Source organism: Neospora caninum, chromosome VIII (genome assembly GCF_000208865.1).
Source record: "Neospora caninum Liverpool complete genome, chromosome VIII".
NCBI lineage: Eukaryota > Apicomplexa > Conoidasida > Eucoccidiorida > Sarcocystidae > Neospora > Neospora caninum.
This window is the reverse complement of record NC_018395.1, coordinates 6,525,036-6,594,303: the sequence shown is the minus strand read 5'-3', so window position 1 is coordinate 6,594,303 and position 69,268 is coordinate 6,525,036. Positions and strand designations below refer to the sequence as shown.

The 69,268-nt window shown below is 51.9% G+C and overlaps 8 protein-coding genes across 8 annotated transcripts; 5 read left to right on the top strand and 3 right to left on the bottom strand.

Annotated features, from left to right (window-relative positions):
* Nucleotides 1-3,336: 3,336 nt before the first annotated feature.
* Nucleotides 3,337-12,274, top strand: NCLIV_038240 (hypothetical protein; the record flags this gene model as incomplete). The annotated part of the gene is made up of 15 exons (XM_003884025.1): nt 3,337-3,458; nt 4,003-4,507; nt 5,046-6,088; nt 6,420-6,577; nt 6,947-7,010; nt 7,549-7,814; nt 8,283-8,354; nt 8,695-8,762; nt 9,093-9,175; nt 9,432-9,518; nt 10,112-10,221; nt 10,586-10,676; nt 10,979-11,074; nt 11,238-11,426; nt 12,157-12,274. The coding sequence occupies 15 exons, from the start codon at nt 3,337-3,339 to the stop codon at nt 12,272-12,274; spliced, it is 3,072 nt and encodes a 1,023-aa protein (XP_003884074.1).
* A 5,667-nt stretch (nt 12,275-17,941) lies between these two features.
* NCLIV_038230 (Os10g0478300 protein, related) lies at nt 17,942-26,353 on the top strand (the record flags this gene model as incomplete). The annotated part of the gene is made up of 5 exons (XM_003884024.1): nt 17,942-19,039; nt 19,710-21,210; nt 21,341-21,447; nt 21,769-26,018; nt 26,323-26,353. The coding sequence occupies 5 exons, from the start codon at nt 17,942-17,944 to the stop codon at nt 26,351-26,353; spliced, it is 6,987 nt and encodes a 2,328-aa protein (XP_003884073.1).
* Nucleotides 26,354-32,176: 5,823 nt separating this feature from the next.
* NCLIV_038220 (putative protein farnesyltranstransferase beta subunit) lies at nt 32,177-34,798 on the top strand (the record flags this gene model as incomplete). Its single annotated transcript, XM_003884023.1, has 5 exons — nt 32,177-32,274; nt 32,857-33,255; nt 33,556-33,713; nt 34,030-34,181; nt 34,646-34,798. The coding sequence occupies 5 exons, from the start codon at nt 32,177-32,179 to the stop codon at nt 34,796-34,798; spliced, it is 960 nt and encodes a 319-aa protein (XP_003884072.1).
* Nucleotides 34,799-36,898: 2,100 nt separating this feature from the next.
* On the bottom strand, nt 36,899-37,402 carry NCLIV_038210 (conserved hypothetical protein; the record flags this gene model as incomplete). The annotated part of the gene is made up of 1 exon (XM_003884022.1): nt 36,899-37,402. The coding sequence occupies one exon, from the start codon at nt 37,400-37,402 to the stop codon at nt 36,899-36,901; it is 504 nt and encodes a 167-aa protein (XP_003884071.1).
* A 6,590-nt stretch (nt 37,403-43,992) lies between these two features.
* Nucleotides 43,993-48,994, bottom strand: NCLIV_038200 (putative subtilase family serine protease; the record flags this gene model as incomplete). The annotated part of the gene is made up of 7 exons (XM_003884021.1): nt 43,993-44,049; nt 44,544-44,650; nt 44,859-45,086; nt 46,006-46,136; nt 46,575-46,676; nt 47,032-47,276; nt 47,789-48,994. The coding sequence occupies 7 exons, from the start codon at nt 48,992-48,994 to the stop codon at nt 43,993-43,995; spliced, it is 2,076 nt and encodes a 691-aa protein (XP_003884070.1).
* A 3,087-nt stretch (nt 48,995-52,081) lies between these two features.
* Nucleotides 52,082-52,861, top strand: NCLIV_038190 (conserved hypothetical protein; the record flags this gene model as incomplete). The annotated part of the gene is made up of 1 exon (XM_003884020.1): nt 52,082-52,861. The coding sequence occupies one exon, from the start codon at nt 52,082-52,084 to the stop codon at nt 52,859-52,861; it is 780 nt and encodes a 259-aa protein (XP_003884069.1).
* Nucleotides 52,862-55,378: 2,517 nt separating this feature from the next.
* On the top strand, nt 55,379-60,843 carry NCLIV_038180 (conserved hypothetical protein; the record flags this gene model as incomplete). The annotated part of the gene is made up of 12 exons (XM_003884019.1): nt 55,379-55,693; nt 56,208-56,519; nt 57,001-57,142; nt 57,481-57,706; nt 58,071-58,131; nt 58,281-58,361; nt 58,518-58,579; nt 58,799-58,946; nt 59,172-59,319; nt 60,033-60,187; nt 60,416-60,468; nt 60,774-60,843. The coding sequence occupies 12 exons, from the start codon at nt 55,379-55,381 to the stop codon at nt 60,841-60,843; spliced, it is 1,773 nt and encodes a 590-aa protein (XP_003884068.1).
* A 5,601-nt stretch (nt 60,844-66,444) lies between these two features.
* On the bottom strand, nt 66,445-68,984 carry NCLIV_038170 (Hypoxanthine phosphoribosyltransferase, related; the record flags this gene model as incomplete). Its single annotated transcript, XM_003884018.1, has 6 exons — nt 66,445-66,499; nt 66,818-66,885; nt 67,180-67,516; nt 67,691-67,803; nt 68,045-68,198; nt 68,962-68,984. 6 exons carry the CDS (start codon nt 68,982-68,984, stop codon nt 66,445-66,447), a joined length of 750 nt encoding a protein of 249 aa, XP_003884067.1.
* Nucleotides 68,985-69,268: the final 284 nt, after the last annotated feature.

The window sequence follows — 69,268 nt, the reverse complement described above, 5'->3', positions numbered from 1 at the left end:
CGCCAGAACACGTCGACCAAAGTGGAGAAACACGAAAATGCAGTGGATGTGGCCTCAGGGACTCTATACAGTGAACGGAAGCGCGTGGCTTCCGAGAGCAGAATGCAGTTTTTTAAAGTACAACGCCCCAGCTACGTATTGCCATGGCTGTGTTTGCCTTTACCCAGGAACGCCCTTTGGCACGAAAGTGATAGAGGTTGCCTGTCGCATCTTTATCTTTTTTCCTCCGTCGAGTTTTAGGCGGAGCGCCCAGTCCGCTGCGATCAGTTTTGCAGGACAGTTGGGGTTGATGAGCACTCTTTTTGCACGCCGAAGCGAATATGTTTCGGCAGCCCTCGGTGCTCTGCTTCACTTCAGAACCGTCTTCTCGCTGTCACGTTCTCGCGTGGCGGCGCATGACTCGGTTTTTTCACCTTTGCCGTGCGAGGTTAACCGCTGGCTGCTCGACTGGACAGACAGCGCTGGTGTAAAACCCACCGATCTACCGTTTTGTGTCATCGACCTTTCGAGGTTGCCGCCTTTTCTGCTGTCATGCTAGCTTCTCGCGCATTCGCTGTGACACGCAATCCCCCCAGCCTGCAGAGAAAAAGGCCCGTGACAGCGAAGGTGAAATAATAGCGAACGGCTTGCAGTGCTGAGTCACGGTAGACGCGCCGCCTACGTCATAGGCTTGCTTGCGTGTGCCGCAGAACTGCTCCTGGTGCATGCTGGTGCAAAAAGCATGCAGAGAGAGCGAATTAATTCCAATTTTTGCTGCAAATCCGGATGCGCCTGTCTGGCGCTCCGAATTCCGTGACAGCGCAGTGAATTCTATGCGCAGACGTGTCGGGGTCCAGGCACTACGACTCGGGTCTGCTTGCAGTTGCACCACAGGAAGTTACCGGAGATGGAATGAACCATGCGTTGTTTCTCTTCCTCTCACAGCGCTGTTGTACATGGGTTGTCCGCAGCAAGCCTTGTCACAAAGTAACACAATACACTAGCGGGGGGTATCAAGGTGTGTTCCGTCATCGAAAGTCCTTTTTTGTGGCAGCGTAATAGTGACGACATCGTTTCATCTCTGCTCGACTTTTCTTCGCCAGTGACCAGGACAGAGAGCAGGTACACCGTAGACTTACGTTGCTGAGCTGGCGACATATGATAGCTTCTTTCTCCCATCATCAGGCGCGTTAGTGTGATGTCGCGACCAGAGGAGATTCGCCACGTTGGTGAACAAGTGCGTGAACTTTCCCGTCAAGTGCGGCCATATTGTAAGGATTCTGCAGGGATCCCTGTTGCAATGGTCACAATGGCGTGTGCTCGACGTTCCCTTCCAAAGCAATTCTCGCGTGGCACTAACAATCTCCCAATCTAATGTTTGGTCATATTGTGACTTCAACTGTTTCCAGCGCAAGAAGGGAAACCTCTATTTGTATTTCCAGGTTTCTGCGCCTGCGCAGCGCTTCCTCCTTTAGAGCTTGTTGGAGGATTTTCTATGGCGAATGTAAAGGTGTTGAGTACGCTGGCCGTGAATAGTGTGGTGGGCATGCAGACGAGAATGACCCCATCTAGAGGTTTTCATCCCTAGAATCCAACGCGTTCGCATGACCCGAGAATCCGTCGAGTTCAAAGCCTCTCCTAACAAAGAAAGCAACGCTGGGGCTGCTACGTTCCGTGCTACATCCTTCAGCTTCCTGGACAACCGACTGAGTGCGGTACCGCTGGAGCGTGAAGCAGATGAGGTGAGAACTGCAGAAACGAACATGTCATTAATTATCGGGGGCATGAGGACTGTGCCGGGAACATCTTGTTTGGGAAGGTGGATGCCTTAGGTCTCGGGGAAGGCGGCAACGAGATTGAATGCCAGGCCTCGTGGACTCAGACACTTCTTCGGACCCTGGAGACAATCACACAGGGAAAGCGTATACGCGAGGTAGTTCCCACTCCGCGGTACAGTTGACTGTGTATTCCGAAGAACTCTTGTTGTAACAGCGAGACCACAGCGCAATCGCCCCGCTTTTAGATGCTCGACATGGGTCACCCCTCACATACGGCCCGTGTGAGGGTCTGATAAACGGTAGAGTTTGAAGCGCTTTCCTGCCGCGCAAACAGAGAGTTCTTCCGACCGCCCCGCAACAGAAGTGGGAAATTTCCGAGAGCAGCAAGTCATGCGTTTAGGTTTCTCATCCTTCTTGCCGCACCCGAGATAGCAGGCTCCACAAGACAAGGACACCAACTCGCTGTCCACAGAAGCTCTGGCCGCACGGATCACCACCGTCTCATGCATTCCCGACCGTCACCCTCCTCCCTCGCGAGAAGAAGTGTTTTTTCTCAGCGCGCTGGCGTTGTCTTGCAAAATGCCTAGTTTGCGAAACTCGTCTCTGCAGCTCCTTTTAGACGAGAATCTCTCCCATGTTCGCTGCGCCCATAGTCCTTTACTCGTGCTATTTCCCGTCTCATTTGCTGTCGCCGCGAAGTCTTCGCTTTCTGCGCATTTTGCAAAGAGAGCGAGCCTTTTTGGTGGCGATTTGGCGGCCTCGATTCCATTTCCCTGAGGCGATGCAGGCCTTGAGTGTTTTGCCCATTCTTTCTTATCTTCTTTCTCATCCGCTAGTCTTCATCGACTGGAATGTCCAGCCGTCCTTTCTCCTGTACACCCCCCAAACGTCGTCTTGCTTCCCGTAGTGCAGTGAGCCACATGCACATTCCGCCTGCCGTTCTTTCCTGGTTCTTGTAAAAAAGACACCCGACAATGCTGGCAGAAATGGACTCCCTGGCTCCAGCTGATGAACAGGACCCGAAGACGCGGGAATGCTTCCGAGCTTCACACCGTGCTTTGGACCAGGTGGTGTGGTAACCTTTTCCTCCCCGATTTTTTCGGGACGTCTTGCAGATCCTTTCCAATGAATCGACTCCGACGCCCACTTTGTTCCCGTTGCCTTTCCACTCCTTTTGTCTCGCCGTCGCCACTGCCGCTCGCTCAGCTTGTCCACTTGGGCAATGTCGAGGGACAATGGCCAGTCCGTTCGCCACCAGCCAGGCTCCTGCGACACGTGTGCGGCACGTTTCGAATTCGCACAATAGTCCCCTGGGTGAACCGCGTGGCGAACCTACTCTCGCATTTCCTCTGCAAAATCCCACGGTCACCAAAGTGTGTCTCTCGATCCCTCACGCAAACCTAAAGCCGGTCGCTCTGTTATTTCTGTCGCGCCGACTCCCGTCCCTCCCTACACCTGCTCTGGGCCACCGTTCTCTCCCCCGGGCCGTCGAGACTCTCACGCGCGTCGCTCCCAGGGAACTGCCCTCGTTTCAACCCTTCCCAGCTCTGGAACAGATCCTTCCGCTTCACTCGGCGCCATGGGCGAGGGAAAACTTGGCCCGACGAAAAGGTGCGCCTCCCCGCCGTTTGGCTCGGCCGCCGGAGCGAATTGGTCCTCAGACTTGCCAAACAGACCCTCCGCGGGCGGCAAACCTGTCAGGTGAGAGAACCCAGAAACACCCGTTCCGGCCCGTGCTCCGCCGGAGACTGTCTGTGTCGTCCGCGCTTTGTCGAGCGCCCTCGAACGCCTCCGAGGCCCACAAAGGTGCGCCTCTCCCGAGTCTCCGCGGTTGCATAGACAGCATGTCCCAGTTTTGCCAGGAAGAACGCGGGATCGTGTTTACGCGGAGCGACTCGTCTCCCGCCTTCACTCAGGATCAACTCTGAAAATGCCGTGGCAGGCCGCACCTCACTCATGTACGATGCAGAGCTAGAAACAACGTTACCGCTTCTCTAGCGGATACGCGTCCGCGCACGGAGAGCGACGGGCCTTCTTGGTGACGGCTCATCTAGAAAAGAGAGAGGCCCGAGTGCAGTCGGACGAGCGTTCGGGAGGACCATGTGTGCGTTCGTGCCTCCGTCCCATCGGTTTTCGTTCTTTCTTGAGGACGTTTCCGCGGCAGCCCGACTGGGCGTCTGTGAGCGAGTTCGAATCTGTGCGTTTTTCGATGCTGCCTTTCCCCGTCGCGCTTCTCTTTCCGCAGCCCGTGCGAAGATTCCCTCCCAGTCGGCGCGTGTGCTGCCGGGGGGTCCGCAGCGCCGACCGCCTCCTCGCCTCTGGTTCCCGACAACCTTCTCCACGCTCTGAAAATGATCAGTCAAAAGCATCATTTGGCCGCAAACGTTGGAGGGCACAGTCCGTCTCTGTCGCCGCGGACGGCTCCACGAGAAGGAGTGCCCGGGAAACCGCGCGGAAGGGAGTGGGAAGACCGGGGACACTCCGGAGAAGATGGATCTGCCTCGACAGGCCCTCACGGGCTCGCCGCGCTGCAAAGAGGCTCGAGTGGAATCCAGGCTCTGTTCGCGTCGAACGCTGCCTCTGGAGTCCCTCGGCGAAGTCCGCGCGGCGCAGCCTGGCTCAGCTCGCCAGATCCCGGCCCGTGGCTCGACGACCTCATGGCGCCTTTCCTCTGCGACAGTCGCGTTCGGCGGTTCATCCTCCAAACGAAGACTCTGGCAGAGCAGAACGAACCTGAGAAACTCGGCGCGGTAAGTGCCTATCGCAGGAAAGGCGTCGGGAACAACGGGCTGGCAACGCAAGACGCAGCATCCCCCTCCGGGGCGCTCGCTCGTGGGGACGGGGCGCTCGCTCGTGGGGCCGTGGCGCTCTTCCCCCTGTGCTATGGCTGACCAGGCACTGTTGAGAGCCTGGTGCAAAGTCGCTTGCGCGGGGGCCTCGCCGATCACTCTTCTCTGCGAAGAGATCTCGCCCCGGAAAGAACCGCTCAAGTCTGGACGCTCGCGTCGGCGGGATGCCCGACCTCTTGTCCGATGAACGGTGCAGTGCCGGAGTTTCAGCTGTTCGTGCTTCGCCGAACGCCGTTCGGAAGTCGTGCATTCTGAGAGGAAAGGCTCATGTCTCCTCCGCGTTGTTTGAAGTGTTTGGAAGTTTCCCCAAGGACAAACGCGATCTATTTCCTAGTGCAGCCAGTGAACTGTTTGGCTCTGATCCCAAGCTGGAAGTAAGCGAACCGAACTCGAACTTCGCCAGTTTCGATGGCTTCGTCGTTTCTCGTGTCCTTCTCAGCTTTTTGAACGCGCCCTCCAAGCCTACCACGTGACATCTGCGCCCGCCGTTTCTTCGGACCTCTCGGCTGGTCTCGATCTCTCCTCTCCTCCGTGTGCGGCCGCCGCAACGCCCTCGACGTTCGCATCCAGTCTGCCTTGCCCGGCTGTCTCCCCTGTTACCGCCGCGCCGTCTCTCTCAGCTTTCCCGGGTATTTCAGGCGATACGGGGGAAAGAGTCTCTTCCCCAGCCTACCTTCGGCGTCCCCTCGACACCGTTCCAAATCCAAAGCGCTCTGGCGCTGCGTCCTCTCTGGCCGAACAGGGAAAGCGCGGCGGCAGCCCCGACTCTCTCCCCACACTCGCGTCCTCCAAGGAGACAGGTGTCTCCGGCCCCATGGGCCTCACGTCGGGTGGCGACCCCGCCGGGGTGTCTTCTCGGGGGTTGTCCCGAGGAGACGGAGACGCGGAGGCGCTCTCTCGCTCTTCTCAGTGTGCAGGAGCTGGCTCGGCAGTCCCAGCGGAAGAAGGGGTTTCGGTTCTGGATCCTGAGGGGAAGAGGCGGAGGGGGACGAGCACGCAGGACGAGGGGTGTCCGAGAGAGAGAGAACAGACGTTTCCGGGAGAGACGGAGCGCGAGGCGCTTCCGACTCGAGAAACGCGTGAACTTGGAAGTTCTGGTGAGAGTTCAGACGCCTTTCCCGACAACGAAGAACGCCCTCGTGCTTCCCAAGAAGTGGAGGAAAACGCTTTCCAAGCAAAGAGGACGAAAGACCAGACCGCTCGAACTGTCCTCGACGATCGAGACGGAAAGGGCGACGTCGAGGGCCCTCCCCTCAGAGACGAGGCCGCCAGCGATGGTCGGCGAGCCCAGCACGAGGAAAACGAAACAAAAGATGGAGACGGCGACATGGCAGGCACAGCGACATCGGCGACACGGAGCAAACGGAAGTGCAGTGCAAGCGGCGTGAAAGAAGCAGAGGCGCCACCCGCGAAAGAGCGCGCCTCGGAGACACCGGAAAGCGACGCGCCTCTGAGCCTCCTCGATCACATCATTCACCAACAGTGAGTGACCGTCCCGGCTCGAAGTGTTCACGTGGTCACTGGGCGGATGCTGTGTCAATTCTTTTGTGGGAGCGCAGAGTTCTTCTCCCTTCGGGGCGGTTGGTGTTCGGGGGATCTTGTCGAATCCGTTCAGGCGAGGAGACACTGCTGAACACAGACCTTCTTTTTAAATCAGAAGGGCTGTTACGCCGCACCTTCCTGTTGTCCCCGTTTGCCCAGATCCTTGATCTGCTTGCCCAGTGCGTTTGCATTTTCTGATCCGTGGCATCTCCCTCTCCTCTGCTTCTTTGAGCGGAGCACACCCGCGGATCTGCGTGCGCTTCACTCTCAGTAAAATACGGAGCGTGAAGCCCGCCCCCAAAGTGACGGGAGAGGCCCTCGAGGCGCTGCAACGCGTTTTCTCGCGACACCCCGACGGAATTTCGGATCCGAACGTCTTTGCGGACGAAATCGTCGTGCCCCTCCTTGGCCTCGGCGAGTATATGAGCGGTGAGACGGGGGCGGGACAGAGAAGACTAGGGGAAAATGTCTGGAACGCGACTTCCGTTGCCTTCTGAGAGACATTCGCGAGAGACAAGACGGAACCGGAGCACGACGCCCCCCCCTTACCGGAGGTTCTCTGCTCTGCAGACGAAACCACTGAAGGAATAAACGCTGTCTTTTGCCGCGAAGCTTTCGTTTTTCCCGCCGGTGCTACCTATCCTATTGCATCCCACAGTTGAGCCGCCGTAGGGACTCGTCTTTGCCGTTGCACCCTGTCCCCTGGCTGGAAGCGTTTCGCGTCCAATTCGAGGGCACGCTGGACTCCCCATCCCGACGACGCGCTTGTTCTTGCTCGTTTTCGCTTCTTTTTCCCAGGACGTCTCTTCCGAATGGTTGACTCGCACGAGACAGGAACCGTTTCCTTGCCGATGATGAAGGAGTAGGTCCTCGAGAACTGAGCAGTCCGATGCTTCGCGCTCTCGTCAGGCACCGGACCTGAGAGCCTCAACGCCTGCCTCTTTTCGGCTGCGAGCGGTCCACCCGCGGGGGGGAAACGGAAGCTCCCTGCGTGCAACAGTCAGCGTGCGCATCCTTCGAAAGCCATAAAGACAAGATCACCTGTTTCGTCATCTACTGCCGATTCTGCAGGCGCCGATCCGTGATAAGTTATACTCGGAAAATCTGTGTCTTTTAAAGTGCAGACTTTCTTCCGCTTTTGCCTGCACAGTGCTCCTGTGTAGATGTGTGCATCCAGATATAAAGGTGTAGATGAATAAGCGAGCGAGGGGTGGCGGTCCGTCTTCCTCCGGCCCACAGAGGGTACGCGTGTCCACGTCTAGAGAGGAATGAAGGGTGAAGCAGTCTGACCCTGGCACCGGCCTTGTCAAAAGGCTGCCTCGTGCCTGCGTTTGTTCTTGAGAGACATGGAATCTGAGGTCGTGGGTTGTGGCGCGTGCTTCGCTTCCGCGTGCTGACAGGTTCTGGGCAAATCGGCTCGTCCTCGCTTCGGAAGACGCCACCACCGTGGACGAAGGATTCCCGTCCTCCAAGCTGCCAGTCTACCTCATGCCCACATGCGCCTCTCCTCAGAGCGACGAAGAGGGGAGCGCGCCGTCAGCGTGTCTGAACGACGAGGTTGTACCGCACGTGGTCAAGCGAGGAAGTGCCCGCAACTTCTTCAACGTTGTGAAATCGGCCGGCGCAGATTCCATCTCCGCCGACGACTTGAGGCCTTGGGTCGAAGGTGCGCTCGAGAGGGGAGACAGGGGACCAGGGTGTACGGTGTGGAGTATGCGTCTCTTGTGCTGGCAGCAAACCCTCCTTCAGCCCCGACTCAGAATCTCCTCGTTCACCTCAAAAGAAATGCACGCAGAGAGACGTGTTTGCAGCCGAGCCAGGCACAGGCAAAGACGAGGCGAGCGGGGCCGGGCTGCGAGTTCCACTGCGCGATTTGGAAACGAATCTGGAGAGGACAGACTCCTCTCGAACGGGACTGAAGAGTAGGGAGAGTTTTCGCCGTGACCTTCGAGTGTTTGCCGCTTCGTCTCGCACCTTTCTGGGCTAGACTGGGACGCTGCTGTTCCCCTGTGCTCTTGCGGTGCGTGCACTGCCCTGGAGCGAGGTGAACCCCGACTGATTAATATAGATGCGCGCGACGAAGTCTTCGGTCTCTTTCTGGCCCTCTTGTTTCCGTTTTCCCGTCAATCTTCAGAAGTTCTTCGACAGGCTCCGGACATGGCGTTCTTGAACGAACCGTCGGCATCCGAATTTGCTGCGCGATACGGTACGGTTTACGCCAAGTGAACGGCTACCCACATATGTGTAGTTGCCTCCTCAGCGGTGCTCAGGCTCCTCGTCTTTTTGTGCCTCGAGGCCTGTTGAGTCTTCTCCAGGAGGCTCAAAGGCGAGCCTCAAGGCAGAACCTTTCTCCACGTACGTGCCGGGGCATCCGACGTTGGGGAGAAAATGTTTCGACGGCCGAGCGTCTGCCCCCGGACCAGAGACACCCCAAATCAACGGCGAACCCGCGACTCGTTATGGCGTCGACGTCTTTCCACGGCACGCAGTAGGCACGGGGCCGATGTGGAACGCGCGCATTTTTGCGGCTCTTTTCCTTCCTGCAGTGGACTCCGTCATCACCCGCATCATGTTCGAGGTCGACACGGAAGACGCAGGGAACATTTCGCTCAAGGTGAGCGCTGCGAGGCGTGTCAGCGCACCCTCTGTCAGGGGGCGACGTTGTGTCCGAGAAACTGGCAGGCTCCTGGGCCGAGTGATTCGGAAGCCGAAACGCGTTCTGCCCGAGTTTGTCTGTGGAAACAGGAGAGGTTTGTCTCCCTTGTGTGTCCCTCGCAAGGGAAGCAGAACGTGTCTGCCGACCATCGCGAGGAGTGTGTATCGAACGCCGTCGAGGCGGGTACACACGGACAGGGGACCGGGGATGAACGGCTGCCTGGCAAACAGGGGACGTTCAGGAAACGGCTGTACCGGGCCGCAAAGTGTCTGATTGGTGTTTGGACAGGCTCTGAAGCACAGCTGTTTGCCGCACGTCTGGTACACCATTCGTCCTGGAGTGGAGCTAAGTGTGGTCCGGCGATTTTTCAGGTGAGAGGCGTTTCAGCAAGGTTTCGCCCGGTCGCACGGAGCGTCTGTGTGCCGCCGTCTTGTGGAGAAAGAGGCGACAGACATTGAATCTTACCCGTTTCTTGCGGTTGACAGTCCCTTTCGGCGCGTCGCACGTGCACTCGCACGACAGGCGCGTTATGCTGTAAAGGTACAATTGCGCTGTTGAGGCGTGCTGTCAAATGGAGCATCCCGAACAGCGCGTTGTTTGTGTGCGGTTGCGTCTTCGTCTTTTCAGCTACGAGCATTTTTATGTCTTCTATTGCACCTTTCATGCTCTTGACGAGGACGAGGACTTCCTCCTGGATCGCTCTGACGTCCGCCGGTGAGCCGCGACATTGATCAAATGGCAGTAAAAGCGAACGCGTTACATATAAACCAGCAATGTATGGTTTACAAGTTTCACTTTTTGGGCACTCTTTTTAGATTTACGAAAAGCGCTCCTTCTGGTGCAAGGCCTCGCATTCTTGTGTCTGGGCCCAAGAAACGAAGCCCTCCTGCCACGCGCGCGCTTTTGGCGGCAGCGTCATTGACAACGACTTGGAAGTCCCACTGTGCCGTATAGCGGTGCTCCTTAGGGGACAGCTGAAGGTGTGATGTTATTGAATGTTTATCTGCGCAACGCTACTGTGGGAGTTTCTCTAAACGCTCAGTATGTTGAGTGTAGCGAGGGCTGACAGAAAACTCGGCCTTGGAACCCTGACGTCCTCCCGCATTGCTTTGCTTAATCTTTTCTTACATAGAACTATATAGTACGTGCCCGTCTGGTTTTCGGTGTTGATGCACATCCCCGTGCAGATGCACGAGGCGCTGTACGGTTTTGGACCTTTCCCTTGAGTTTTCATCTGTGAGTGCGTACTCGCCCGTTTTCTTGCAAAGGATTTGTCTTGTATTCGTCTTCTCCGCTGATTTCCCCAGACATGACACACACAACATGAACATCGAGGTCGAGGAGAGGCTTTTCCTTCAAGTCGCACGGACCTTTCGGTCGCCGAAAGCAGGCTACATGTGCTTTGAAGACTGGATCTGTAGGACCGGTTTTTTCTCCCACCGCTTCCCGCACGAGAACGCGGCAGAGGCCGCGTACCGATGCTCCCAGGAACTCTTTCAGGCATCTTCACCCCCAAAAAATATGTAAAATATGAATTTAGGGGTTTAGGGACGTTCTATATATGTATTGCCGACTTTGAATGTTCATGGGACGTGCTTGCATGCGCACAAGCGGATGCATATTTAAACACGTGCATTTCATTCCACATAGATACGAACACGTGTTTTCGTCATTTCTGTTAACACGCGTCGTTGGAGAAGAGCCAGTTGCACAGTCGTGCGTGCATGTGGGCGCATGTATATACACACGGTACTCTGAAAGCATTGCGGAATTTTGATCAGGGTTTCTGTTGGTCTATTACGATGTCACGTCGGAGCGGGCGATTCAGTTCTGGTTCAAAATCTTCGACATCGACGGCGACGGAGTCCTCCGGTAGGACTGGAACGAGGCGCGGCTAAAACGCTGGTCTTTGTGCGTATTTTGAAGGGTCTCGCTGCACAGTGGACATTGTCTACATGTGTCCGCAGCAGCCGCCGGGAACGGAGACCGTAGGGCTGGAAGGTGTGGCTGATGGAGGCGAACTTTGAGGGGCAACGAGAAGGCACGAGGTTGAACAGCGCCGCTTCTCGTGTTTAAGGCGATGACTCCGGCTTTTCCTTGTGCTGCGAGAGAGTAGTTGCTTGCTGGCACTCTCTGTTGCAAGTCGCCCTTCCTGATCCTCTTTTGTTTTCCAGGGACCACGAGATCGAGGTTTTCTTCAATGCCCAGGTCGACCGGTTCCGCATGCGAGACGACAAGCTTCCGACGTATCGAGACTTCATCTGCCCGATGTAAGGAATCTTTCTGGAGATTGCTCCTGCTTTTTCTGAGCCGGGGTGCACATCCTGCTTTAGAGACGGTCGTTCGTTTGTCTCTGCGTCCTTCACTCGCGACGTTTGTCTCTGTCTCGCTTTAGCCTCTTTTTGTGTGCAAGATGTGTTTTCCACTGCGCAGGTGCGACGCTCTGTGTGTGCCCTATTCTTCGGGGCTTCGCTGCCGAGACCTCCTCCGAGATCCAGTCTGTGGAGGCTGCTTCATCAACTGCCTCCTGAAGCGCGCAGCCTTCCAGGCGATGGACGACGGAGAGACGATCTCCAATATCGTGAGAGGAAGTCCCTGGGATCGTCAGCTCATTGAACTCACGTAAGACAAGACGCGAATCGGACGCCGGTGCCTTTCTCCCAGTCCGAGACGGACGTTTTTGTGTCGTCCCCGTGCTGAGAAAATGCGTTGTGAATGACGGATTAAGCAGAGAGCTGCCCGCAGTGCATTTCCGGACCTAGAGGAACTTTTTTGAACTGTCAGGAGACAAACACTTGTGCGTAAATAGGGCCATCTTTCGGACATGGAAAGATGCTACAAGTACGGAAGACACCCAAAACATCCTGTCGGTTCCGGCAGTTTCACCTAGGACACTGTTCTCCGGTTCTTTTTCCGCAATCAGCGCTCATGAGTTTCCGGTTTTTCGCGGAGCGAGAGGTTGGGCGACACCCAGGCGCTTGACGCACTTTACAGAGGGCAGGGAAATTGCCGGGTGATACGCCTAGGGCAGTACAAAACGCCGTTTCGTCTCCGTTTGTGCCAAGTTATTGGGCTCTCTCACTTTTTCCCGCTTTTGAGAGGAACGCCAGCATCGCGATCCGACTCGCCGCCCGTGCTCCGGGAGAATAAACAGAGGCACACGTTTTGTCGAACTCGTGACAAACGAACACGGCTGCGACGGAGGCAGACTTTATGGGAGCTCTAGGACACCAAGAAAGAAAGGACTCTGTAGCACCGCGTCAGCTCGCCTGTGCTCTGGCGTTACAAGAGAATGGTTTGGCGCTGTTCTGAGTGAACTGGCGAGTCTGGCCGTGTTTTTTTTCGATCGCAGACCGTTTGAGGTCTTCGCCAATCAGCAGTATCAAGAGCTCACAGCGCGAAAGGGCGAGGAGTGCTTCATAGAAGAAAGCTCGAGCTTCCTGGATGAAAGCGTGAGTTTGGAAAAATAGAAAGTCCATGTGGTGTCTGTTTCCTCACAGCACAAGAGAAGGGAGTCGCAGCTGCTAAGACCCGAACGCTGTTCTCTGGCGACGTTTTCACCTATACAGTGAAGAGTTACAGGTCTCTATCACATTGTTTGTTTAGCGCGACTTCTGGTTTGAAGTCATGTTTACTCCAGTATTTACTGGGTTTTCTTTCTACATCTTATCTTTCTTCCAGGAAGGTTCTCAAAGCGATGAATCACTCCTCAATGATATAGCATCGGGGGAATCGACGGAGTCGGTCGAAGCTTGACAGCTGTTTTGCTCCGTTTCTGTGGAGGGCTTTGCCTGCCACTGAAAATAGAAGAATCTTTCATTTCGCGCCGGAAGAAGCAAACGTGGGCGCGCAGCGCATGAGGTGACAACTGAGGAAACTCGGTCAACTGTTGAGCATGGTTGACCCCCCCGAATTTACTTGGCCAGCTGCGCCTTCCTCGCACCGTTTCTGTGGCGCTGCAGCGTTACGGGTTTGCGGAATGGATTTCAAAGTGTTCCTGCGTGTAATGGATGCCGTCATCCTGGGGGTGCGGAAGACTGCAGTTGCCGGCTTGCTTTCGGTCTCTTCTCATCCCTTCAACGCCTCTGCGTGAGAACGTCCACTTGAGGAAAGATAAGACTAAGACACGAGTCACGGATTTGGAGCTTGTCCGTTCTGTGTCTATGCTCGAATTCGTGAGGTGCCGCAGTAGTGTGAACCAAGGAACGGATGGTAACTTTGACAGAAGTTTGTTGGGAAAGTTCCGTCAGGAGAAGCTAGTGAGTCCAGAGGATACACGCTGGCCACCCAGACACAACACCAGCTGCTTTGTTTCGGTCGCGAAACCCTTCAGGGTGCGAAAATGCATCTTTCACCTTTTAGGCGGTTTTATATAACTTTGCACGAGCGACGGAGTCGTTGTATCTGCTCCGTACAGCGCTTTTTAGCGCTTGAATGCAGAGGAGCTTCCACAACGCAACTGTATGCGGGTGTTGCGTTCTCACTTATATCTCGATCGTGGTTGTGTGCCTAAGATTGTTAGATGGAACATGCTTGCACACTCACACACTGCAAGGGATCAGATTTTCTCCGGAGCGCACTGTACACTGGGAAAAGCATTGTCCACGAGTATCGGTTCACCAGTGTCTGCCCTTCTTCCCTCACAGCGTAATGCAAGACGCCACAACGTCGGCGCGGGAGAATTAGCGTATGGAGATATCAAACCTCCCTCCGAAGACTGCTTGAGAGAATACCTTGGCCTCTCCTGAGCCTCGAGCAATCAAACCTGTCCATCTGCACAATAATGTATTCCCCTACGCCCTTCGAATTGCTCTGCCACAATGGAGGGCTTAACAACGCGTTCCTAGCTCGTTCTGTGGCAGCTTCTCTGGTTCAGCCGCGGAGACAAAACCTTATGGTTTCGGGCTTGTCTTAAAAGCGTTTTGCTCCCAGGCACAGACAGCCAGCTGTCGAGCGACAAGTCTCGCATGTTATATAACCACCCCTAGATGCACTTCGTATTGTATCACGACGAAGCGCGTGCATATACCACTGAAGATATCGCTACCGGGGGAAATCGGAACACATAAATTCCAAACGATCGAGAATCAGGAGCGAGTACTTTTGATGCCGGCCACTTGTGTGACCGCAGGGAAAGGAACCGGCGGACAGGAAGCTTCCAAAGATCCTAGGGTCGAGGCCCCTGCATCCCTTTGAATCTTGGCATAAAAGAATAAAAAATGTCAGTCCATGTGGGCTATCACGTAAATCCATGTGCAAAAGGAATAATACCATTGGAACTTGTCAATGTTACAATAACCAAAATCCGAGTCGACCGAAATAATGAAGCGATCTGCTTGCTTTATATGACCGTTGTTCCGTTCTCGTTAGCAGCGCAGAAACAGCCCTCTGCATTGGAAGCACGGAAACCCCCTGCATGTTGGGCACGTTACGTCTAGGGGGCTGAAGAATGTCAGCACTCACCAGAAATACCAGCTCTCGACATACCACCTTCCATGTCCGGCTTACTGGGGCGACCTGAAAGTTGCTGATTCGTACGTATCAACTGTATAACATCGTCGCAAGCGGTCAGCCTCCAGTTGCATGTTAGCACGTGCAATGTTCCATCATCGCTATGGCAATTCACTATCCAGGCACCACAAACCTAAATATGCAGGCAATCTGTGGTTGCATTTCAATCTCCGTAGTGTTTTGATGCCATGCCGCCCAGCTAACCGTTCACGTGGCACGGTACGCGCTCCTAACGAACCTGAGGTGGTGGAAATCCGAACTAAATACTTTAAGAGATCGTCAACAAAAATATCTCCGGCATAACACGCGGCCCATCTCCAGCAAAAAAGAAAGGGCCACTTTCATCTCACAATACCACCCAGCTGACACGATGGTGCCTGTTCCAGCTAGACAATCAGGAGACGTGCAGTCTGGCATGCCACTTTATGTGGTAGAGTGCAGACGTCTCCCTTCAAGCCGGCCGTGTATTGTACAGGCTTTACCCGGAGGAATTGCCCGATCCGCAAAAAACGTCTTATGCCAGGTATCTCAATCATATGTTCGACATGTGGCTAAACATTGCAGCCAACCGTTGCTGTCTTGCAAGGTATTTGCCAATAGAAGTATTAGGCAAAGCAGTATCCTCTTTTCTTACCGCGGCACCAGGCTGGTGGAGAGGACGGAGTGAACTGCAGCTCCAGGAATGGGCCTTGTCTCGGTTGTTTCGGCCCAGGAGCGACGAGGCACAAGGTGTCGCAAGAGCAGCTGGAGGTTGCCGAGGGACTCATCAAGCAGGCGCTCCGATGCCAGTAGCTTTGGGTTCCTTGCAGCGACCACTGTGTTCTGGGAACCGAACCGAACCTCACATACAATTCATAGCCAGCAGGGGTCACCTCTGCAGTGCTTCATGTCACCCCGTACTTGAGTGTGTGTATTTTGTTTACACGTGTCGTTGCGTTCTCTTGATTCTCTCAGTCCTTTGACTGTTCCAAAGTCCGACGGTCACCCGTAGGCAAATGCCGATTCCTGGTAGTTCGCATCATCCCGCGCGTCTCCTCTTCAAAGCACACTTCCGGCCAGACGAGTTCTTTCCGAGGCGCACTGCATTCTCGGGCGTATGTTTTTTTTTTTCGAGCTAAGGCGACGCGTTCAGAACTTTTATCGCCATTTCACGTAGTGACGTTTTAAAATATTTCGACGGTGATTCGTGTTGCTGGTGCACACGTTCCGCGTAAAATGGGGATCGTCTCCGTGTATGCTTGACCGGGCCTTCCGGACGCGGTGACCGTTCTGTGCTTGCCGCGAAACAAGCTCAGAACGAAGGGGGCGGAAAAGTTATGGACAAGAATTGACAGTAGTCTCAGGTGACCATATTATGCCACTTCATTGAGTGCGGAAGCCTGACTGGAAGCAGCTGTCGACGTCCTTGGCGCGAGGGGGGCGTAACCGTAACACCGGACAGGCGTCGAATCGACCGGTACAACAGCGGTGTACAGCTGACACAGTTTTCTCCGTCGGGCATTCGTGGGAGATGTGTTCTACAAACGCCTGTGCCAGTATATATTGAAGGTGCCTCTGTCGCTTCGGAGACGGCGCTAAAGCAGGTTTTTCCACATGTAGCGCAAATTGTTCAAAGCTGGGAAGAGGGAGACACAACTGAGGTAGCCGACGCCGATAGTGTCGTCTACTGTGTGCTTTTTGCCTTAAGGTAGTGTCTCGGCTTTAGGACGGTTTACCTATTGCTACTGTAAAATAGGTGCAAAGGGATTGCGTGGGAGTGAGAGCTGGATAACACACGACAGCATGTGCGAATAACCAGGGCCTCGCTTCTTTTCTGCCATCCATTTGTTCCATCCCCAGTTGGCGGCAGCGCTGTATACCGTGCTTCCCAGTCGTGTATTCGATATGACGGTGCACATGAAAGGCTTACCGAGGGGGTGAGCTAATCTTGCCTCACGCCCTCGACCGTGCTTCTGTTTACGTGAACGGTCGTCATTGTACATGTTTCGTGTGCCACCCTTTCGTTACGAGCACAGCCGCGGAGGCGCTTTTTTCTCGTGCGTGTATTGAAATGGTAGAGGACTGCTTCGGAGCACAAAAGCCGCTTGGCTTAACGAAGCGGGTTTTCCGTGGTCACTTGAAGGTGGTCGGCAGAGTGCGCAGACGGGAAGCCATCGCGCGTGTCCCTTTATCCATCGATTCACGCTTCCCAACTGGCTTTTATGTCTCTGGACGCAACGCGGTTGCTGATCTTGTGGTCTTTTAGCAAAGGGTCACTCGCGCTTCCCAGTTCCGGCTCGTTGAGTTAGGAGCTTGCCAAGCAGGAGGAGGGAACCAGAAGTTCCGGGATTCATCTGGCGGAACCAGTGTTGCGTTTCACGACTTTGCAGGTGTACCTTGGAGATCTTTTGTTCGATACATTGATCATAAAGCTGCAGTGGTTTGCTGGAGGTTTCCAGCTAGGCAATTGTGAGTTAATGGTATGGGTCTGTTCGTTCAAGCTGTGGCTGCCCCTGCACTCGAGAGCATCAACTGCCAAGTGGTGGAGGCTGCCAACACTAGTTAGCCTTTTTGCTGCCACCACCGAAGTCACCGTGCTGCTTCTGTGACACATCCGGCAGGCGGAAGCTTCAGACTCGTCACTGTATCGGAATATGTCCCGAGAGTTGCTCCTTCGTGACACGAACTCTTGTCCTCCCAGGCCCACGTTGTTAGTGGTAGCCGTCATTTTTGTCAGGTGATACCACAGCGGTCGCGGCAGTATCCATATCTAGCAGATTACTCCTACAAGACAAATCTAGCATAATTCAGTTCGCCCGTGCTCCGTCTGTGGTACCCCAAGGAGTGGCACCCCGTGTGTACGGTGTATGTTCCGGGGCTTTGCCCACCTTAGTTTTCTTGATGCAGGAAATATCACGTGTGTGAAGTGTGGAAACCGATGGCTCGGCACTGGATCGGATTCTCGGTCTTGCTTCCCAAACACAGCAACTGTGAAACGCCGCAGTGAGTGATGTGACCGTTTGTAACTTAATGTCAGGCGCAGACGTTCCTATGTTCGGGCTTCCTCGAAGCGGGAGCGGAGTCATTTCGTGTCTTAAGAGGGACGCCACTGGCACAGGAGTGAACCTAACTCTCGGTAGTGTTCCCAGACGCAAAAATTATGGACAGTCACAGCGATTCAGTGGTTGTTGGTTCGCGCACCCAATGACCCCTTTCACAGTGATCGCTCACGTCACATGTGGTTATCACTTCATATCGCTGCTTTCGTGGAGTCGTGCTGGCTGGAGCTGGTTGTTGCCCTCGTCCTTCATCCAGCTATTCTCTAGATACGGTTGCAGTACTAATGTCTTTTTCGCGTCTCACATGTGGTAGCTGTTACGCTTTAGTTCGTGCGCCACAGGCGTTCTTGATTCTCCTTGGTTGATAACCTGTATTCTGGTGATGATATCAGCCATCTTCATCCTGCTCTTTTGGTTATCCGTTACTCGTTTCCACATTTTCGCGTCGTATCGTGTCTCCAGTCAGACGTCGCGCAAGGTGCTGAGCATGCGGCGAGACTGTCAGCGCCGCCTTCCTAGCGAATGGAGGGTACCCGGACTCAGCAGACGCAGCATTCGCAGTGGGAGCGGCTGGCTCCTCTGCATCCCATGAATGGCACGTGGCAAAACAGCGAAATCGTGGGTGAACACAAGGGAACTGCTTCCGTCGTGGAAACGAACCTGTTCTCCACAGGGGTACATGCAGGAGAAAGCTTGTGTTTCACCAGGTGGAGCAGTGTGAAGGAGGGAAATTGGGATGATGAGCTTTCCACGACAAGCAATATAGCAGGGGTTCTCCCTCTTTTTGCAAATCCCGAAGAAAGCGTCTCTCCACACAGGGATGACGAGACAGCGAGACAGGATGAAGAAGGGGAGGGACAGGAGCAGCCTCAGCTTGACAGCTCTGTCGGAGAGCAGCAGAGGAAAGGTAACATGGCAGGCCGAGGTGATACCTCCATGGTGATAAAATCGGAAGTAGAGGAGTGCGAAGGCTATTCTGTCGAAAGAAAACAGCAGAGCGAGGGGGACCGAACGACTCCTGATGGACTCTGCAAACTTGTGGATGGCAAGCGTGTCAACCGCACGGACGGAGTACAGGAGGGTGAAAACGGTAACACACTCATGGCTCAGCAACAGTCAGAGCAGATGCCAGTGGCGCAGTATCGAGGAGACAACTGCTTCCACAGTAGCTCTCACCTGGGAGACTTCCAGTCTAGTCCTTCTGGTGCGTCGCCCGGGCACCAAGTAACACGAAAGCCAGGACTCTTGCTGCGGGACAGCTACTCAGCGTGTACTGAGCATTGCCTTGAGTGGCGTTGCGCTGAGATGCCGGTACACGTCGATACTGCAGAGAATGCCCCTGTGATTCACAACGGGAGTTGTGGGGAAACAATCTCCGAAGGAGGGGTTACGCTGTCGCAGGGGCCTGAGCAGAGCAATCACCATTTCGACGTCGGGGCTCAGGTGGGCACCGAACATCCGGAGTTTTTTAGTGGGACTGGGGAGACCGGCATGGAGCAATGCAACGAGAGGCGAGCTGAGATGCTGCAGTGGAGACACCGTGAAGGCGCCCGTTCACCATCGGAAACCGAATGCGTCACTGACGAGCCGAAGGGGACGCCCGGGCAGGAGAACCGTACTACGGTTCGGCCGGGACAGAATCCGGCGACAGCGCGACGGGGAGCTCGCAATGCGACAGGTGAGATTGTCATTCTTCTGATTGGTCCAATAGGATAATCACAGCAGCGCACGGCTCGCCCCGTAGACTCTTGTGTTTTGTACCGCATCACGACTGCAAGACTAGGTGTGTCTAAATTTTGTGGTTTGTGGCGGCGATGTTGTGTTTCACAGCTTCTTCTCTCGGGCTAGACAGTACCACAGCGATCGCTCGTGAATTACACTCATGGAACCAAAGACCAGACACTGTCACGCCAGGCTGGGCGTGGCACCACTTTTCGCCCCCCGAGCTTCCCAGCCTTCGACCTCAACTGAGAGAGGAAACGCGGGGTTGTCGGGACGGGGAAATAGTGTCTTGGGGACAGCCTGCAGATTGCGGCGGAACGGAGACTCAGAATGCTCAGGTTAGCTGCCAACTCAAAAAAACATTCTGCAGACAAGTGGTAGAGAGCCCTCGAGCCGGCACAACGCACCTGGCACAGCGTAATCAATTTCGCAACCCAAGTTCGCGTGCTAGACAAAACACTATGTTGAACGCATTGCACGAAGCTGACAAAGTGAATCACGAGTTGCGCTTACCAGACACCTCTTGCATCGTATCAGCGTGATATGAACACCTGATGTTTCCGTGTTGCGGCTGCATCGTGGCGGCTTCTTCGCGTTGAGCGCAACAGGACCCGTATTTTATGTCGACGTGCGTCCTGTGCAGGCGTCACCTTCCCTTGCTATAGACCCCAAGACCAAATCAGACGCGATTGAAGCATCATTTACGGATACCAACGATATTCACACGACTCGACCATGTGACGAAGTGTCTCTCGAGATGCAACTGTATCTACCACATTTAAGGTGTAGCACTGAGTACGAGGGTGGAAAGTCACAGCGGACACCCACGGCACAAGAGTCGAAGGCAAAATTATTGTCAACGGGACCATCCCTTTCGTTTTACAACACAGCTATTCACAGAGCAGGCCTCCCGTTGTCGATCCCTACAACCGTTCCGGTTCATCATGGTGATGTCGAGGATCCGGCTTCAAAGCGTATCCCCCTTTTTGGCGGCTCGGTTTCCGGCGGTCATTGTGTACCTCGTTCCTCGAACACGGGGGCAGTGATGGAGCCGTGTGTGCCCGTAGTTGAGTTAAGCAGTCCTCGCAGCTGCGTAGAGGAAAGAGAGACCTCACGGCACGGAGATGCTGCTGGGAGGGATACCCTGGAAAGGCGCGCATTACCATTCTCCCCTGCTGCGCCAATGACGGGATGCTCCAGCACTGCAGCCTCATCCGTTGTGTCTGGTGACGTCTTTGCTTCTGTAGCAACCCCTGCTCGCGCGAATGTCTATGGAAACAGTACTGAGACCCAAGAAGAAGGTGGGTGTGGCGAAGCGCCGCGATATGTACTTCTGTTTCCTGACGAAGAAGAAGAGAGGCTAGGACCGGCACGAACAATTGCTACCACTCATTGCGGAGCAGGTCAAACAAAGTATATGGTGAAGAGCGAAGGATTCGGGGTGCCCACTATTAGGGAGGTGACAAAGATACCGGAGATCAGGACGCCCACGAGGATCCACCCAAGGCGCTTGCTTCCTGGAGCCACGCTTCAAGGCATGGCCTGTGACGGGTGCGGCACCTCTAATCCCCCGACAGTGATAACGGCATCGGAGACAGGTTTTTTGCCTGAGATGTGTTTTCTGTCACCTCAGCGTCAACCACAGCTCGCCTCGGTAGGCAACCAGGACTACAGTGCGGGCTTTGACTCGGGCACACCTCGAATAGCACAGATTCGTGAGATAGATTCATGGGCAGATTCATTAACTGAAGGAGAGAAAAAACTTACCACATCCTCTCCGTCATACGGACAAGAAGCGCATAAACGGTGTTCCTTCTTCCAGTCAATCAACAATCGAATAGTGGGGGTGAAAGCTGACCCCACGAGTACATGCGGATACCATTCACCAAAAGAAACCCTTAATAGCGGATGTGCTGCAAGGGAACAGATGGTTGGTGGCAAGCCGCCGTTGGCGCAGTCATCTTTAACACGCGAGGGCAAGCACCGCGGACAGCAAACTCAGCTACGGAAAAGCGGCGTGCCAGCGTGGAGCGCTGAAGAGGATGCGAGGCTCGCAGAGTTGGTTGCAAGGAAAGGCTTTAAGTGGGCACTCATCTCTTCACAACTTACTGGTGCCTTTGGAATCCCGCGAACGGGTAAGCATGATATTGCGAATACTAAGAGAAGTTAGTATCAGCACGACAAACCGTAAAGCGTAGAACGCGCGTGTTTTGCTGGACTTGGCGGTCGCCTCTACTTTAAACTGTCTGCTTGTTCTGCTTGTAGGTAAACAATGCCGGGAACGATGGTTTAATCATGTGAACCCCGAGGTTAAGAAAGGCGACTGGTCAGCCGAGGAGGATGCCATGATACTAACACTTCAGAATGAACTGGTGAGTACTTCTAGCTCGGCTGATCAATTTGCTTCGACAGATGGTGTGTGGTGCCAGTAATTGAGTGGTTTGTTTTGCCATGGTGCGTTCAAAGAGACGAAGCGGCGTCTGTGTCTCTGTCCTATGCGTTGGGTACCATTTGGCGGCAGGCCCCTGTTTTGTATCCTGCGTTTTGTGACCTCAAACGCCTCAATATTCCTCTGTATACATTCGTCCTATCGCTGCCACTGGAGGGTTGACGCTATGCAGATCAGCGATGGAGGAGGGGCCCTGAGTGAAACGTGAGTCTCTAATATGTGCCCCGTTTCGTTCGTGACGCAGGGAAATCGCTGGGCTACCATCGCGAAGAGGTTGCGGGGCCGCACAGAGAACGCAGTGAAGAACCGCTTCATTTCTCTCAGCAATGCCCGCTTGGGGTATGGTCGTCCAAAGCGAGATGGCTCGAGCGCGGACTGCTTCGGCAGCGGACGTAACTGCAACGCGAGGTCACCGAGCGGACCCATGATGCCTCATCTGTGTCAAGCTACATGTTCTGCTAGCACGACGACGAATGACTCGGTGTCATCGGGTAACCACCCTGTTATATCGGCTGGGAGAGAACTTTTTGAATCTCCGGAAGTGGCAGTGGATTCCCCAGTGAGTGGGCAGCGGCAATGCTCTGGCACGCTACCCAGCTATGTGCATCCCACTGGGGCCAGCAGTTCACGCATGCACCCTCGTACTGCAGGTGAGGGGCATTCAACTCATTCAAGAAACAGTGACGCTGGTAACCTGGAACAACCAGCTCATCAAGAATGCAACGAGTCAGGCAGAGGTGACGCTGAGCAAAATATGTTTGCAGGGATGAAGCCGGGGACAAGGTCTGTATCACAGGATGCTGTCCCTGTTGGTCGCCTAATTATAGCAGGTTTAGATCCACCAGTCCTCGTTAGAACCTTCCCCGTGGCCGAAACATCACCAAAAACCCTTTCTAAAGAGCATGGGAGCGAACGGTTGAACAACGAGCGAGATTGTCTCAAACTCAGCAACTCAGCATCCGAGGAAAGCTTCCTTGCATCAACGAGTGAAAACCCTGTAGGCATCAAGGTAAACGATGCTGATGGAAATACGCACGAGCCCCAACAAAAAAGAAGGCGCAAACGATCTGCTTTAGTATACCAAGGGGGGGAGCGTGACAGTAACGGCCCTGATTTAAACGTGGATCGACATGTGGAGAATGCAGGAAGCTTACGGACGCTGGGGACAGCTGACAGGGACACCCCACCAGCCAACTACGTGGAGCCTCATCGCTTTGAAGAATTTTCACCGTACGAGCTGGTCTTCCAGCCAGCCTTGCGACCAACATGTGACCAGCAAGGGTGGACGCCGCCAAACGCAGTCGAGGCTTCCGAGCAGGCCTCACACGACGCACAAGGGCAGTGGCGTTGCGACGGTCACCGGACTGGCTACCGCACCGCCCAAGGCTCTGTTTACAGCAGTGAAGTGGAGTCAGGTGATCTGCGCAGTGTGTGCCGGCTGACGGAGCAACAGTCTTCGTTCCAAGGTGCAGAACGTGCATGGTCAGAAGCAGGACTTCAGTTGTTTGTCGCACACAAGAGGGGGAAAATCTACCCCACCACCGAGCTCGACAGCCCGAGTACCTTTTTTCAGTGTTCGCCGTCTTCATTACCGACATTCCCGCAGCAGGCAGTGTTTCAGTACGATAGATTTCGTAACAAGGTTCCGTCCGGGAATACGTCCGCCGGAGCAAGTGGAGCCCAGCGGACATTTGAGGAAAGCGGTGGATTATTTAAGGAAGGACCCAGCGTGACTACTCCCGGGCGCAATATGGAACTCGTACAGCGCCTTTCAGTGCCCCTTCGCAGGTGTGAAGCGTCATCAAACGCCCATTTTTGGACTTCACCAGAGATTCAATTTGGAAGGAATTCATTGCACCAACGGCTGGATAGTTGCCATCAATACTGTAAGCAGCACGCCCCTTGTTGTGGGAGGACGGAGCAGTTTTATAAGCTGACGTCATCGCATCAAGAGAACGGTAGTGGTAAAGATGCGTGTCGTGTCTCCGTGTCTCCAACAGGAAAGATAGACGATCTACAGAAGCAATCCAGGGGCACACTTCTGTCAGCAAAGGAAGACATCGGCGAACCAGGGACGTGGCCTCACGCTGCAAACATCATTAGTTCGAACTCGGACCACCAGAATGCCTGGCTGTGTGCAGAAAATTCGTCTGGGTGCGACGACGGGCGGAGAGGACCCGTTGGTTTCGGAGAAATCTGCGTGAAATCCGGGATCAATATGAACACCACCTGCGGCAGTGGAAATCCAAGTGGTAACAAGGATGGCAGAAGTCGAGAGACGTGGAGATGCGAGCAACGGGATGACGATCAGGTCCAGTCGTTTGAGTCCAGGTGCAGGGTTGCCAGCTCAGTAGGTGGAGCCGAGGAACCAGCTAATATCGAATCCAAATTGATGCTGTTGCGTGCCACCACAACCGCCAGACTTCCCGCAGGCAGCGACAAACTATTTTCAAATGATGCTAGGTGCAGCGTAGTGGCACAGCTCGACCCTCAAATTAACAACGAAAACTCACAGGAAACACGCTATGCGGAGGTATTCTTGGAACGCGGAGGTGAACGGATGGTCAATGTTTCTTCCGGTCCTGAGCCTAATGAGGGATGCGGGTACAACATCGAGCAAACTGGGGCGTGCACCACAGGATTTCATCGACCAATGCATAGTTGCTCAACGATTGACTCTGAAGAATTTGAAGACTTTTCGTCATCCCAAAAGGCAAGTGGCGACCGCGGGCATATTAGCAGACGAAAGGGAGATGTCCTGCCCCTGACTGAATGGGCCAAGTATGATGGGTTGCGTGAGTTATACTGGAACGGGGCAGCAGCATTTCCTCGTGATCCACCCAGTGACTGGAAAGGAAGCTGGTCTAACAGCGTGGGATGTGAGCATCAAAATTCCTTATGTTCGCCTGATGGGGTTAGTGCAAGCGACTTTAGCGAGATGAATAGATGGAGGCTCTACGGCGCGGCTGCCGTCGAGGTAGGAACAAGTCACATCTCCAGCTCAACATCCCACAGTTTGGCCTCGCAAACTGTAGATAAAATCCGGGTGCCTCCAAAAACTGGAATGACTAGCTGTGATGTGCCGGAATCTCTTGGGGTCAATGAGAATGCGGCATCACCGGTTGGTAACCCTCATGTACGAGGGAACTGCAACGGGCCTGGTACATGCCGAACAGGTGAACCGGATCAGAGCGCGTGGGTGGGCGTACAGCAGAATCAAAGGCCCTCTGAGACGTCGATATTTGCCGGAACCAGAAACAATGATACAAGGGGTAGACAGAAAAGCAGAATTGTACCTGGCGAAGAAGACAGCGTAGTCAGGACGAGGCGAAAAGATTCCGGCTCCACTGCAGCAACTGTTAGTCGGGCTGCCTCCGTTAGTCTGGCGGCACCAGGTCCTGCTTGTGACAGCTCCTCTTCTCAACCAGATGCCTCTTCTCGTGGCCATCACCTTTCCTTCAGCTTTAGTCACTGTTCCGAAGCGACGCTGAACAGGAGTGCATCCTCAAGTTACTCGTGCCCCCCACCAACCTGTCATATGTCGGATGAGAGGCCTCTAGAGCCATCGGAGGAGGGGGGAGCTCTCAGGTCATTGAATCTTGCACCTGTATATGGCCATCTTGGGCTTCCCGCCGAGGGAGCGACCGCCGGTCATGGCAGAGCGTTGGAGCATCCCCTAATAGAGTCGCAGATGGAGCCATCCGATGGTGAAGTTCGATTGTGGGGCCATCCGCATGAAACAAATTGGCCGCAGGGCACATTGGAACCCGTCGGTTTCGCATGCGGGATGGACGGTGGTGTCCTCGAATGTAAAGAGACTGAGGAATCGACACCTGGAAATAGGCGAATTCATCGCGACGACCACGACAGGCGGCACATGCAACACCAAGATGGCGAGAGGATTTGCCCATCTCCACCGATCGAAGCTATTCTTCCGCATTTACGTGCTCGTGAAGAAATGCCGGCCCAGCCGCTAGAGGCACAAGGAACCCCTCCTCTACGAAGAGACCTCGCGAGCCACGTGCAGCAAGAGACTAACCAAGGCATTGCTGGTGAGGAGTGGGTAACTATACGAACTACTGGAGACATCTCAAAATCAAAGGCACGTTGTGCTGGGCATCAGAGCGCACCTATATCTGAGAAGGTAGGGGGACTAAAGGAACACCTGGGTGGTGAGGGCTGGGGAATTTCGAGGGAAGCGAGTTTAAGCTTTATGACTAGCTTACCCGCAAATGCGCCGGTGGGTAAAGCAGGGGAGGACGTTGACAAGTGCCTCTGTGACCAACGACTGTGTGTAGGAAACGGGTGTGGTCCCGAGTCAACGGAGGCCACGGGCTTCGAGAGCTTGGGTCCACCGCTCCAACTGTTGCTTGTTGACGGGTATACCCCATTCGAGCCAACAGAGGACAAGGACACCCAGACAGTGGAGCGAACGTTATTTTCTGTGCCAGCGCAGGAGAGGGATATAAGAGACGAGGACGAAGAAGACAACTGGTGAGGAAATCAAAAATGTTGTGGCATAGCAGGGCGCCTGAGCGCGTATGCACACGTAACACACTCCTCAGCAACGTGCTAATGAGTAGGCGGCGGGTACCGGCCTAGGGAGCAAAGCCGTACGGGTGCTGGAGGGATGTTCCCTCTTCTTAAACAGTAACGAAACGGATTGGTATGCACGTCTTGAGTTAGAAGTTGTTGCGGAGGGCGACGGCCGGCAATAACGACAACGCTCACCATCGAAGCTGTGCGTCGCCATGGGTGTACTGTCTTCCCCTTTCTTGTCTCCTTTCGGTGTTTTCAGCAGTGCCTGCAGAACCGGCAGTCGCTTTTAGATTCGGGAAATCTGATTTAACCGATGAGACAGGCTCTCCAAATGCTGCTTGTGTGGATTCATCATGGGATCCGGGTAGTGGGTATCGAACGGGGATCGGCAATCAGGCGTCTGGCTTGCGTTCTTAATCTCGCGGGACAACAAAAACAATCAGCATCACGTGTGCTGTTCCCATCACGGGAGTCTGCGAATCAGCAGATTACATCTCAGTTGTTGAGCAGACGACGAAGAGCGACCATATAGGCGTAACAGAGACTCCTACAAAAACACCTTGAGGGGACAAAAAGCCTCCTGCCTGGAAACCATGGGGAAGCAGCAGCTCAGTGTGTCAGATGTCGGCTTAACCCGGCTCTCAGCATGAAGTCAGGCCATTCTGTTCAATGCAGAGCCCGGAACCGAAGTCGTTCACCGATTTGACGCGTTGTTAGACTGTCGACGCATTTTCCATTGGCGGGAGTCACTTTCTTTGTAACATATCACCGTACGTTTTGTACTACAGGAAGAAGCAAAAACGCGGTCACATCGATTGTCGTATCAAAGCAAGCAGCTCACGAGGCAAAGTTACGAACGGGCGAGGGTGTCTTTTTGGGAGTTTAGTGTTGTTTGTAATTGTACGATACGTTCCCAAGTGACTGGGGATGACCAAGGCGAACATCACTGGAGCAATGGATCGCAGTGGGGGCACTGCGGTTGGGTGGGTTGGGTGGCTTGTGCCCAGAGAAGATCAGAAAATGGCTGTGTTAACCATCCGAGCCTGAGTGATCCATGGAGTGTCTGCGTCTCCGTCGTACAGTCGTCCGCCTGCTGGTGGGACGCATGACACGTCAGAAGAAGTCTTCTTCAAGGCTCATGGCAGTGCTTGCTGTGGAGTGGTTTCGCCTGTGCCTGGGGAAGCTACTGAGGCGATAAGAGAGTGGAGAGGCATAAGGTCGTTTTTTCCCTGGCGGGTACAAAGTGTTTCGCGACATGCGAGCCACTCTATACATCTGGTTGCCGGCATCTGTAAGTGCTGCCGAGTCAGTATCAGTATTGAGCAGCTGGTTGGCGGTGGGTGAATGATGCGGGGGCGGTATACTGCAACGAGATCGCAGAATAATCGTTCTGTTAGAGATTCCCCAAAAGGCCTCGTTCCAAAAGACGTCTTCATGCGTTTAGAACAACTCACTGCTTTTACATGTCATGCTGATGAAGCGGGTGCACGTTTTGGCATGTGCCCTCGTTTGATCTGGCTGGCCGAGTCCTCGTATCAGCATCTCCACATCTTGCTAGTAGCGTGCGTAGCACAAGGAAGGCGGACATGTGACTCTGTGATGTGTCCCTAACTCACCTGCTGTCATCCGACGCCGGTTTTTCGTTCGCAGTCTGCTTTCTGGCAAGCTCTATATGAAGGTGTGGCTTTTTCTGTGAGGATGTATTCTGCCGCTCTGGTAAGACGAGAAAGAAGCTCACCGAGCTGTCCTCTCTCCCGAACACTGGCGTGGCCAAACCTGCAGGCTTCACATCGTGTAAGGACGAGGGCAGCCTGGCGGTGGCATGAGCGTCAGCACGAGATTCCAAGCCGATGCTATGTTGTGAAGATGCGAGCGCACGGAACCTGATGATGATTGCAACCTTGTGATCGAGTGCGTCCCCACAACCGGATACAAACTTCAGCTGCAACGGCTGGTCTAAGACATAGGAACCAACGAGTTCTTCGTGTCAGTAGAGAGCTAAGGGCATGCAGTACACAGCATTACCGGATGTGCATCGAAAGTGCGAAGGAGAGTATACGCGATTGTTACTGCTGGGAAGGCGTCCTCTGTTTCGAGAGGCGGCCGGTGCCGTCGCAAACAATCAGCTTGGCAACAGAATGCCAAAGAGCGAGGGTCATCCTTTTGGACACTCTTCTAGCACATGCATAGAGACAAATAAAAGCCAGAAAGAGATAGATCATACGGCACGAACTCTGTCGCGTTTCGAGCCCGTCTTACTTTATATAGTTATCTGCTGCATTGATGTATTGAGACTCGGAAGAGGGTTCCCGGAAAAGCACTCTGCGTGAAGCGGTTCGGCTCGAGAGACCAGGGAAAAATCGGCTTTAGCAAACAAGGAGCCGTCATCCAGTTATTAACAGTTAAGATGAGGATGGTGTGAGATTACCCCTGGCCACAGACAAACGAAGTGAATGTATCGCTCGACAGCGCCTGTGAAGCATAGATCCATCTCAGAAGTTTTCGCGATTCGACAGCGTTTGCAAAATGATGGAAGATCAATGCTGCAGATGCTAAAAGGGTTCTGGAGGAATGGATAGGTGGGTTTTGGGAAAAGGAGAGGCGCTTCCTTGGTAGACGGAGAGTATCGTCCTCGAATTGCCCAGGGGATGCCAGAAGCTCGGTGGCGTTTATCTTGCGCACGAAATCAGTTGAAATACGAAGTGAATGTTTCGTGTTAATTTCATCGTTCATGTGTCATGGTAAGACAGCTCTCCCGCGCGATGACAGTTTGTCCCGAGCGCGGACCGTGCTGGAATAAATGAGGCGTCTTGCAGAATGCTGTAAGGAAGCGGGTAGTCGGCATAAAACTGAAGGTACGGGTAGAGAATCCGTCGATTCAATAGTCGCCCACAAGATTGGTAACTTTCGCTGCAGGGTTGTGAGCAATGCGGTTCATGTCTTTACATATCAGTAGATGAGTGTGCAGGATATCATTCCCTGAATTTGAGGCCCACGGTGGGTGAGCGGCAGTGCCAGGATCATCTTTCCCAGTGACTGATATGTCGACAGAGGATAGTGTAAAGGCATGACGGAGGAAGCGGTAGCAGGAGGAGGCGTGGACGGGTATCTGTTACCGCTGTGAGGCGCGCACCTCTGGGTATGCAAGAAAAGCCAGAAAAACAGCCTCTTACCCAGATAAGAATTGACTGGTTTTTTTACAGTGCGATACGTACCCTCTGAGAGCCTCTAAGGGCGGAAGGCAGCGCAGGGGTGTGACTCCGAAATACGTGCCTGACTGCGTAGTACGAACGACAACCCAGTGGCGTTTTTTGTGCACCGTAGAGAACGGCACACTGCTGTAGTTGGCGAGACGTGGGCGTTGGCTGGATTGCTGCACGTGGAAAATCTCGAGTTCTTTGAAAGTGCAATTCAACGACGGCGAGAGTGGACATTTCTGACGTTTACGTGTGAGTATCTGGGTAACAACATTCCTTAAGGAAAAGATTTTACGGTCAGTAACAGTAAGCCATTGACTGGTGGTAGCTGCGTTATTACGTTCCTTCAAATCCGAATGCCAGCTACTCTAAAGAGCAGTAACGAAGTGGTAATGCAGCCCCGTCAAGATTCTGACTCAAATCTAACTGTCAATGACCAAGAGCGGGGCCGTATTACGGTAGTATCGATTTCGCCGTTGCAGCAAACTTCCTGAATATCATTCATCACTTCCGCGATTTTGGGGCTCGCAGTTAGCACTGACCCCACCTGCGAGGAAACACAGTGCACTGATAGGAGCCGCTTCTTGAGAGGGGATTTCAAAATGCCGTTTTAGCAGTAACGCGAAATTCCGTCTGCTCGACGTTCACGAAAGCTACCAGTTCCTCCTGTTCATATTATTCGGAGCCGAGACAGCTGTCCCTTCGTTGTGGTTCCGTGTTCCAGAGTTGAACCACAAGGTATAGAAATCAGCAGCGGCCAACGGGAGGGAAGCGCTATGAACGCCTCAGAGGACCTTTACAGACGGTGCCCAGCTAACCACCACATGGCACTCTTGAAGTCAAGCGTGCAACGTTCGGAGCAGAGTCACTAAATTTAGAATTGTGTTGTCAAACACCTGTTGACAAACTGATTCCCAATCAGCAGGCAGCGTTGATGTGCCTCACGGACGCCTCCTAAAGGTGTGGCGAGAAACGGAAAGCTCTCTCATCGGACACGGAACACCGGTATAGTTCCCACCATAGTCCACAGCAACGTATGGCAAAGGCTGGCCCTCTTGGGCATTGGTTATTGCGCTTCCACTTTGGGCGCAAGCGGAAGGCACGAAGCAAGTACATGTGCAATGTCCTGTGTTGCGCGCAATAAATGCGGGCCGCGGTCTGATTCGTATGCCTTTCCGCGTCAAGGACTAAATGAGTTCATCCCGTTAGTTTCGCTTACTGGTATGACAGGGGTCGGACACACTAGCCGAGAAGCAAGCTCGAAAACCTAGCGTAAATCCGTTTTTCGAACCAATCCTGTAAACACATGGCGGTCACGAAAGTGTCCGGTGAGAAAAGAGACGGCTGCACACTTTTTCCACTGTGTTGAGCAGGAATCCGTTCCGCAGGCGCCGCGTGTGGCGAAGAAAAATGCCAGAATCGCTCTTCTTTCGTCCAATCAGGACCACTTGAGGCCGTTGCATACCCATGTGAAATTAAGTATGAACGGAACCGTTTCCTGTACAGGTTGTTGCATCGGCTTTTCCGATTTAAAGGGAATCGACAGGACTGTAGCTAGAGCGGGTCCCGTAGGCGTGCGGAGTTTGCGTGAGTGTCGCGTGGCTGGCAGGACTCGACCCAGAAGCTGTGCGTCAAAACGGATCGGGGCAGCTTCTGCACGTAATGCTTCCAAAAATCTCTTACGACAAATAATTAGCAATGCCTTGTGCTTTACCCGAGTAATAACGACGCGGCTCAGTTGGAAGAATGGGCACTTTCTCTGTTCGTGAACGCGGTGTCTCCTGCATGCATTCTAATTCCCAGTGGAACGATTCAGTCAATCAGTTAACCTCATCAACGGCCTCTGTGAGAGCCCCGGAAGACACGTGTCTGCCTTTTTCCCCAGTTCAGACGATTGCAAATGCGGCGGGTCAGTGCTGTGCAATCCTTATTCATTAGAGATGGTGAAAAGTGGAGAGCCTGGACTTGCCGCCGCAGTATGTAGTCAGACGCGCGTTTGTGACAACTGAGATTTCTCCATTTTACTGTGGCATCTTGAAACTTGTTTGTTGCCGATAGGCTTCTTCTATTACCAAGGCTACGTGCGTGAGGCGCGAGACCTCCCAACAAAACCATTTTCTCAAACGAACCGGATTGGGGCTGCCACGCCAGTGGGACGCAAGATTGAGTCAAGTTTACGTGCGCTGAGAGCCTTGGACACGTGAACAAGAGAAGCCACAGGCTGTTTTGCTGCTTTCAAATTGGGACAGCGGATTTCCGTTGAACTTTCAAAGGGGGAGGGCATTTGTTGAACGGGACCCAGAAGCTCCATGGCTGTATATTGCAGGCGGCATACACAGCTGGAAAGGCGGACAGCTTGCAACAATGGCAGCTTCTGAAGACGTGCCGTTGTCTTTTCGAGTACCAGAAGAGAGAAATGGGACACGAGAACGGTGCAATTGTCAGAATCAGTCTCTGGACTCGTTCTGCCTTAATTCACATTCGTCCCCGATTCTGTCATCTCCAGGCGCGACCGGACAGCCTCTTTTCCTCGACTACGCTCTTCCTCTTTCTTCTTCTCTCTTCACAGAGACGCAGGTGGATCAGCAGGAGACAGAACGTGAGTGCCTGAAGTGGTACTGTCGTGTCTTCGTCGATCTCTGTACTTCTGGCACTCACTGCGCTCGCCATTCTGCATCTCCGTCTCGTTTGTCTCAGTCTTCGAGCTGTCAGCGCAGTCGTGAATCACCCTTTTCCTCGGAGGCATCAAGCGATGCGGAAGACGCAGTCGAAGCACAGCAACCAGAGACCCCCTCTTTCTCACAAGGATACAAAACCAGAAAACAAAACAAGAGAGGAAATGCACCGTTACAATTGCGGACGTCGGAGCATATATGTTTCGCTCAGCGCCACCTAGAGAAGCCGTTTGGCAGCGGCATGATGGAGCTCGACGCTTCTCGCTGCTGGCTGCTCTTTTGGATGATTCATGCTCTCGACCTAATGCATGCCTTTGACCCGTCGCGCTACAGAGAGAGGTAAAGACAATCAAGCGGGCTGCCGATGTGCTCAGAGAAACACCACACGAGAGAACAATGGGGCCCTCAGAGCATGGGGGAAGGCAATAGGAATATATATGAGTGACGGGCGCCGGCTGCGTGCGAGCTTCATGCGAATTCAGAAAAAGGACGGTGTTTCAGTTACACAAACAGGAGCCGTGATAAAGTAAGGACAGAGAGGCTGAGCCGGCATTGCAGTAGGGGGGGAAAACCGTGGTACAGTGCAAAAGACCCAGGTTGTGCAGAGTAGGCACACAGAGTTGCCGGAACTGAGAGAGCTTGGGTCTAGAGTAGCAAAGTAAAATGCTTAGAAACTACAATGAGAGCTTCCTGCCGCCACTCAGGTCGATCAAGCGATGCTGCCTCACTGTTGGTAACGAATTAGTCTCTCAAGCGCGAGCAAGCGAAAGACGTACGCTGTTCTGGTGCTTCCACTCCATTTTTTGTCTCGATGTTCTTCTTCATAATGTGCCTCTGCGCGCACCCGCTCCTTTTCAGCTGTTTCCAGTGCGATGCCCTCGGTGTCTGGATCTTGGCTTTCTTTTGTGGTGTTTCCTGCAGAATTATCTCCTTTCTTCAAGCGGTGTGGGATCGACAAGCAGGCGGCGGATGGGGGGGAGGTCCGGGGCAGCAGGCGCATCTGGCTCCTACTTATGCCGCCACGGCAAGCATGCTGGTCACTGGTGGGGTGGCGGAGTGGTACCGTAGAATGCGGGCGGCACCACGGGAAGCGGGGCGGGGCAAGGAGGATAAGAAACAAGACTCAGATTGGCCAGGAGGGAGAAAAGGGGACTGCGAGGCATACAGGGGGTACAAGGAGACAGAGCAGGAGCAAAGTGGAGACCCCACGGAAGCACTCGAAGGCCAAGATCCTCGCCAATGCATCTATGATTGGTTTATGCGACTAAAGAGCCCTGAGGGAGGCTTCCTGATGCACGTTGACGGAGAGATCGATATGAGGTGATGGAGATTTTAGACGCCACGCGTGGCTACTGAATTAGGTGCCGCAGGCCGCCTGTATTCGTGCCACTGTTGAAAGTCAATGAAACTTCCGCCTTCACTCTTCAATGCATCGTCAAGGGGGACCTGAGACGTGTCGTGATGTAGCCAGGGTTTTAAAATGAAAGTGCTTGCCACAGAATCTTTTCTTATTCTCTTCAGTGATTTGCTGTCATCCTCCACTTCTTTTTCGCCACTCTTCATCTAAGGCCAGAGGACTCAATCCACCTTTCGGCTTCTGCTCTTCTGTGGCCGCTGCAGAGGTACTTACTGTGCAGTGGCGACAGCCTCGATGCTTCACATGCTAACAGACGAACTCATCGAGGGGGTGGCGGAGTACGTTGCCGGCTGTCAGACTTACGAAGGAGGAATTGCCGGGGAACCCGGCCTAGAGGCACACGGTGGTTACACCTACTGCGGTGCGTGTTCATTGCACTTTTCCTTCAAAATTAATTCGTGAAGCATCTGTCGGGTTTGGCGCTACGTGCCATCTTTTGCTTTTCGCCCGAATGCGGCAGGTTTGATAATAATGAACCGTGCGCGTCCAGATTTTTAGGGTGTTTGCACACCCTGCCACTTCACGTCAGAAGTCCCGATCATCTCATTCGTGGTTGACAGGGGCAGTTAGGCTTTCGCGTGCGCCTTTCTTTTCGATCATATTTCGGGCTTTAAAGTGGTGGAGTGCAAATTTGGCCAGCATTCTGCCGTCGTTGGTTGCGCTCGTACTTCCCCCAGGTCTGGCGGCGCTCTGCATTCTGGGAAAAGCCCACGAGTTTCTTGACCTCGATCGCCTTCTTCACTGGGCAGTGATGAGACAGATGGGCTTCGAGGGGGGCTTTCAGGGTCGGACGAACAAGCTGGTCGACGCTTGCTACTCTTTTTGGATGGTCAGTCACTGGTTTTCTCTTGGAGTGCCTGGGGTTATACTCTCGTCGCTCCCTGAAGATTGCCTACACAAGAACAGCAAAAGTGGAAGACGGAAAATGCGAAATATCGTGACCCACACGGGAGACAGAGGAGGGGCACGCGTTGGAGACGAGGAAATAGCAGCATGAAGGACGAGAACCGGAAGGAAGGAGAACGAGTGGTGAAAGCTAGGAGTCTGTGTGTAGTTGGTTTCTACAGCTGACGCCTACAAAGGAGAACGAATCGATTGTTTTGTGCAGTAGCAATAAGATCGTTACTATGGTACTTCACTTCTTTTAGCCTGTATCTTCTTCGCCATTTCTGTTTTGCCGTCGGCCGCATTTTTCCTACCCCTTCCGTTCTCTTGGCCTTGACATATGCGAGGCGTTTTACGCCACTGAATGCCGTCGAGAAACCTTTGCTCTCTCTGCCTTTCCTCTTGCAGTCAGCTTTGTTTCCTCTTCTTGCCCACGCCTTCCACCTTGCCGGGCGCCCCATTCCGCGCGAGCTCTGGGTCTCTTCTCGACATCTCCAACAGTACATTCTTGCTTGCTGCCAGGACCCGCGAGGTGGCCTCCGTGATAAGCCCGGAAAGTGAGTCAAAAAAGCTCTTTTGTGAACGTTTTTTTGTGTCGCTTCGTTCGTGCTGTAGACAGGCACTGCTCGCTCCTATTCATTTGTTTTCACTGAACTTCCGCTTTTCTTGTTTATCCTGCAGTGAGCTTGTACACACAACGCAGTGTTTATCTATAGAGGGCAGGAGGAGAATCACTTCTAATATTGAGCAAGCATGCAACCATGGTTGAGAAAAAGGGGACATCGAACAAAAGCAGTTTCCTGCGCTAAAATGGGCGCCTCCTGACAGTGAGAAATTCAAACCGGATCTACATGTCTCTCCTCGAAGAGCCACGGTAACGGAAAGTCGCTATAGTTTGACACCCATCAAAATTCCTCATCAACCGTTCGACAGGACTGACCGTAATTAGAGTTTAAGTTAAGCTTTTGATTAGAGAAGCTAGTTTTGTGTTTAAACGTTTTTAGTGATCTATGGGAGTAACTGAATCGCCGTAGCACTCTAAGCAAAAGAAAATAGAAAATATTTGTTGTGTAGTGGAGAAAAAGTTGAAGTTGCGGATAAGCGCACGCATCTGTGTTCATGCTTGCCCGAGATTGCGGTAGCTTCCGCTTCCTGCGTGTAATTTTTTTTTGAGCCAACTTATGACACTGGACACGATTCTGGTGGAGTCCCTGAGGCGTACGCATGACATTAGTGCACACCTGCAGATTTGTTTAAGCTGGGCTTGCAATTATCGAGAGTTCAGCAAGCGGTTACACAGGTACAGTTTTGTTCGGCGATGTCCCACCTCAACACCTTAGCGCCGTTTTCTAAAGCTTTCCGCTCGTTATACTAGTTGGTATTTTATTCTGACCCATCGTTTTACACTGTGTTTCTTGTGTTTGGACGTATCATTCTTGTTTCCCTTCCAGAGCGGCAGATCTTTATCACACGTGCTACGCGCTCTCCGGTCTCTCTACAGCTGAGCACACTCTGCTCTCTCCAACTTCTGCGTCTCTGTCGGCTTTCCTGTTGACGGAGGCACGCCAGCAAGCGTCCCCGTCCAGTCCTGAAGCTGGGTGTCCAGTGGCACGGACAGACATCTTCTACAATGTTAGAGTTGACAGAGTGTTCGCGGCGAGAAAAGAGTTGCAAAGTTCACTCCCTCCTTTTGTCGAACAACGAACGGGGTGTCGAGGCTTCGAAGGGCCTGGTGTTGTCTCATACTATACTATGAAATTTTCCAGTTCGGTCCCTGCGTGCTCCGGGGCCAGGCGGAGTACCGAATGACTCATACAGGCGGTGAAAACCGTTCAGAGTGCAGCTAGGTGAGAACAGTACGAACTGAAGAGAGACGCACATGCTGGTATGGAAGGCAAGAGCTTTTCCCGCAGTATGCTGTGAGTGAGGTGACAGAGAAACAGCTCTTCACTAGAGCGCTTGGAGACGAAGCAATACCCGAAACGGCACATCGCTACAGGCGTACTATTTCGATGGAGACGCCAACCGCCATTCCCTTCCACAAAATCCTGTTAAATTCTTCCAAGAAACGGTACAGCTGATGGTGGTCTATCAGGGGCAGGCAACTTTAAGTGCAACTGAAATCAACCGACTGTCAGCAAACTCCTACTGCACCCTTGGGGCGATTCGTTGCCTGTGGAGAGACGTTCGCTTCTGGGACTGCCTGTGAAATTAGAAGTGCGTAGGAGGAACGGTATGTGATCAATCTTTGTTGTGGCGACCAACACGTCGGTGGCTCTCAGTCGTACTGGAGTGATCCAGCTCCTCGTTGGTAATGCTGATTCTTGATTTGCCACCGTTAGGCTCCACAGCACGGTTCCCACGATTCTAATGACGAGGAATTGTTGCCGGCCTCTCTGGACGCGGCAGGAGCGTGCCCGGCCAAAGACACTATTTTCTCCCGCTGTTAATACGAGTGATAACAAGAGCAATCCATATATGACGCTCCAGCCATTGAAAGTTGTTCGCCTCCGCAGTGCGAAAACAGGTAGCCAGGCCAGGAAATACCGATTTGACACACGCGCGACAAACAAGCCTTAAATCCGAAGAAAATTAAATCGGCATCCTATCGCCTTTCCGTGTCCATGTCAACTATGGGAAGACGATATCCTGTGAAGCCAGTTAATTTCTTGACTTTTTCCAGTTTTTTGCCTTGTAGAACAAAAACTGTGCACCGCCCATGGCTGCCGCGACAATAGCCATTATGCGCGTGACGCCTAACATACTCCTTGCTGTTTCCATCCTCTCATCGTGCTCATAACTAGTCACGGTGCCTTCATTCTGTCGATCAACGTGATCAGCAACCGCTGTCCCCAAAACGGCCAACAAAGCCAAACCCCCAGCGGTCATCAATAGAGTTGTCCCCTTCGTCTTCGCTTTCCGCGTTTGCCCACGCGCGTGACTGGGCGCGGCGTCAACAACAACTTCCGAGTAGTCCGCAAGCGAAGCTGGAAATTCACTTCCAAGCTTTGACGTCTGAATTGCAGGCAACAAACCGGAAGGGGGTCGAAGTGTACTAAACGTCGTCATCGAGATGGGGTGCGAGTTTGATCCTCCGTGCGGTATTGCCGCCCCAACGTCAAGGCGACGGAGCAATACGCATACGAGCAACAGAGTTTTAATCATGCTCAGCATGCTACAACAGCCCTGCAAAATATGGCTGCGAGGGACTCGCTGGCACGCAGCAAAAGAACAACGAAAACGCGACGCAACTCGACAGACGTGAAAATACAGATGGGGTCGGGACACCGTGTGCATGAAAAAGTGGTTAGTCTGTGGTAGTAAATGCAAGCAGAACTCGCCACAAGGGATTGTAAACGGCTTGAATTGCGGCTGCTGAAGATCATTCCAGCACACACAGTGTGTATCAAAGCGACGCCAAACTACATACGGGCCCTTAGCGACGCCGAAGCGCTGAACTGTCAGCGCAGCGTTTGCTATCGAGTACAGGCGTTCGGGACAACTGGTTTCCTTTCCGAGTTCACTGCGAGAGATAAGCGACTGCGCTTTTGGGACAAATGCGCGAAAAGAACAGGCTGTAAGATCTTGGTGTGAGTAGCATCAGTTGCGGTTTCGGATACCAGTAGAACAGGCGGGTGAAACCATCTCTGAAGTCGCCGAGGCTATTCCCATGGGCCATGGTAACTGCCATCGTATCCGCCGACTACTAAGCACCTACGCGTTGGTGAGACTGATGTAGGCCCGTGGCAAATTACCACTCCAGCCATTTTTCTGCTTCTAGTATGTGTATCTTTCCAATAAGCTGCGGGTGTACTAGTTAGGGCTGTAGTGTGTTTCGCAATAACAAACCCTTCGGCACGGCATCGGATGGGGGAGAGGGGGCAGGCGATCAAACATGGGTAAAGATAGTGGATTGGAATGAGTGTTCTTAAAGACGTCATCAACCCGCACAGCGGGACGATTAGAGTGCGCCATGTGAGATGGCTCTTCTTCCAAGGGATGTCCCCTCTTTTTGTGCTCCAACTGCCCTCGTGGCGCTGGTCATGATCTTGTGCTCATGCTAAGCTTTCTGGGTGGGATACAATGATTGATTAACGCAATTGCATTAAGAGGTCGAGCACAGCATCTGAATGTGCACATGCTTTACGGTGTTTTGCAGTGAACGCTACACAGGCTAAATCGCTGACAATCGCTCTACTTTAGGAACATAGGTACGAAACTGCACAAAAGTTCGGAGGTTTTTTCGCGGGAACCTCCGCTCGTGTGAACGTTTTTGAAAGACAAAGAGTTTCTGCGCTGATCGCTATGTTCCGCTTTCACTCTTCTCGACCATCCTTGAGTGAAGGGTTAAATTAGTGTAATACCACATGCTCTTGATTTCAATATAGATCTTCCTTCTTCTTCAGCAACGTCCCGCTTCTACACATGGCGCAGCAAAGCTCCTTTCACGGCGTAGCGCCCCGTTTCACGCTGGATAAAAGACGGGACGAAAATGGCAGGGCAGCCCTCGACCCCATCTTTGAGGTGGGGTAAGGGACGGATAGCCGCTGCTGATTCGGGGCGTTTTCTTGAGCTTCCAGGGGGCAGGCTGGTAATCATGGGTCTGTGTTGTCGTTTCCATATGCAGCTACGGGAGAAATACGTGCGATTATTAGCCCTAATTGAGAGCATAACGCCCAAAGCAAGCATGCATGAGATTACCTTCATGGCAGTAGACACACATACTTGTAGCATACATGCTCTGATTATCTACTAGGTGAGTTCCATAGATGTGCATACCGGCAGCCTTCAGGGACTTGAAAACGTCTAAACTACCCCGCAAGTCGCACTGGAACAGAGGGCTTGAACCTGCTGGCAACCCTCAATCAGCTCCATTTTGACCTCCTGGTAGGTGAGGTTTGGGAAAGCTGACCAGATGAGGCCGGCAGCTCTTGCGGCAGGAGCTGCGAACGATGTGCCATTCACTCTAGCAGGCACTGGCGCCACTCGCGTAAAAATATCAGCGCGCAGGGACGCAGCACCAAAAAGAACGGCGTGACTACAAAGCTAAGAACGTGTCGGTAGCGTGCGTTGTCACCACCGCTCCCATGTCCCAGGTGCGAAAATGTGGACATAGTTTCTTCCGTAGTTCGAGAGTGTGGCTCTGATTCCGCTTCGAGTGCTAGTGCCAACACTAACAATGTGTGCCAGCAGGTACACCTGTGGTGTGTGGAAGTGCCTGGGAAAAAAGTAAGTAGTCGTAGACCTAGAGATATGAAGTTTCATGTATGCCTCCGGCAACCAAGTAGTCCACAAAGAATTGTTTTCTTACTGGGGGTGGTTAGCTCCCGAAGTTACAAACAAATACCTTGCGAGTTGGACTCGCCGAATAGCTTCAAACTCAAGAGCCGACCACCTAAGTCACAGTAACCACACGGCAAGAGTTTGACACTGGCCCCAAAATTAGCATGCTTGCATGTAGTACACGGAATCTTGTTCGGCAGTTAAGGCGTGCTGCTTCTTGCATGAGTGTGGGGTAGTTATGCCCGGTTCTACACGGTGTTCCCCTCAGCTAGCTGTGGCTCTGGGTGGCAGGCTAACTTACCCATAATCGCCGTAAGAATTGTTGCTTATCCGAGCTCCGTTTTGTAGAGCATATTACCGTGCCTGGAGCTGGTTGCTCGCTCTGCCATCCTCTGGTCCGAAGGGCACATCCAGATTATTTTGCAGCCCCAGCACGCACCAAGAGTATCTCTATCATTGTTAGCGGTAGCAGCCACAACGCCGGCAGCGATCGTACTGTGGTCTCTCATCTCTGGAGCGACGACAGGAGAGTCATTTGAAAAGCCCTGAGTCATCATGCAAGTTGGTAGCAAAACGTGGCGCCTCTCTTCTGTGCAGTGGCATGCAGGGGCTGCAATATGAAGACTATTCATAGTTACGGCGCCCTCAAGCCGGAGGCAGAATGGAGGAGACAAAGGAGGCCCTATTGCCCCTCGTTCGCCTTGCCGTCAACGGCAACGACGGATCGGCCCGTTCGACACAGGAGAAACGCCAGCGGCACAAGGATGCCTTTACGAAGAACCTTGTCAACCACAAATCGAATCGAAACAATTGATAGTAGTCGTTTACACAATAGTAGTGGGCCTGCTATTGCCTGCCAGTTGACGAGTCGCTGTACTTCTAGGGCGAATATACTCCTACTCCTGCTGCCATCAAACAAGACTAGCCATTTCTTCGACTGCTAACTCGTACAGTGGCCGGCGATCGGCATCTTCCTATGCGGGTGTGATATGATACAAGGGGTCGTGCGGAGTATGTATGTGACAGGCGACGATTAGTGTCGTCACCAGCGGTGTCGTTGCTTACCCATCCATAGCAATCATCCACAAGTCCGTTTTTCCCGTTGTCCATGCCGTCCCCACAGATTTAGCCTGGATTAGTCCATCGGTTCTGGACCAACTCTGGTAGGGCCATATTGCATCCACTGTCGCTAACAGCCACGGTCATCGGTCTTCTGTCGCCGCACCACAGCTTTCCATACGCGTTCTGAGTTTATTCCAAACGGCCTGTAGCTCCGCAGATTCCACTGATCTTTATAGTATAAGGGTCATCCGGAGGTGCATTCGTGGAGTAACCTTTCATCGCGATGAGCAGATCTGTATCGTAGAGGGAGGCGGAAAATACTTCTTCACATGAAAGCGAGGCACTGGTGGTCCTCTCCATGGACACTGCCGCCGTTTGGGCGCTCCAAATATAATCATCCAAGACTTTTGCAATGTAGGCATTATCGATGCAAGCAGTTTTTTTCCTTCGCAAGGCCCACAACGTCCAAGTCAGTAAGCCCTGAAGGTAGCCTTGTAGTTGCTTCCATGTGCAATGATGTGGGGAATCTGCTTGGCATTTCTTCCGTTATGCTCCGTGTTACTGGAAAAGAATGAACGAAAGTTGTGGCATCACGCGAAACTTATGACTCCTCCGTGCGTGTTTGTTCTTTGTCATGCAGAAACCTCGCAGCCTTCTATCTGATGACGTTCATCACCGCCATGCTCCCCTGCTTCCCTTCAACTATCATGAGCTCCTTGTTTGATTCAATTCCTCGTCATGGCAGGATACATCGGCCACGTGTGTTATTGAGAATCGCTCACTGTAGGGTCCTCTTTTCCCGTAGCTGTTCAGGGTTACCGCCACGGTGGAGTGGTTGATGTCGGGCGTGACGCTCTAGGAACGCTGGTGCGTGGGACGTGACTGTGGCCAATGTACAGACCAGATCAAATTGAACTTGTTTGGTCTGTCATCTCTGTAATGACGCGAGCATCTTGTGCTGCTGTAACTCCGATGAGGGTGATGATACCAATAGCACCAAGGAGGGTGCAAATGCACCAACACAGTTCATATGCAAGCGACGCCATAGCTGCATGACGCCGTTCATCCAGCACAACTATCGGTATCCCAGCGAGTCAATGTAACAAGCTAGCATACCACTGTATCCCTTGACCAGTGTGGAATGGAGTCGGGATGTGCACTTTCGATAAGTAGCCCTCACAGGCAGATAGAGAGAATAGGTACATGACACCACTCTATAGACGGACTCTTTCCTACGCTTGGAAGGAAAAAACTGGCGAGTAGGCTACGATATAGGTAGCGAGTCTCGCCGCCTGGTCTTCCGTCGGCTAGTCTCCCGTCGTCGGTGGCTGTGACTCCCCCCGCTCGGCAGCGCGTGCACCACACTGGCGGGCTTTTGTCAAGACGCTTTTATGCCTATCAGCTGTCAATAGAGTGTCACACGTCGAACCTGCAGAGAGCTGCTGCTCTAGTCACCGCTGGAGCATCTGCAGCATGTCGCAGATCATCACACAGTCTTGTTCTGTCGCCAGGACGGCCGACGTTCGGACATCTACGCAGTTTTTTGCAGCAGCGGGCCACAAATGAGTCGTTTGCCGCAACTGTAGGTTTCTCCGTCAGCCTTCCCCATGTTCAGGCGTTACGCAGCCGTTCCTGCACTTCCGCACCCCTTTATCTTACAGTTTTATCTTCTATGTAAAGTAGCAACGGCTAGTAGCTGGCTCTGAGAGCGTGCAGAAACACCCACAGCTCTTTTCCATAATTTTTTTTATAGAACTGCTGGACGCTCGTATGAAGATATACCACCGAAATATGCATGCGTATACGATCGACATGACTTGTTTGCTACTCATTCCAGATGGGATTCCCGTGAACTCGGTATCCCCCACGCTGCATCGTAGCTGACTCTTCTCGTGTGAGTCAAGCCAAAGAGTCGACGAGCGAGCATACACGAAGTATGTGAGTAATAACCCGGCGAAAAACACAATTGGCGAGCTCCGGCGTCTGTAAGCAGTCGATCATTGAGGAGGGACATACCCCGGAGAAAGCAAAATGCCGAAGGGATATCCAAAGGGTGGTTGCTTCACAAAGACAATAGGATACCATGTAACATGGTGTGGCATCACCGACGCTTAGCCTTGCCTTGATTCTGTCTTGAAAATAGCATTCCAGAAAAAATTTAGCCTCCGAGGAAAAGAGTAAGAGGAGTTTCTTCTTCCCCAAGCTCTCCTTCAAGAGCAGCCGCGAGTCTTAACCAACACTTTGCACCTGCCGCGTCTGCAGTTCCACCTCAAGGCTTCAGGTCATCATGTCGGCATGATACAGGAACTGCTCTTGGACGGCGCGAAAGGCCTAATAAAGCGCGTCTTTGATTGCTGGACTCTGCTCCTGTAAGCCGTGTAACGAAGTTGCCGTGGAACCCCCAGTGCTGATTCCCCTTGCAAGGCAAGTTAATCCATTTTTCCGTGGTTCTTCAAAAGAAACCACTTTGTGCAGACCTATTCGAATTCGCGATCTAACTCTCGGCCGTTACTAAGGAGATTCTTGCAAATGAAGTGATTCCTTGACAGCACAGGTTGCGAAGGCCAGACCACAGACATCACAGCGATCCTCCGTTGTCCCGCTACGGTACGCATTATTGTATACTAGCTACTTTTGCGACACACAAGTCTACGTATCCGACTCAGTATACACCTCCTTTGAATCTGCAAGCTGAGCCACAAGGAAAAAGACCACGAATTAAATAGAGAGAGTTACAGTTACAATACAAAAGTTCGGCTGCATCAGCCCTTTCAGACGGGATGGGGAGTCACAGGACTCGATGTTTCGGCAGTACGTCATGTGCCACCTGCAGTGAATAATGAGCTCCCTCTTTGTTTGGCTCCTTGCTTGGTCTTCAAAGAGAACGGCTAACCAGAGCTCAATTCCCAGGGTGTCCACACATACCGACTTGGTCGCGACCGAGAGAAACTGTTACCCGTTTAATGCAATGTGGAGGCCAACATCTGAAAAAGACGCTTTGGCTTTTGTAGCGTACGCTCAACCGTCATCTTTTCCCTTCTGGTGCCTTTTCCCAGGGCACTCTTCCAAAGGAGTTGTTTCCAGTCGGTCCGTTGACCGCCAGGCTCCCAATTGTGAGCATTTCTTTTCTAAGGCCCAACGGCAGCGAAAAGTTATCTCTCAGCAAGGCTTGTAAGCTGTTGTTTGTCGTGGCTGTTTGACGGCTTGGAAGGGTTGGTTCCCGCGAAACTATTCTATTCACGCTTTCCCTGCGCGGAGTCGCTGTTGTGCTCCCATACATACTCTCCGGCTTCTTCATTGTCAAATTCACATTCGGAGACAAGTTAACTTCGTCCCCATTTGCGCTTTCCAACTCATCCGCTAGTTTCTGTCCGTCCGCATAAGGTCCCAAGCTCCAGTCGGTCACATGATCACCACCAAACGAGGGAAATGAAGTGGGTGTTCTCTCCTCGGGAGGAAACGTCCCACTGAACAACGAAAAGGAACGGGGGTGTCCTTCTTGCCACGGATCCTCACCCAGCAATGTCATCGTGTCCCCTTGAACCTTGAGCGTAGCAAGCTTCGCTGGCTGAAGAACATTCACTGCACCTGATGTTGCAGAGGGCTGGCGACTTGGCATCTCTCCCTCAGCCTCGAAAGGCGGTCTGGCTAAGGAAGGGTCCGTTGCGCCATAGAAGATGCTGCTACCTTCCGTATCTCCAGATGGCTGAAGTGAGGAAGCGGCCAGTTCCGCTGAGCGCGGTCCCGCCAGAAACGGACGTCGATAATCGGAGGCCAGGAACGGCGAATTCACAGGTGCCAGCACATCTCTTCCTACTGAACCTGTGGGCATCCTTGCTTGGCTCACCCCATTAGCCGATTGAGGAGCGGTAGTTACAGAACTAACTGAAGCTTCGCGCGACGTTGCACGGACAGGCAGGAAACCTGGCGATGCAGCAAAGGCCGGCGAGGCTCCTCTCACCAGCCCTGAGAGACGGGCTGCCGGGCCTGCTTCATCCACGTCGGGTTTTTCATTATCTCGAGTACGCGACGGATTCCCTTCGGGCATTGGCCCACTCGACAGTTTCGCTGAGCACAAAAACGAGCAGAACGAGGTGTGGTGGAAGATCAGATTTCCGCAGCCCTCAACCGGCGATAAACTTCCGGTTGGAAACCAAGACGCCCTGCCCCTGCCACTGTCCCCACTCAAACTCCGGCAGCCTCTCTTCCTCGAGCCGCCCTTGTTCAGCCTCGACGCTTTTGCTTTGCAGCGGTTGTTCTGTTCTGTCTCACTTACCGGCAATGTACAGAGACTTGTGGGCGTCGATTGTCCCTCCGCATGCAGCTAGTGACCAGAGATGCGAACTTGGCCTGCATCCCTCAATCAAAGCGCGTTTCACTTGAAGGTACGTCAAGTTGGGAAACGCAGACCAAATCAACCCGGCCAGACCCGCGGCATGCGGGCACGCGAACGAAGTTCCGCTTACTTTAGAGTACCCTGCTGCACCTTCGGTCGTGTGAATATCTGCAGAACATCAAAGCATCAGAGAAAGAAGCAACATTTAAAACGTTTTATCAGGGAACTGGCAAAGCACTAAGCAGTCGGGCCTAAAACGGGTCCCTTCTTTTTCAGCTCCCAAGGCCCAGATCGTCAGCACAGAGTTGCACAGTCGCTAAGCTTGTCCGAAAATTCATTACTTGTGCGAAAACGTCTATCGTGTTCAGCACGGTTCAAAATCATTCAGTACATGTTCCCATCTTTCATTCAAGTCGTTTCGAGTGACACTCGCGCGAATTACCACCTTTGACAGTCGCAAGAGAAGAGTCTATTAACCTTATCCTCGAGTTAGCTGGATAAATTTCCATTTTTTTCAAAGGGATATTAAGAAACCTTACAGTCAAAATTCGCATCAACGACGGCCTGAACGTTTTGTTGACCTCATGTCCCAGTGTTAAAGCACGGGCCATAGTTCGTATGGGAGCCGAAGTCACAAAACAAGTTGCAGGGGTGCCAGCATCTGTCACTGTTGCAACAACTTCTTTAAGTGCCAACGAGCTTTTGTTTGTAACATTCGCCTAACACAGTATTACCAGTGTGTAGCGTTTGCCGGGCAACATCAGTGCTTTTACCCCCACCCTGTCGAGTAAGTTGTGGTTCTGCCACTTTTGCAGCAGCAAAGCGCGTTTTGCCATTTTAGCGGCTTTTCGTTTGTTCCATGTGTCCCGGTGAAAGATATCTACGTGGCGCATCACGGCTCATGCCCTTCGCAGGATTGCAGATATGAAAACTTGGGGCAGCGCATTCGCACCGCGAGCCACAGTGGAAAACCACCGCAGCAGCGTATGTCGTGGCGAGAGCACGAAAGGCATCACCTGTCCTCGAGGCCAGAAAGGGCACAGTTCTCTGTTAAGCTACTAGGTTTTTCCCTTCCCTCTTGCCTCACCTGCCCCAGGAGCGAACACGTGAACAGTCGTGAGTCCGTAGTTAGAGAAGGCTGCTTTTCTACCGATGTGCGTCGACGCTCCAACACTCAAGATGTTAGAGAGGTCATAACTCGAAGGGGTATGGTCGTTCCTGCGGGTGGGGGGAATGCAAATATGGATTCAAAAACGCGTTGTTGTACTGCAACGTTTAACATGTTCCCCGCGGTTCCAATCCAATGCTCCAATCAGTAAAATATCATGAGACCAGCTGTCGAAACTGCTGTGACGAAATACAGGAACCTCTGTCTGCAGTCAGGGTGCTTACACAGGGACACCACTTTCAATCTTCCACATATGTCACCACAGAACTCAGACCACCTTGCAAGGCAGCGAACAAGCTGGTTATTGACGCACGCGAGTAAACAGGCAAACATGACAGTTTGTTTGTCTGTCCTTTTGATGGTGCGCATTCAACGACTGTCTCGACAATGCATTTCCTACTCTCAACACGGCCGACCAATTGACAGAAGATCCACGCGTGTCTTTTTCCTTGAATAGGGTCTGAAACAGTCTAATGCCATTTTCTTACTGTGGCAGATCGGTGTTCAGGTTGTGATTGCCTGCAGAAGTGACGAAGAGATGCCCAGCAACCTGAGCTCGCCTGATGGCGTCGAATTCAAGATTCGAATACCTGCACAATAGATGAATACAGGCATCAGATCACTCTTAAAAAATGACTGAGCCGGTATCGCCGGGCTGTACAAAGAACAACGATTAAATGGTACTCTGCAGCCAGGAAACAACGCTAGAGACAACGCCCTCAAAAAGCCAGTCAGTGTGAAGCGCCGGAAAATAACAGGAATAGACGCAGAAAGCGTTTAAAATACTAAAAACATACGCTTCCACGATCTTGTACACACAACGGAGCAGCCTCTGCCTTCAATGGCACCGCATCATCACTGGAGAATTCCTGGCAACCTTTCTTGCGCTGGAAGCATACACGGTTACAGATGAGCTTTTCGCTTATTTGACTAGCGTCCTCTTACCCGTATCCACCATAAGAGTTGTTACTAATCCACGCTCCCATTCTAACAGCGTAATCAATGGCTTGGACTTGGTTGCTAACTGTTCCTTGTCCGCCGCCAATGAATTTCAGACACATGATTTCACAGCCCCAGCAAACCCCAGCCAGGCCTATCAAATTGTTCGGCACCGCGCCAAGAACACCTGCAGCTCCCGTCCCGTGTCCAGTCGTGTCCGAGCGGACGTCTGGACGATCTGTCGCGAAATCCTATGGGGCGCCCAAAGAACCAGAAAAAGTTCGACGAAGAGGCGCGGTGTTAAATGTCCTACAAGTTAAATGCCAACGTGAAAGGTACCGAACATCACATCGTCGTCAAGAAGAGATTGAGTAGTGAAGCACATGGAGAAGTAGCGAATGGTGAAGAGTTCGGCAGATACTGCATGGGTAGAACAAAGCGATGCTAGAGTGACAGGGAAAAGGGAGAGATGAAAAACGGAGAGGCAGTCTGTGAAGTGATCAGAGAGCCGGGCATACGTATAGATTGAGGGAGATAGGTAGAATGATCGGTGCACAGAAAATCATATACGTCAAGAGATAGAGAGTTACAGGGTGCAGATTACACTCAACCTTCTCCCGGAAGAGCAAAGGTTAGCGGCAAACCTCGAGAAAAAACTCCAGTGATCGTGTTGCAATCTCCCAATTGGACATGGTCTCGCAACGACGCGCCGTCCTCTATTTTGCCACAAAATATAAGCAAGCTATATAGGGCTTAGACCTACCCACCCATGGCAGTCATCAATGAATCCGTTTGCGTCGTTATCGATACCGTCGTTGCAGATTTCTCCAGGGTTGTGCCACTTTTTCGCCTTGAGGTCTGGATGGTCTATTTCACAGCCGCTATCGATGACAGCAATCACCATCGGGCGCTTCTGGCCCGTCCAGAGCTGCCACGCTTTTTCGGTGTGCAAACCAAACTCTGCCTTATCCTGCAGGTTCCACTGGAGGCGGAAACTTGGGTCATTGGGAGGAACTTGGACGTCAGCATCGGCGTGTGATAAAATGTCCTCTGTTTCAAAAGCTTTCGTAACGCGTGCCCCCAGGGAATCGAGAGAGTGTGTGGCGGATTGCCCCGGACTCTGCCGCTGAAGAAGGCGCTTCGTTCCCATGTTCATGCCATCCTCATCTTCATCCGAAACAGGATGTCTTAGGTATTGCTCAGAGAACTTCAAGGAGTCGTGGTATGCCTTCTCAACACAAGGAAGATCTCGAGCAATTTGTATGACTTCATCATCCGAGACCCCCTCAGGCAGCGTCTTGATGATCTCCATTTGCAAAGCTGACAAATATCGACTTTCCATCTCGACAGTCACCCTTAAACTTACATGGAAATCTTGTCCGTATCCCAAGATTTCGTCACGCTTTGGACTCACAGATTCAACTTCTTTTACCATTTTTTTAGCATGAAGGAGCCAAGAAACTCGATCTCTTAACAGATGCATCGTACGGCTGCTAGCTTCTTGTCCATGAATTGCCGTCGGATGGTCTGCATCTCGGCCCACTTCAAGTTTCTCTGGTGGACAGCCCTTGAGAGAGTAACTCAGCACGACACGTCTGCTGCTTGTGTTTGCTTGACGAAGAGAGAGAACTTCTGAAGCAACTGCTGTCGGATTGGGGGCTTCATCAGGGTCTAACTCTAGCTTGCGATTCCACATAAACTCAGGTGAATCTGTCACGCCCGAAGCGCGGGAGCCGCCGTCCCGATTTCCATCTGATCGTCTGTCGGTAGGGTTTGCCGTTAACGCAAGGTCGGAGAGTAATGCTGCCCTCGTCGCAAGAGCTGCGCCTGGCTTTTCCTGTCCTCCTTCCCCTGAGATTGGGCCGGCCCGAGTGGCAACAGTGAGGACGAGGACAACGCTTATCCACAGGAAACCATATGCCGCCCACCTCTGGAATCCTTTCTTCCACCTTATCCCCACACACGTCATAGTTTGCGACACGTTTGATGGCGTTGGAATCCTCAACGGGGAGATCCGGTTCAAGCCACGTAACATTTTGTCGAAACATAGAAGAAACGTTTCGCGTCTTCACGCTGCCAGAGTGTCTTTGGGGACTCGAGGGAACACCATCGGAGGAGGGCGACCTAGACAACGATATGTTCTCAAAAACAGCGATGGAACTGCCATTATCAACCACAGCCGAAATACCGTAACCATTCACGCAAACAAAGAAAGTTAAAACCTGCGTAGAAACCAGGCCTGTTTCATTATGAGTTGGATGTTTCCACGTCGTCTACAGTAGCAGCCACGGACCAATTTCGAAAGCGTTTAATGCCTGTTTCACAGCCCGCTTTCGATCACCAGGAAAAATCATAGACGGCAAAGATCACATTGACAGAAAAGGTGGCCGCGAAACTCAATACCAGGTTGAAAATTCACCCGTAGTGCAGGCTGACCACGACATGCACATACCTGATGTGCATATACATGCCTGCATATCTATGCGGAAGAGTTCCTACAACTATACTAACCAATATTGAGGAACGGCGTTGGCGGTGATGGGACAAGAAGCCTGACCGAGTGCAAGTGTCGGAGGATGATTATGTAACCCCCGTAATCTGTGTTTGACCTATGCATCGACGTTGACCTGTGTCACCCATGCAGTGGCATGTAACAAACACTGTGACGCAAGAAACGGTCGGATATATGGTAGAGATGCGCTTGAAAGAATGCCACGTTCTGCCCAGCAGACATCTCCATGCAACCACGTGCGCGTCTGCTGGAGACAGTCACAATTACAGATGAATGGGGATGAGGCGCAGCTTAAATCGGAACGATAAGTGCTGTTTCATCGAAAACAGCAACTGGACTTTACCGCTTTCCTGTCGATCACGAACTGTCTTCCCTTTGTCGGCCTCTGCTCCCTTGCTTGTGTGGCCAGGCGACGGAAAATTTTTGCTCAGCCAAAAGGGGACCAAAAAGGAAACGCTGATGCCGGACCCACGCGAAAACGCGACGGGCCCCGGGAGTGTTAGGAAAAGTAGGCAGTATCAGAGAATCTTTTGAAATTATGTTTTTTCGAGAAAGCCAGTGTGCATCACTTACGACGTCGTAGAACTTCCAGCAATTTAGGCTTCAGAGCATCGACACATCAGACACCCTCGTTGCCCAGTCATACTGGAGCAAGTTGTTCAGTATCCTGCTCCCGCTTCCAGGATACCTCGTTACTTGCACGGCGGGCTTCTCTGAGAATGGAGAGTTTCGTCAAGCTCGTCCAGTTTGGGGGGGGAATGCCTGGCAACCTTGACAAAACGTGATCGTCGTTGAGATGTTGACCCGATGGTCATTCACACAGAACTTACAGATAGAAGGCGCCCCAGCAGCAAGAGAAGACAAAATGAACGGAAACAGGGTAAAGGGATGGTTGGAGCAAATCCACGGAGTAGGCGGGTGGGAACAAGCTTGTGCTCTGAGCTTACCACTGCAAGAAAAGGAAGGATGACGGCGAGCCAGGGGAAGCCACATCCTAGGGTAGTGCTTAGATTAAAGGATTGACATAACGAGTGAAACAGACGACCGAGTTGTTGAGGCGAAACTACTAACAAACGACCATAGGATTTTAAGTCACTCAACTGAATGCTTTGGAAAACAGGGAAATTCGTCGCGGAAAATTTAGGTTCGCAACTGCGTGTGCAAGGGAGCGGTCAATGGAGGATCTGCGAGTCAAGGCGTATGTACCAAAATATGTACATTTGGGTGAAGTGGCAAATATATATATATATATATATATATGTATCTGAAAGTAGTGGCTCCTTTCTGGACAATGGACACAGTCATTTTTCCAGGTTTACATATTGCAACTTAGCATTGTCAGATTTAACAATTGGTGGGGCAGAGCACCGAACTGTGACACGGACTTAGTCCTCATGAAGCCCTCTCCTTCGTCTTTGTCGATAGGGAGCTGGCAACCATATGGGGCGAAGAGTGTTGTCTCCCTCGTCTTTTGCCTCTTCTCCCTCGATTTTGCTTTCACCCCCAAAGGTGCATCCGCCGCGGAAGCCACGCGCGGTTCCTTAAACGGGGACTTACATTCCGTGTCATTCTTCAGTGCGGAAGAGAAGACACGGGAGGGAAGGCGGAACTTTCAGACATGTGTTTCTTCATACTAGTATATGCGAACAACTTTGTTTCTCTGTCTCTCTCGCTCGCTGGACCAGCGCAGCTACCTGTCGCTTGCTACATGCCCTTCAGGTTTTGCATAGTCGATCGTTTGGAGGACAAAGGGAATCCTCTACAAACAATGCCACTCACCTTGATATCTGTTGCCACCTTCTTAAATGTTTAGCGTATCCAATGGTCTGCAGACCTGACAACTTTGGGGCTTCCATCAGGGGCTTGCATGCGCCACGATGAAGAAGAGTGTGTACCCTCGTTTTGACCAGGGTCCGGTTTTGAATGTAGGACGAACTTTCCGTGGCACTATGGCTGACAGCAGACAGCCGTAACGATGCTTATTATCAGTTAGTAACGCAACCGGAATATGTCAGACCGTCCCCTGACTGAGCTGTCCTTCCTGATCCCACTCGAGAGCCGGGACCCATCGAGCGGCACTTTAGTGAACTAGTCCCTGTGTCGCACACCTGGCGGCACGCTGAAGCGGTTATGCTCCGAATGACACTCAGAGAGATGGGTCATTGGCTGGGGAACGAACGCCTCTGAGCCTTTTAGAGGCACGTTCTCCTTTTGTCATAAAATTACCAACTTTCCTTTTCCCTCCAGGGGTCGCCAGCTTGCATGAGTGGAATCAGGCAACAGAATAGACCCCATCCTTTACAGACGTGCTCCTGTTTCTAAAAAATGGTGGACTTGTTCGCTGACAGCTAACAGGAGACGCGCGAGCTCTGCTCCAGTGAGCCGCTCTCTCCCTTTCCTCCGGTCAAGTGATCCAGCTTGCTCAGGCGTGCGGCAGGTCAGATAAGTATTAAACAGTCTCTCTCTCATCCCTTTATTTGACTGCAGTGTGACACGCCTCGAGGCAACATTAGCTGCAGCGGGCTTTATATATGACCTTTCAAGATGTATCGAGCCATAGTGGAAGGCAACCCCGTGTGTTACAAACGGCGTATGGAGCTGGAGCGGCGCTTGCACGAGGAACGACTGAAGGCCGTTAAGCCGGTCGTACGGCCCAGCCCTCCATGCCAGACTCCCCGGACTGGCCGGAATCTCAAATATGAGACTCAGAGTCATGAGAGGTTCCAGGAGATCGATAGAGACAACAAACTGCTTCTGGATAAACTATACAAAATAATGGTACGGTCGCCGTGCACTGCAGCGCTTACAGAGCCGAGAGGTCCCTCCAGCTTGAACTGGAAGAATCGAAAGGACGAAGAAGAACGAATCGCCTATAACAACAAATTTACCTATCAAAAAATAGCAGAGGCGAAACCGCTATACACTCTAGAAGACTGGCAGAAACACACCGCCTTCCACGCCCAAAGATTTCGAAATGTTTGTGAACATCCGGCAATCCTCGACATGAAAGAGATACCGATACCGGGGAAGCCCGCGTACCCACACGCGACTTCACGACCTGTTTCCTCACCAGGAAAGCCGATGCTGATACGGAATTTCAGTGCGTACCGGATTCCAATAACTCCGCGACGCCGGCCGCCCAACAAGACCCGGCCTGAGTCGCAGCCACCTGCTAGAACTGGGAAGAAAACTCCTATCAACTGCCAATCCTTCCAAGCGAGTCGGGCCTATCTTCATTCGAATGACAGGGAATACTCACGGTCTCTCGTGGAAGCGGCAAAATCCAGACGTCATTTGTCAGCCCCGGCCAAACCTCCAAAATAAAAAAAAACTGGAGATGGGTTGAGGCCGAAAACAAACTGTTTCGTAGAGTGGACTTGTGTCTTACCTCTCAATCGGTAACGTTACCGCAATGCCGCAGTCTCCCAGACCCCACGTTCTAAAACATCCACCGCCTACTCGCTGTCGCTTACGAAAAAAATTCTGTGGTGAGAGTCCTTATCTTCAAGAAAGTAGCTGCTCAATGTGATGGGCTGATCAGCTAGAAAAAGAGCATCTTCGGCAGTTATCTTCGAAGCTGAACACCGTCCAAAATGTTTGCAGGGTCGCAATGAAGTAGAGTCAAAGAGTGGCTGCCTTTTGGAACCTCCAACTGTGCTGCATTTCACGTCTAGAACGGTGTACGGCAGATTATCAACAGCATATGAATCGGAGATGTAGAACCACACCAGAAAATGGCGGTTCACTCGTGACCCTGTCTCTCCAGCTTCTGGTGTCAGTCACTACTACATGGAAAGTGCGGCACTGGCAGGAACTGACGGAGCGGATGTCTTCCACAAAAGTCTTTGAGGGATGGCTCTCGTCTACGTTCCTGTCTGATACAGGAAGCGTCGAAACATAACTTGCGAGCGCCTCTGTTCACGTATGGTCTTCCAGGAATAAGGGGTCCGCGTCATGTCGTCATAACCTCGCCTAGTCTGTCGCGTAGTTGATCGAAGCGGGAACCCATGTGGAATCGGGATTTTAGTCTCCTACCGTGGTTGTTAAGTCCAATGGTTTAAATGTTTAAGCCCATCCTCTCTCATAGTCAATGAGGACGTTCTGCCGACGGCCACCACAAATAACTTTTCAGGACGGCTGTGGACACACTGGAGAGATCGTCCCACTGTTTCACGCCTAGGCGTCTTCCCGTAATGTCCGAATGGTATGGTGTGGCAATCAGTTGCGTCATATCGCGTTTGTGTTTGTGACTGGTGAAAAGGGTTACCGATATACCCGCAATCCCCATTAGGAGTTGGAATTGGCGGCGGTCCCTTACACACGCGGCAGCCGTCTGCTGGACCATTATCGTTAATATAAGTAGATAGACCTAAGCGTTCGGTATAGACTAACATTAGGAAGGAGACTGAAGTGGATATGGTATTCGTACAGGGGGGAAAACGACTTCCGAACCCCCGAAGTAGATTGCTACAAAGAAGTTACCATATCCTCCGCAGTAAGGCCTGATTAAAAACATAAAGATCGCAGCTGGACCATACGGATGAGAGGAGGGGGGGGGGGGGGGAAATCGTGCAGATGTTATTGTGATGATGATGACTGGACGATTGTTTTTCTTCTGACTCTTACGGCATGGGTGATTCACGGAACTCGGTCCAGGGTCGGTGGCCCGCTCGACAAAATTTTCAGAAGCGGAAGCGACTGATGAGAAAAAGAACCCACATGGTGCTCAGATATTTTTCTTGCTTCCTGGCTTTCTTTCTAGGCACATGCCACTTGGCACGCAATAACAGTGATAATGTGAAGGAATGCAACACGGATGGCGCGCTCTGTAGTCAGCCGCAACGATTTTTCGGCTAGCGCGTTTGGCGCTGCCACGGCGATTGAAGAAAGCATGAAGGGAAAGGCGAAGCGGGCTATTCTGAATGTCAAAGACACTGTATTTGGCCCAGAAACATTTGCATCCGGTGTTTTTCGGTCGCAGCAACAGCTGTGCAAGTGATACGAAACAGGGCATCCCTACTCAAAACGGAAGATGTGAATGATGTCTGGCTGCAGACAGCACAGCGGAAGTCGCATCATCGATTTCCTTGGCGGTGAGGGGCGACAACTCAGCATGGGCGCAGATCCTTGTGCCTCCCGTGGTGTGTTTTCCCAGATTGTTGACCGTTGGGACAGGGATAAACAAACACACAATCTACAAAGACGGGTAAATTTGGTAGTGCCAGGAGCGATCACCCCGTGCCATTCGTGTCGCGCTGGCCACGCCGGACGGGGTCGCGCGGGTCTGGCAGCCACGCCTCTCAGCGGCTCGGTAAGAACGGCCGCGCCGAATGAAGTTCCAAAGCAGTTTTGACGGCTGCTTCACTTTCCGGTACACTTGTATACTCTAGAAACTTACCTGTGTAATCTTTCTCGCCTCTCAAGAGAACGATTTTCTCATCAAAAGGGACAGTATTCCCTGTTGGGGCGAAATTTCGCCCGTGGCGTTTAAAAATGAAGATGACCCGAGTTCCGAGGTTCCTTCTTTCTCTGAGAGACCCGCGAACCCCAGGAAGAGGATCAGTTGAGATTCGACAAATATTATTCTTTTGTGCGTGACAATGTGCTGCAGAGTATTTCTCTTGTGTCGCTCACTGTGTCTGGAGCTTGCGTGCAAGCGGGTTTCTTGTGACTCTTGGCGATTTGTGCCTATCCGTCCAGATATCTGTATCTGGTGAGTGTTCCAAACCTACCTGCAGAGACAGCCAATGAAGCGGACGGTCCGCTTTTCTCGTTCTCTTTTTTTCGACTGCGTTGCCGCTTTACGGAACAAGCCATCCAGTAAAATCAACCTTGTTCATAATGGCAGCGAAAGGTTTCTGGCTGGATAGTCAGGCCTTTCAAGCCCTGTGCCGTTCCGCGGATGTGCCCACATTAATAAAGGGCCATGTCTTTTTATTGCTGAATGACACACAAAGCGCAGCAGTTGACCGCGAGTCAGGCGCTCTGGACAGTACAGGCAGCGATCCCTCGTCACAATGGGTGAAGCGCTTCTGTACTGTGAAAGCGAATTTGCTTGGTTTCGCGCCTCACAGCGACGCTCCATTTGAAGGAGCTTATCTTCTCGAGCATGTCGACGTTATTTCTCTCCCAGCTAAGGAAGCCCTAATAAAACGAGTAGGCTGAAAACACACAGTGAGATACGGTGCTTAACTCTAGAAGGAAACTCACCGTCACCCCGAGACGACTGTGATGAACAGGAGACGTTTTCAACGGAGTTCCATGCCGTCGTGTCTACTGCAGTGGTTCCTGACCTGCCAGACGAAACCTTCAAAATGACCCGCGATACTAATGGGGCACCACCTTTTGGATTTTAACGTAGAGGCTAGCAAAGGGCAGACGGGGTTGACCGTGAAAGTGATAGAGGTAGTCATGGAGACGATAGATGATGAGCTTCTGTGTCCTTTCTTGGTCATTTTGTCTCATTGCGATACTTCCTGCTGCTTGGACGCGTTGCAAGAGGCACTCGCTTCTCATCTTCACCGCGAGCGGAACTGGATATGCGGTGCGGACATGTCAGAGTCCCCTGCAGCGGGAAGGGCAGTCTCTCTGTCTCTTCAAGCGGCACAGCTTGCTGCGAATGACCACTCGTCAGTTCTATTAGTTTTGACCACCCCGATGTTGTTTTCAGATCATTCCTGCTCTGCCCCCTGTTGGAGAAGGAGACCATATCGTTTACGTGACGAATAAGAGGGACCGGGCTTACGGCAGGTCAATTGTCCCTCTCGCTGTCGCTCTACCTTCTCGTGGAGCAGCCCAATCATGGAAGGCTGCCATTTCAGAAGCTAACTTCTGGGAGGCTCGTACAGAGGCGGAACGGTTGACGGCGGAATCGCGTAAGGAACTCTCTCTTGCGCGGCGTGGCCAGCACAAGATGGACATTTGTGTCTCCAAGCAAGAAGCAGAGCTCGAGAGCTTCGAACTGGAGAAGCAGGAACTGATGGTAGGTGCTGGCCTTCTCGTCTTGAAGAGTTTGGGGGGCGAAGGCAAAGGAGGGAAATACTCCCGGAACTTCTGTACTCTCTCGGTGTTCCCGACCCGAGAATGAAAGAGGCTCTTTACATCTCAGTTTCTCCTCGTTTTAGTTCCGACCACTCTCACGCATCACATTTCGGATCGGACCTTGTTCCTTTTGTCCACATTGCTCACGCCGATCCTCTGGCCAGTAGCCCGTGTTAGTGCCGACAAGACGAATTTGCCTTGTGGGTGTAACGTCTATGGGTGTGTTCGTTCCGCTGGAAGAACTTCGAAGAAATCTGGAGGTTCCTGTGGCTGCGAATTTCTTTAGCAAATCTAGATGTCACCTTAAAATTTGGCAGAGCGAGATTCCTCCATGGTCATTGAAACTAAGCGTTAACCCTGAAACAGGGAACTCTGCTTATGATGCAAGCGAATTGCTCTTTTTCTCCGCACTCGGATCACAGTTGGAGATCCAACGTCTCCGGGAAAAGGCAAGGAGGCTGCAGACGTCAGGAGAGGTCACGGAGAAGGCCGCGGCTGAATACGTCGACCAGAAAGTGTCGGAGATCTCTGCACTACAGTGCCAGCTTGCCGAGGAGCTCCGCCGTAAGTCGCAGCAATTCACTATATGCCTTGGACACCCACTCTTTTTATCCGTCCAACAGTGGTGTGGATAGGTTTGTTGGGCAGAGTCATGGTTACAAAGCACAGCCGTTCCCAAGGCACGTGCACGGAGACCGTCATGGGAACGGGACTTGCGTTTGTCGGGGATCTCGAATCCCCCGACCGCAATGCGCGGCTCAGTGCGTGACTCTTCTGCAGACCACTGGATTGTTTACTGAAAGGGCAAGGGAGAATCAGACAAGTCCACGTCTAGTGTGCTGTGCGGACGCAGCCCGCGAATGCATGATGTTTCAGCGGGAATGTCGTTTGTACGCATACAGAAAAGGCGGTTCTAAAGGAAACACTATCGGAGTTACGGGAACATGCAAGCCGGCAGCAACGTCGAATAAGTGGTATTGAGGCAGAAAATAGGCAGCTTGCTACCAGGTATACGGAGCTGCTCAGAGACCTCGAGGAAGCCAACGACAATCCGGCGCGAATCGCACTGGTGGCAGCCCGCAGCAGGAGTTCGAATCAGCGCCTCACTCTGGAAAACAAGAAGCTAAGGTACAAGAGGAAGCACATATTTTCGTGAACGACTGTATCCGTTGTAGTTACAGGGCTGCGAGCTGTGGACAGCGGATATTTTCTTGTGGAGCATTTCGCTCATAACAGCACCGCGAATGTACGGCAGGTTACGCGAGGCAATGCCTTGTCGCACTTAATTGATTTATGAAAGTTGGGAGGAAACGCGTGTTTTCGTTTCTTCTCGGCTTTGTTTCACTACGCCTGAAAGAGAAAATTTTCCGGCAGCTACGACCAAGAACTTGTAGGTTGTCGATTGTTGGGTGGTCTCGGTTTTTCCTGCTGGATGTATGACTTCTCCAAGAACAGTACCTAGGTCTTCCCGTGCTTTTTGCGTTCTGTCCAGGGAAGAAAACAAAGCGCTCACACGCCATTTCCACGAGATAGAGGGCAGATTCGACCAGAAGGTCAGTTTGCGCAGTCTGCGCTCAGTTCCGCCAGACGATGGTTCGTGGGCCAATCCAGTCGCCAGTTATTCGGAAATCGTCTTGAAAGCGAAACGCAAACACTTACAATTTTCCAGGTTCATTGCTTCCGTGATTTTTGACTCGTGCAGCTGGCAATGGTGCGGAAAGTGGCAGAGGCTGGAGACATCTTTAATTTCTTGAGGAAATGGTTGCTCTGCAGCGAGAACAAGGTGAGAACCACGCCCTCAGAAGGCATGTTTTCGCAGCCATTGTTTCGGTCGTTAGTCCCATGGGTGACTACCCAGCATCCAAACCTTTGTCCCGTCAGTTCCGTCAACTTGTAGCTAGGGATGCGGTTCATGCTGTCGGACTCCGGCGTTTTTCAGATAAAGTTCTACGAGATGGGCTATAAGATGAACAAGAATGAGGCCAGCGACCAACGGCGAAAGTAAGACACCGCATGGGCATGGGGTACTTAGTGAGGACGATGCTACAGACAGGAACACAGACAGTGTGGTGCAACAATCTAGCGCACCGCACTAGTTCCTCTTCTCTGAACAGCTGGAGTTTCTCAAGCGCTTTGCTTTCTTTCCCTCCAGGGGCCGCGGTACCGGATCAGGGGAAAAGTCATCACAGTTTTACAGCGGCTTCTGACATGTGCGTCCAGGATACGAGAACTTCAGGATGAACTGCGCATTGCGGAAGCAGTTGCACGGTCCTCGTACATCTCCGTTCGGTCTATCCTTCTCGATGAACAGCTGAAGTCGTACACAAAACACGCTGAAGTTCCCGATGTATTTTCATTTGTCAAAACGGTACGGCCAGCCTGTCACCGTCTATCGTCTCGTCGCAAAATTTTCCTCGTAAAGCATTGGCAACTGTGGCGCCTGTATCATGTTCTGTCATTCCACAGGGAAGTACCCTACCGCCTACCCAAATCACATCCGGGCGACACACTCAGTTCTCTGTCAGGTGAAAAAACCTCTGTATCGGTTGTACTTCATATCTATCTGTGTGGGTTGTATGCTCTCTACGCTCAGTCTCTTGAACGATTCGGCTGGATTTTCGGAGAGATCGAAGCCGTCCAACCTGTAGACCGTGTCTTCGGAGTCGAGCTCCCCCACTGGCTACATGGTGGTGAACCTCCCTCGAAAGCTCCTCTGCTGGAGCGAATTTACCCTAGTGGAGGTAGGCTTTCACAACAAAACATGCAGCGACGTGAATGCTGCAAAAGCGATGCCAAACGGGCAAACACTAGCGCGAAACTGTGTATTGTTGATGTATGCTGGAAATGTTTATTTTGAAATAGCCTGTGAATATGAAGTTACATCTGACATCGCTCCAGAAATAGACGGCGTCCTGTAACAGATTGCATGCCCTATACGGGGCGGTCGGTCTGTGGATGAAGGAATTCCGCGTTTCCATTTGCCAGATGTCGATATGTTCGAAGCGATTTCTTCTAGCACCGGCATCTCCGAGATTCATGTGATTTTGCTTGTCGCCTGACCCCTCCCTTTGCGACTCTTTGGGGGAACTTCGTACATTGGTTCCCTGTCGTGTATATTATTGTCCATGGGGATGAGCATGCGATCCAGTATTGCTTGCCGTATTGACAGCACTTCTATATAGCATGCAGATCTTCCTGTGCTAATTGAATCTTTTTACGATTATCAGATGATTGATACAGGAGTATCTGCCGCTATTGACAAAGTACAAGCCACAGTTTCCTTATCGCCGAGGTTTTCTTGGCTAGCCTTCTGTTTACAGCGTCTGTCGTGGCGGGCTTGCTGAATAATGGCTGTGTGGCTGGTCTCGCTGGGACTAGCGTAAATAAGCTGAGGTGGTAGCCATGTTTGCCTGCTCCGCGAAAAATGTGTGTCTCATGTGTCTGTGTTATACAGCTATCGAGGGGAGCACTCGGTTTTCCTTGGTGAAGGGCGTTGACGTAATGAAACCAGTCGAAAACATGGTTCCTTTCAGCCGCTTCACAGCAGTGGAAACCTCACTGCGTCTTCTAGAGGTTGATTTCAAAGAACTGGAGGAGAATTACGCTGGCGTAAGTATTCCCCTACACGTATATGGACGTATGTTCATACTCTAAGGAGCAGGTTGTCGTCGAGCTTTGAAAATCAGAGGTGCGCCGCGTCTTCTGGACAGCCAATCAAAGGGTGCTCTTCATTTTGTCGGGAAGCAAACTGGCGCGATCATCGATGTGTCAACATCACGTTTCCATCACTAAACCCCTTTTCCATGCAACAGTCCACATCTTCCTGTGCACATGCAGGCGAACGAAAAGCTTTCGGAGTGCCACAGATTAATCCAGGATCTTCGAGATGGGTACGAGACACCAGGCCCTAGTGAGAAATTTGGAGGCGTGGTGTGGCCCAGCGGCTTCCACAGGGCTACGTTCCGTAGAACTGCGCGCGAGAGGCAAGAGCAGACACACCCTGGAGATATATTTCACGCATTACAAAAACGACCGTGGGAGTTTGCGTTGCAGAGGGCGCTTTACAGTCTCGTCCATGATATCTCTGGTTTTGCTGCGTCGCCTTTTGTGTGGAAGGGCACAACTATTGAACAGTTGGTCTCCCTTGTCGCTATCCGTGAACACTTCTCCTTTCTGCATCCGTGTTTGTGTACAGGAAAGAAGGGGATCCATCTCGCTGGGAGCACGTGGGCGGGGAGCGTGGAACGGTGTTGAAACCGATGTGACGGGGATGCCTCCTCCTCGGCGGCGGTCCTCAAGGCCCGTCTCCGCCTGGCCTCGAAATATACAAAGCCGAAGGGGTCGAGTAATCAGCAGGCACAGGATCTCCAAAACATTCACGTGGTGTCTTCAAAATGCTGCCGGTTCTCCGGAAATGCGTTTTCAGTTTGACGCTTCTTTGCGGCAACAGGCTGTTATGGCTTCATCAAAAGCAAGTGAAGTCGAATGAAGTTTTCTGTATGACAGGCTATAAACGAGATGACGGCCATTTTCAAAACGTTAAGAGGAGATGGAAACTGAGAATTTGTCTTTAAGATAAGAGGAATAAGATCCAATTGTGAATCAATTACAGCTGGTTAGTGACTTGGCCCGTAGGTGGTGATCCCGGAGGTTCCAGGCTCCTTACAGAAGCACAATCAAGCACAGGCACGTGAACGCCCGTGCATTTTGCACATTCTGACGTGGAAGGTGGCAAACAAAGAGAAAGCGCCCTAAGGCGCGGTGAAAATTGTCACGCGAACTAAGAAGCAGACAAGTGGGAGAACTTTTAAAAAACGGAAATGCTAAAACAGTATTTCACAGATCCAAAGAGACTGCGTGAAGGTCTAGCAGTTACGTTGGAATGTGAGCAGCGGCGTGATCTGGGCCGAATGTGCTGGTGTAACTATGCGCGCACATAATGGTTTTTGTGAACTCCAACCGCACAGCAGGAATTAACTCCATAGCGTCCACTGCGTGTGCAGGTACGGCATCCTGAGTGAATAAATTTTTCAGAAAGAAAACAACGAAACTGTGCACAGGTCCCAAAATGGACGGGATACTTGTCAGGGACTGGTTTCGGTGGTTTTCTCTCACCCGGAGCCGTAGAAGTCAAATTGCACTTTCTGTGCGCACTTGTTGCAGTGACGACTTGAGAACTGCATTACGCTTAGTGGGATCATTCTGAATGCACTGGAGGAGTCTGCTATTTCGCAGTAGGCTGATACAGAAAGTTTGTAACAACATATATATATATATATATATAAATGACACAAACAAATACATTAGCGTGACATATATAGCCACATGTCTCAGTATTAGAGGGCAAGCCTTTTGCACAGGTAAAAGTATATTTGTGTATCACTCCTTGGTGCACTCGAGAAGCGACTGCGGTAACACATTGAACATCCTAAGGGAAAAATAGTTTCTGGACCAATTTGCTTTCAAGTGAGATGTTCACTCCTTGCAGCTGCCTTCTTCATCTGCCCTGTGATTTTCAGCTTCTTGGATTTTTTCGGAACACACACCATAATTACATTCTTTTCTTTTTCTATGGGCCAGCACGCCAGCTTGCATGAGTCTGTTTCTTCAGCAGGCCTCTTCAATCCCTCTCGTCTGCCGTTCGTCTCGACTCTGTGGACTCATGCTTTGCATCGTGCTAGAACAACACAGCGTTAATCGTCAAAGGAATGAGCTTTTTTTGTTTCCCATGGACACACTGTCGGAGCAGGCAGAACCATCGATGGCAACTGAGGCTTCGGCTCCACTCCAGGTGGCCAAATAGCGCACTCGCTTGAGAGGTCGGGTCCGTCATCTGGATCCTCGGCACCTATCTCTTCCAGAAGTGTTCGAAGACTGGTAAATTGGTCCGGCCTTGCTGCAAAGATTAACGGATCTGAATCATCCGTCTTCACGTAAATTGTATCTGAGCAGGAACAGCACACTTCCACAGATCGCACGAGTAGCCTTTGCAATGGACTGGGTCCAGTAGAACGAAACCAGTCACAATTCGGTAAATATTCTAGCAAGACTGACAAGCGTAGCCCCACCTGGATTCGTAACAGCTCTACAGAATATGGGTAACGAGAAAACACTTCCACGCAGGCGGGTCCCTCTTGCGGCTTATAGAAGTAGATTGTGAATTTTCAATCGCCTCGTTGACGGATTCCTCCGGTTCCACTCCTTCGCGACGAAACGCGTTATTCTTCGCGATGTTTCGCTTACATGCGTTCACCATTAATAAAGGATATTTCTTGTCGCTAAGTTTGAAATAGTAAGAAAGATATTTGTACGAGAATTCATACTTCTTGAAGGAGAGTTCAAGCGTCAGGGGGCGTTCATCCGTGCTTCCGGTTTCTGTGGCTGCGACACAGTGCCGACCAGACAGCCCGGGACGGCTAGATGTGATGTCTCCGCTGTCCTCTGTCCCAGCATGGGGTAGACGCTCCTGGTCCACTCTTCTACTGTACAGGGGAATTTGCTCCTCCTTCGAAGAGTATTGCTCTTCCAGGCCTATCCAGTACGCAGGTTTGGCGTCCGTTTGAAGTGCGTTGTCGGGCAGAAGTTGGAGCGAGATCCACCGGCGCAACGGGTTGTTTGTCTCCTTCACTGACCAGTAATACTTCAAATATGGAAGGCCTGAAGATAGCCCAGTAACCGTAGGGAAGCAGACCGGAATACTCTTTCCTACAGCTGCATACATCTCGAGACCAAAGGATTGTGTTCCTGCGCCTCTGGGAGTAGACAAACACGCTTCATTCGTGTTGATTTTTCCAACGTACTCAAGATGGAGGGTGCAGAATCGACTGCATCAGTGGAGTTTTTTCAAGCTGAATTACTGCACCCTTTCCTAAAGAAAGCACTAGATGTATGTGGTCCTTTTGCAGTGCAGATCTACCTGCACATCCAGTCACCTATAAATAAACGTAAGATAGTTGCTCACATATATAAATGTGGAAAAATATATTCGTTCATATAGTTGTGTATACAGATATATGCATAGCTGAATTTTGAATATCATATATGCGGCGGCGCTGGCTATTTTGGACTGCGAGCTTTGGTTTAGCGAAATATGGCACGTAGCAGGTTTTCAACTTCGCTTTGCGGCACGTGGCAAACAACGAGTCGCTACGTCCACTTAGAGATTTGAGAGTTCGCTTTGCCAGTTTTGAAGGGATGGGCTTTTCTGCACGTGAAGAGGCATGCATTTAGACAACAGGCTGGCAACAAATACCTAGAAGCAACTTGTTGAGTCGTCCTGCGGATACGCATGCAAACGAATATATATTTATACGCACTTCAACGCGGTTCACTTGTATTATAAACTCGCCTGTTGGTAGATCTGCGTGCGGCACGACAATCCCGCTGAATGATGATGTCGTCGGGCACGCGCGGATCAGAATCAGCCAAACTGAGTCGGAAACGCGGAAAGCCGCAGGATGGGCCTCATACAAGCAAAATCACTCATAACAGGCAGTCCCCAAACTTCCTATGGCCCAACCTCTTACACACGTGAAGACAAAACAATTGACTGTGCAAAGCTGCAGGAAGTAAGGTGAAACGTAGGATAGCACACGCTAGATTTGGAGCCAGAATGCATCTCTGCGTCGAAACACACCACCCATCCCGCCTGGGATCGTGTAAACTGTATGCCCAGTAGTGGGAGCAACGCTGGGAATTCACCCTTCCAGCGCCTTGGTTTGTCTATGCGTGGCTATATATATTTATGAACAAGAATATGTGCTCATGGTATGAATGAGCGTTCACCGAAGTGGGATTCGTTTCGATTTGGAAAGCAACCGAAGCATTTTTGGGGGAGATACGGACACCTAAATTGGGGCCCCGATCAACTATGTGATTGCAACTCAAAGAGTGCCAAAAGCGACCAGATTTTGTCTGTCCCTGTTGTTGTTTTGCACAGACTCCAGCTGCTTCACCTGAGAAAGATTTCTGCATTGCCTGTCTTCACTTCACACAGACAAGAGAGTTTCTTGCAGTTCGTCAGTAACGATATAGGAAAAATGTAGATCATTACATTACAAGCCTGCGGCCTTAGGTCGTCACTCTTCTTTCTCCCAACAGAGCCAATACGCCGCGTAGTGTCCTCCTTTCTTAAGGGGTCTCACCTGTCAATGTTACCATCAGTCCCACGCTAGCGACTAAGTAAACACCCGAGATACAGAGATTCCTAGTTTTTTCGTCATCAAATTGGAAATGCACGCGTTCTCTGAAGGCAAGCAGTCTGGCCGCCACACGCGAGAGAGTCTGGTGTTCGTCGTCGTCAATGCCTGGATGATCTTCTGACTTGGGAGCAACTGAAGGGACGTCCAGTCCGGCTCCGGCGACTCTAAAGCTTTTACTCTTCATTTGGTTCTGATGTCCTCAAAATGCTGAAGGGCATATTCCCGCTGCAGCCAAAGTGGCAAGAACGAGCCTCGACGGTTTCAGTTCATCGTTAGTAGACACAAGTGCGACTCTCGTTTCTGCGCCGATGAGCTTGAAGTTGCTGCTTCTGGTATTTTAGAGACTCTTCTTCTCTGTTGAAACAATCTGTCAATGCTGGCTCTTCCGATGGAAAGAGACAGACTGACTTCTTGTGCGCGGGCGCCTCGAAAAAGCAACGGCGATATAGCGGTGCACCTTTTTTCAAATGGCTTTCACACGCATTCTCCATTTTGTAGATGGGGTAAACCCGTGTAGCATTTTCCCTTAAAAATCGAGAAGTCCCAGCATGTGGGGTTAACGTTTGCGAAAGCGAGGGCTTGCAGCCACATTCGCCGTTTCGCGAAGTCATTGATGGGTACCCACCTATGTGAAACATCTATGTCTTGGGATGCTAAAATGCAGTGTTTTCATCAAATTGGCGCGTCCTTTTCTTGCGAAAGAAAACGCTTAGGATACCTGGGTACTTCGTGCGATGTACACGATTTTGACACCGCTCGTAGACAACTCAGTAACGAGAAAAAAACCAGAAGCATTGTTGGATTACTCTTACCTGCAGGATCAACCGACTAGGCAGCAAAGGATAAGTTCACTGCGTGAAGAAAAGACCCAATCGTGAAAAGAGATCCGAGGCGTATCAAGAAAAAAAAACGTCGCAGGCCAAAGCGTATGTTACTGCTGAACTGCTGAGCATACCCTATCCAGGCATTATTCACGTTGTTTTAGTGAAGTGCAGAATCCTGTATGCGCAAGAATGCACAGCGCCAATTAACGTAGAATGTGTAAAGCAAGGAGCTAAGCAGATGCTGTAAGAAATGACAACTCAGTGAACGAGTTTCCTACACCATTCGTCCTGGGTGGAGTTCCTGGGATACCTTGTTTTGGTAATTTTCTGACGTGGAGCGTGAGTTCATGGAGGTTGGCGACAAGCCCTCCGTCAAACTGACGTTATACGGCACACCCAACGTGAAGATACTGACTCGATGTACCTTGACGGGGAAAGACTAATTAGCCATTCCGTCAATCATGTTCTACACTGTATTCCGGTACAGCTCGAAAGCTCGTGAGTGTGAATCAATATGAATGTGGCTTGGTAGTGTACACGTGAGAGAAACGGATTTGATTGTATGATGCCTAGAAGGAAGATCTCCACAGTTGCTTCGGTAAAAATGTCGTTCTCGGGCCGTGGCTACAGTGAACATTTTAGCAGCTTGTCTGCTCTACCGGTGAAGCAGTGGTGGTCCCTTGTATGTGACAGTCGGGTCATACACTACTAAGTCTTTCCCTAACCCCCCCACCCCTGTAGGTGGCTAGATAATGGCTGATACCGGTAGCGTAGATGCTAGCACCTGGAGTGGCGCTTCAGTCGGAGAACAACCCGATATAGGGTTCGGCTTCAGGAATTCTCAATGGATTTGATCGGAATCTCGTTTTGCCAAATAGATTCGGCTGGTCACAAAGCTGACAAGCGAAAGGGTATACGGGACACGACAAATCGATCCGTCGGGATCTAAGTAGACATTTTTCCGGAATGTACGATCTCGTACTGCCGAGACAATTACATATACCGAAAAATAGAATTATACATTCCCCCAAGCGAAAATGACTGGCATCGCCATATTTGTCACAAATCGACGAATAATATACATTTGCAGACATTCAGATCACCTGGTTTCCTCCTTTTGGGGGAGAGAAAAATAGACGGTGCCAGTTACTGGCTTTTACAACCGTGTATGTTTACCAACGTTACGACTTTTTTACAGCTTCGCTGGAGTTTACCTTGTAATCTGGAACTGCTTGCGGGCGCTTTCACTCAGGATGGCGACGTGGTCGAAGTCGCGGAACATCTGCAAAGACCGAACCACAGATGGCATTAGAGGATATTTCTCTCGTACACAGCCAGGACCGCATGCCATTTGAGGGAAAAGAACTTCCAATCCCGAAACAAAACATAAAGATTCACGTCTCTAGCTTCGTCCCATTTCTACAGAGCTCACTCTACAAGAACTGATCCTGTCGACCCCCTCATCAACGCTTAGCATACGAACAACATCGGCATGCATTTGCAGTGACACGCTTCGCAAGATCCACTTGAATTTTAGAACAGGGGGCGTCTTTTTTCCTCTTTTCAATTCACGTACTTCGTTGAAGTCGTAGCAGCAACCAACGATCCACACATCGGGGACGCAGAAGCCAACAAAGTCACCCTTGAAGCCGTTAGAGCGGTCGGTGCGCTTCTCGACGAGGGTGGCGATTCTCATCGACTTGGGGCCAACAGCCTTCAGGCGCTCGCCGAACTCGGTCAGGGTGAAGCCAGTGTCGATGATATCCTCGACAATCAAGATGTTCTTGCCCTTGAACTGGGACAAATCGTCGCTCAAGACTGTGAGCTGGCCAGAGCTGTTGTCGTTCTGGTAGGACTTCAGGCGAACGTAGTGCTCGAAGAAGGGGGGGACGCTGGAATCGCGACCGCTGTACCTGGAAAAAACAAAAACAGCAACTCAACTTATTCTGAAGTGTTTTCACACTCCATGAACAGAGAGCACTGGTGTCTGTGTTCGCTTTTGTCCTCGAACGGCGGCACCACGCACAGGTGGGCGTCACACCCGCTTACGGGTCAAGGCCTTTTTGTGCAAACTGCGTGAGACTTACTTCTGGATGGTAGCGAGGTAGTCGATCAAAAGGTTGAAGAATCCGCGAGACCCCTTCAGGATGCAAATGATATGCAGCTCCTCACCAAAGTAGGTTCTGTGGATGTCATATGCCTGCGAAGACACACGTGCAAATATGTACCAAGTCCAGGAATAGAGGCCTGCTGTGCGACAAGTTGAGGAACCATCGGGCGGGCTCATACACACGATGTATAGACATTGTCTGCGTATGTGTCTACTTAAAGACTGCAAAACTACAGTCCGGGACATGTGCAGGGACGCGTGGCGTGCATGCCGCCAAGCCCGTGGACCTTCGTGAAACCGGAGGCAGAGCTGGTATAGCAAGTCAGCCTACCAGTTTCTCCACTCTGTCCTTGACCAATCCACCAGGAAGGAGGATCTTATCAATGTAAGGCTTGCAGTGAGAGGGCACGAGGAAGTCCTCAGCCTTGTAGAAGGTGCCGTCGGGGATGTACATGGGCTCGACACGGCCCTTTCCCTTTCCGTAACTGCAAACAAAACACATAAAAACAGGTTTAGTTCTCTTGTTCGACAGATACGAAAAGTACGCGCACCTACGGGCATAAGCATTTAACTGGACATGCATTCGTACTCGCACGGAACGACAGAACGACGGTAGAGACGGACGTGTTTGTTTAACAAATACTCTACACGTGCAAAGGTCTGCATACACCGCAAGGACAAAACGCCTTCTACGGACTCAATACGCACGAATTTAGAGGCGCACATCGGGTGTTTGAATGGAACCCAGCCCATGTACTCTGTTCGAGTGAAAAAAGGAGTCGACACCAGCCGTCTTCCACGAATCTTACAACGCGTGTCGGCACGCAACCAGGCTCTACCGTTCTGCTCCTGCATTTTGAGTGACACATGTTTCCACCCAAATTGCTCTATTCCGCCCTCCGAGCGCGGGGTGAGGCGATACTTTACCCTGCACATTTTTCTTGCGCAGCTAGCATGAAACCGTAAAAGGTGTGGTGTTTACTCTGGAAAAGCACTGGAGCGCGCAGGTCGTGAGGGGGCACTGGAGGGAGCACTGGAGACCATGGGGTCACTGGGCACGATGGCCCCTTCATTAGGAGTGCAACAACAGAAGATGTCTGAGAAGGCACTCCTTTTTTGCGATTGGGATCTGAAAACAATGTTATACACATGTGTAACACTTTGAACTATTTTCACGGTACATTCAAGGAACTATCTTTGAAAGCTACGCTGTGCCAGACCTCTAAACGATTCAGTGCAAAGACTCACTCTTCAATGGGTTTGGACGCCATATTGGCTCACGTTAAGGGAAAAAAAGTTGCGACAGGCTGTGGACCTCTGCACGGACGCAACAAACCACGCAAAAAAGACACCGTCAAGCAAAAAAGGGCAAAATCTCAAACTCGTTTCGTGCAGCTACCCCGACTCGGATCTAAGGTGGACGGAACGGCATCACCATATACAACACGCTAAATGCGTGAGACTGTACAGGGGCCCCGCTTCTCCGATGAGTGTCACGTGAGCTTGCGGCATGCTGCTAGACAACTACGCGATTCCGCAACTCTTTTACGACGAA